General features: G+C 62.3%; 4 protein-coding genes across 8 annotated transcripts in view; 2 read left to right on the top strand and 2 right to left on the bottom strand.

The window, feature by feature from the left end:
* SLC50A1 (solute carrier family 50 member 1) overlaps positions 1-1,071 on the top strand; it is a 4,855-nt gene extending 3,784 nt beyond the window's left edge. For all 3 annotated transcript variants that reach the window (XM_077841447.1, XM_077841448.1, XM_077841450.1), the window contains exons 5-6: positions 1-20; positions 357-1,071. The exon at positions 1-20 is cut by the window's left edge and continues 100 nt beyond it. In XM_077841447.1, coding sequence (XP_077697573.1) covers positions 1-20; positions 357-458 — 122 coding nt within the window. In that variant the 3' untranslated portion in view covers positions 459-1,071. The remainder of the gene's footprint in view (positions 21-356) is intronic.
* Positions 1,072-3,075: 2,004 nt separating this feature from the next.
* DPM3 (dolichyl-phosphate mannosyltransferase subunit 3, regulatory) lies at positions 3,076-4,155 on the bottom strand. The gene is made up of 2 exons (XM_077841153.1): positions 4,019-4,155; positions 3,076-3,470 (listed from the first exon to the last, which is right to left on the bottom strand). Exon 2 carries the CDS (start codon positions 3,435-3,437, stop codon positions 3,159-3,161), a length of 279 nt encoding a protein of 92 aa, XP_077697279.1. The 5' UTR covers positions 3,438-3,470; positions 4,019-4,155; the 3' UTR covers positions 3,076-3,158.
* An 8,233-nt stretch (positions 4,156-12,388) lies between these two features.
* Positions 12,389-14,934, bottom strand: KRTCAP2 (keratinocyte associated protein 2). Its single transcript, XM_077841087.1, has 5 exons — positions 14,821-14,934; positions 13,771-13,925; positions 13,593-13,656; positions 13,091-13,157; positions 12,389-12,585 (listed from the first exon to the last, which is right to left on the bottom strand). The coding sequence occupies exons 1-5, from the start codon at positions 14,822-14,824 to the stop codon at positions 12,465-12,467; spliced, it is 411 nt and encodes a 136-aa protein (XP_077697213.1). The 5' UTR covers positions 14,825-14,934; the 3' UTR covers positions 12,389-12,464.
* Positions 14,935-16,942: 2,008 nt separating this feature from the next.
* TRIM46 (tripartite motif containing 46) lies at positions 16,943-31,496 on the top strand. 3 transcript variants are annotated; one of them, XM_077841147.1, is made up of 10 exons: positions 16,943-17,005; positions 18,726-18,981; positions 19,824-20,167; positions 20,700-20,843; positions 21,487-21,582; positions 21,782-22,035; positions 22,376-22,497; positions 26,547-26,846; positions 30,499-30,796; positions 31,121-31,496. In XM_077841147.1, exons 1-10 carry the CDS (start codon positions 16,943-16,945, stop codon positions 31,494-31,496), a joined length of 2,253 nt encoding a protein of 750 aa, XP_077697273.1. The 3 variants fall into 3 exon arrangements, with proteins under 3 accessions (XP_077697273.1, XP_077697274.1, XP_077697272.1); XM_077841146.1 differs by lacking the exon at positions 16,943-17,005 and adding an exon at positions 17,571-17,609; XM_077841148.1 differs by lacking the exon at positions 30,499-30,796 and having other exon boundaries at positions 31,121-31,298.
* The last annotated feature ends 35,894 nt before the right edge of the window (positions 31,497-67,390 follow it).

Genomic DNA, 67,390 nt, shown 5'->3' with positions numbered 1-67,390 from the left:
TCAATGACCTCTACATCATGGTGAGTGCTATTTGGCGGAGGGCTGGGGCCCCTCCCTTCCGCTCACTGCCTCATGGGGGGGCTGCCCTGGGAATCGTGGGGTGCAGGCCCAGACCCCCAGCGAGCGCGGTGCGCTGTTCCCGAGCCATCCCGTGGAGCCCCCTGTGCTGCCTTGTGACCTGCGCTCAGGGCGATGGGTCCTGATTTTAATTAATTGGCTGGCAGACAGCCAATACAGTGTCCCCATGACACGTGGCTGATGGAGCAGCTTGTGAGGGGAGGGCATGGGAACAGTAAAACTGCTGCAGGATTTATAGCTCTCCTGTCTCTGTGCCCCCCTGTTCCCTTCCCACTCAGGTCCCTAACGTCCCCGGGATAGTCACCAGCATCCTGCGGCTCTGGTTATTCTGGCAGTTCCCTCCGGACCAGGACAAGCTCTACAAGCCCCTGCAGGCCTGAGGCCTGGGACCTGCCATCTCCGCCGTCCTGGGGCAGGAAGAAGCATCACTGAGCCCTTGTGGTGGGGAGCCAGCGGCAGGTGCAGACCCAGCTTCTCAGCCCGTGGGTCGAATGATTTCCCTCCCCCCAGTACCTTCACTGACCAATGAAGGGAGGAGCCAATGCTCACACTGTGATTCTACTGCCCTTGCCCCTGCCCTGGTGGCGGCCCCTGCCAGCCGCCCCTTAGGCCTGCCTTAGCCAAAGAGCCTTGCACGGCACTACACGGGTACTGCCCCCTGCCTGGGGCTCTGCTGCTCCTGGGGGGCTCTGAGGAGTCATGACTGCCTTGCCGCAAGGGATGCCCCCACACGTCCAGCCATTTTCATTTTTCTTTGGTTTGCTCTATTGGGAATAGTGCCTTTGACACTTCAGCAGTGCCCCTGCACCAACCCCCATGCACCTGGCCAGCTCTGGGGACTCTCTTCCTCCCTGCTGTGCTCAGCCATTCTAGGGGGGCTGTGGTGGGAGCCAAGTGCGGTGCTGGGGGGCTGCCCTCTTCTCTGTTGGATGCCTTGGTTTGTACTGCTGTTTTGTATGAGCATAAGTGCCTTTTAATAAATCAAAGCCAGAGCGTGGTGCCTGTTTCCTCAGCTCGGGGCGCCCCCAGGCACAGAGAGCAGGCCGGGGCTGTGGAGGGCCTGCACCCCCTGGTGCCCCAGAACTTGGTGGGTACATGTGAGGATACACCCAACAGCCCAGGTGCACTCAACCCCCCCAGCTCTGGTGGCGTTACTGGGAACTGGGGGCCCCTCCCAGATCGGTTTGAGGCAGAGGAGAAAGAGCAAGAGAGGGGCTACCCTAGGGCCTGATCCTACAGGTTCCCCTACCCCCCAAGTCAATGGGTGCCCTGTCCCAGGAAGAGTCACACAGGGCATCATGTGCAAACACGTGGACAGCACCTGAGAAACAGCCTGCTCCCACTGGGGGCTGAAGGGACAGCCACATTTGGATCAACCTGCTCCAAAGAGCAGCTCCCCCTCCCCTCAGCCCAATGGGGGTGGGGCTGTTCTGATCCTGGCTGTGTCCCCAGGGAGCTGAGAGGATGGGGCGGCTTCTGGCAGAGCTGACCTCCTGTTACCTCGTAACATGCAAGATGTGCAGGATCATCCTGGCGAGGGCAGCTCTTCTCTGCCCTGGGCTGGGGCTCGACAGGGTGGCCTGCTACTGGGAGTCCCTAGTGGGCTCCATCAAGCCCCCTCCCTCAGTATCCACCCTGCAGGGCCCCAGCCAGGGCCATGCTGGGAGCTGGGGAGCATCCCTCAGCTGAGCCAGCTGCCCAAGGCCATGGCTAGGCGCTGCCGGGCCATGACTGGCCACGCATGTGCATGGACGAGACTGCAACTAACTGGCTGTCCCGCCTTCCTTGCTGCCACTGTTGCTCAGGAAGCAGCTAATTAGTCGCTCCTGCTAATTAGCCCCATTCCTGCCTTTGATATCAACTGCTCCTTTTGCAGAAGGATGCGCAGCCAATAATTAAGAACACGAAAGTCCTTTGGCTGGTATGCAAGGAACCCAGGGAGTCTGCCAGGGAGGCAGGCCCCAACATGTGTCACTCAGGCAGCAGCCTGGCCCTTCTGGCTGCAGGGAGCCCCATGGGCCCTGCAGCAGGGCCTGTGCCAGCCAGGGAGACAGCCCATGGATGGGGCTGTTGGGTTGCTCAGGAGAAAGGGATTCCCTGAAGGAAGCAGCCTCCGCATTCACCTTCTGGAGGGCAGGGGGCTGTACAAAACCCTGCTGAACTTGCTCATCATCTTCAACCAGCATGTGAAAGTCACTGTGCCATGGAAGCAAGGTTCTCGCTAGCACGGCCTGGCCCAGGCCACCCTGGAAATGACAACTCTTCCCATGTCCCTGGGCCAGCAGCGTCACCCACCACCTAGACAGCATGCTGGAGCCTGAGCTGGGGGGCTGCAGCCTTGGCATGCGATCTGGTTGATAGCCCCCCACTGCCCTGATTTAATGCCCACTGGCTGCTGAGAGCCAAGGAGGGGCCCTGGGGAGAGGGGAAGGTAGAGGAGTCAGAGGCAAGACTCGATCTCTGCAGCTTCCCACTACGAGTAACCAGGGGAGTCGGTGGGTGGGGTGTAGGCAGCTTGGGCTCAGATAGCTGCCTGGGGGTGGCTAGCCCGAGCAGTGCCACGCTCAGGGGACTGAAGGAGATAGTACAGAATTATCCACCTCGCTTGCACCCTGCATCTGACACAGAGCAGCACAGTGTTCCCTGCCGCTGACTCAGAGGGAAGAGCAGCAGCCAGTGAGTCACCCCTGGCAACGCATGAGTGATTCCTGGGACTCTCTCATCCAAACCCTGGCCCAGTTTGCTTGTGAGAGCAGCTAGGAACCGCACCAAGGGGGCCTGGCTGCAGGAGTGAAGGGAGTCACCTAGCAGCAAGCTGCTGCACTGACCACTTCTAGTTACCATCACCATCGAGTCCCTACCCGTCTCGTGCACTCAGTGCCATGTGTCACCTGCCCCTGTTCTCCTGAGGGGATGGACCAGCTCCCTGTCGCAGCAGGAACCCGCCCAGAGCCCACTCTGTGGCCGCCCTTCCCCAGGCTGTCAGCAAGGCTCAGCTACATACACTGATTCTTTATTGTGCTAATCCAAGTGAGGTGAGCGGCCCAGCTCCCTGAGGTGCAGCCTCCCCACCCCGCAGTTCAGAACTTCAGCCCTCGCCGGCTCAGGTCCGCTCGGGCCTCTCTGATCTGCTCCTGGAGCTCCTTCGCAGCAGCCTCGCAGTCATTGAATGTAGCCAGGCGGTAGCCAACGGTCGCCAGGGAGTAGCAGCCGAACGCCACCAGCAGGTACACGGGGAACGGCCAGAGCACCTGCTGGCAGGGCAGAGGGAGGTGGAGGCCCAGGGGGTCCAAGGCCAGGGTGGCCCAGGCAGTGCCCAGCAGGGCCAGTCCGCACAGCCACTGCACCAGCTTGGTCATGGTGCGCGTGGCTGGGTCTCGGCGCAGGACGGGCTGCAAGAGAGGCGGGGAGAGCAGGTCAGCAATGGAGAGCGGGTCGCGGCTGAGATGCCGATACCCCCCCCAGCCCCGATACAGCCCCCCCCAGCCCCGCCGGGCCCGACTACACCCCCCCCAGCCCCGATACAGCCCCCCCCCAGCCCCGCCGGGACCCGATACAGCCCCTCAGCCCCGATACAGCCCCCCAGCGCCCCACTACACCCCCCCCAGCCCCGATACAGCCCCCCAGCCCCGCTGGGCCCCACTACACCCCCCCCAGCCCCGATACAGCCCCCCAGCCCCGCTGGGCCCCACTACATACCCCCAGCCCCGATACAGCCCCCCAGCCCCGCTGGGCCCCACTACACCCCCCCCCCAGCCCCGATACAGCCCCCCAGCCCCGCTGGGCCCCACTACACCCCCCCCAGCCCCGCTACACCCCCCCCAGCCCCGCTGGGCCCCACTACACCCCCCCCAGCCCCGATACACCCCCCCAGCCCCGCCGGGCCCCACTACACCCCCCCAGCCCCGCCGGGCCCCACTACACCCTCCCAGCCCCTCACCGGCCTCCCCGCTCAGCAGCCAGCGGCCTCTCCCGTCGCGGAGCTAACGTCATTCTCAGGCGCCGTGGCCCGCAGGCGGCGTGCACAGCCCGCGGCCTCCTGGGAGTTGGAGTTCGGGAGCCCGGGCCGGCCTGAGCCACTAGGGACCGGGCGCTCCCCTTGCCCCGCCCCCCACCCCAGCAGCCCCCCGCCCCCGGGACCGGGCTCTCCCCTTGCCTGCCCCTCACCTCTGGCAGCCCCCTGCCCCCGCCCCCGGGCTCTCCCCTTGCCTACCCCCCACCCCAGCAGCCCCCCGCCCCCGGGACCGGGCTCTCCCCTTGCCTGCCCCCCACCCCCGGGTGCTCCCCTTGCCCTGCCCCTCACCTCTGGCAGCCCCCTGCCCCCGCCCCCGGGCTCTCCCCTTGCCTGCCCCCCACCCCAGCAGCCCCCCGCCCCCCACCCCCGGGCTCTCCCCTTGCCTGCCCCCCACCCCCGGGTGCTCCCCTTGCCCTGCCCCTCACCTCTGGCAGCCCCCTGCCCCCGCCCCCAGGATCTCCCCTTGCCTGCCCTCCACCCCCGGGTGCTCCCCTTGCCCTGCCCCTCACCTCTGGCGGCCCCCTGCCCCCGCCCCCGGGCTCTCCCCTTGCCTGCCCCCCATCCCCGGGTGCTCGCCTTGCCCTGCCCCTCACCTCTGGCGGCCCCCTGCCCCCGCCCCCGGGCTCTCCCCTTGCCCTGCCCCCCACCCCAGCAACCCCCCGCCCCCGGGACCGGGCTCTCCCCTTGCCTGCCCCCCACCCCCGGATGCTCCCCTTGCCCTGCCCCTCACCTCTGGCGGCCCCCTGCCCTCGCCCCCGGGCTCTCCCCTTGCCTGCCCCCCACCCCAGCAGCCCCCCGCCCCCGGGACCGGGCTCTCCCCTTGCCTGCCCCCCACCCCCGGGTGCTCCCCTTGCCCTGCCCCTCACCTCTGGCAGCCCCCTGCCCCCGCCCCCGGGATCTCCCCTTGCCTGCCCTCCACCCCCGGGTGCTCCCCTTGCCCTGCCCCTCACCTCTGGCAGCCCCCTGCCCCCGCCCCCGGGATCTCCCCTTGCCTGCCCCCCACCCCCGGGTGCTCCCCTTGCCCTGCCCCTCACCTCTGGCGGCCCCCTGCCCCCGCCCCCGGGCTCTCCCCTTGCCTGCCCCCCATCCCCGGGTGCTCCCCTTGCCCTGCCCCTCACCTCTGGCAGCCCCCCGCCCCCGCCCCCGGGCTCTCCCCTTGCCCTGCCCCCCACCCCAGCAACCCCCCGCCCCCGGGACCGGGCTCTCCCCTTGCCTGCCCCCCACCCCCGGATGCTCCCCTTGCCCTGCCCCTCACCTCTGGCGGCCCCCTGCCCTCACCCCTGGGCTCTCCCCTTGCCTGCCCCCCACCCCAGCGGCCCCCCGCCCCCAGGACCGGGCTCTCCCCTTGCCTGCCCCCCACCCCCGGGTGCTCCCCTTGCCCTGCCCCTCACCTCTGGCAGCCCCCTGCCCCCGCCCCTGCCCCCGGGCTTTCCCCTTGCCTGCCCCCCACCCCCGGGTGCTCCCCTTGCCCTACCCCTCACCTCTGGCGGCCCCCTGCCCCCGCCCCCGGGCTCTCCCCTTGCCCTGCCCCCCACCCCAGCAGCCCCCCGCCACCGGGACCGGGCTCTCCCCTTGCCTGCCCCCCACCACCGGGAGCCCCCTGCCCTGCCGCGCTCCACCCCTTTGCACTAGGTGCCACCGCACTGGACTCTGCACTCCGCGGGCTGGGTGCCCCCCCTTTCCCCATCACTGGGACTGGGTGCCCTCCCTCGGATCAGGTGCCTCACCTGGGGCCCCGACTGGTCCGCTTTTGCAAGGAGCTCCAGGTAGGGATGCAGTGTTCGCGGGAGCCCCACGCTGGCCCGTGCTGGGAAACTTGGCAAATGCTGCAGGCTCCCAGCGGGTAAGTCAGCGCGTTCCATCCAGGGGCGCCCGGAGGGCGCTGGGCGCCTTCCGCGGGGTAAGCAGGTGACGCTGGCACTGCACGAGACTGGCCAGCCGACTGCAGAGACAACGACCTGAGGAAGAAGGCTGAAGTGACTTGGGCAGGTTAAAAAAGAAAAAAGTGTATTTCTAGACAAGGCCTTGAACGGGTACCGCTTGGGGGGGACCGAAAAGAGAAGGACAACAGGTGCCATAAGGAACCTGGGGAGAAAGATGTCGCTGTCATGGAAACAGACTACAAGAGAATTACAGAACTGGTCTGAAATCAACAAGCTGAAATTCAGTAAAGACAAGTGCCAAGTACTTCACTTAGGAAGGGAAATTAAAATGCCCAGCTACAAAATGGGGACTAATTGGCTAGAAGGCAGGACTGCGCAAAGGATCTGGGGGTCAGTGGGGGTCACAAATGGAAGGTGAGTCAACAGTGTGAAGCAGTTGCAAAAAGGCTGCTTCTATTCTGGGCTGTATGAACCGGAGGTAATTGTCCTGCTCTCCTCAGCACTGCTAAGGTCTCAGCGGGAGAACTGCATCCAGTTCTGAGCACCACACATCAGGAAAGATGGGGACAAATTGGGGAGAGGCCTGTGGAGAGCAACAAACCTGACTGAAGGTTAAAAAAAACCGGACCTAGGATGGAGGAAAGATTTAAAACGGGGCCTGGTCAGTCTTGGGAAAAGCCGACTGAGGAGCAGGACCTGAGAACAGCCAGCATCTCCGTTAAGCCAGGAGCGCTCAAACGGGGTCGTAACCCACAAGGTGGTTACACGGGGGTCACCAGCTGTCAGCTCTGTGGGGCTGACAGCCCCAAGCCCCCATTAAATTACCCCCCCCATTTTGAATTTATAAGGGGGGTCACACTCAAGAGTTTTGCTGCGTGAAAGGGGTCACCAATACAAAAAGTTTGAAAACCACTGTGTTAAGGCTCTTATAAAGAGCTGGGAATGGGCGACAGGGGATGGATCACTTGATGATTCCCTGTTCTGTTCATTCCCTCTGGGGCACCTGGCAGTGGCCACTGTCGGAAGACACTGGGCTAGATGGACCATTGGTCTGACCCAGTAAGGCCGTTCTTATCAATTGTTCTCCACATCCACTGACGGTACAACAAGCAGTGATGGGCTTAATCCACAGCAAGGGAGATTTAGGTTAGCTAGGAAAAACTTCCTAACTCTCAGGGGAGTTAAGCTCTGGTACAGGTATCCAAGGGGGGTTGTGGAATCCCCATGACCGGGGGATTTTAAGAACAGGTTGGACAAACCCCGTCAGGGATGGTCTAGGTTGACTTGGTTCTGCCTCAGCGCAGGGGCCTGGACTTGATGACTTTGTGAGGTCCCTTCCAGCCCCACATTTCTATGGGTCTATGAAAGGAGCAAGAAATGTGGAAACACTGGGTTGTGTCGTGTCACAAGGCACTGGACCACCTAATCTAATAATTCCCCCACCTCTGGAACTGGGTGCCCAGCCTTGCCCCCACAGGTGTCCCTCCCTACCCCTCCACCCTGGAATTCGGTGCCCCACACTGGCCCCTCCTGCCTCACACTGCCCTCCCTTTCCCTGGCACTGGGTGACCCATCCTGCCTCGCAGGTCCCTAACGCAGGACTGGATGCTCTTGCAAGTACCAGATTTATAGCCTGAGCTCAGGGTCCCGCAGCCCTGCACAGAGGCTGCCTGGCTCCTTGGCACTGCAAAGAGTTGGTGGAGCTGCCTGGCACCGGCTGTGTGTGGGGGTGGCTAGCACCCTCCCTGCCCACCTCTCCCTGGGAAGCGAAGCCAGGCCCCGGTCACAGGGCACTGGGAACGGGTGCCTTGCGTGTTCTCACTGACACAGGGCAGGGTGACGCACAGGAAGGTCTGGGAGCCAAGGGCAGCAGCCGCCGCCATCCCAACAGCAGGAACTGCAGGGAGAGCTGGTCACAGGGTGCAGAGCTCCACGGCTCCTGCCCCTGCACAGACCCCACGGGGGCAGCACAGCCCCCGCCAGAGACCCCAGCCCTGAGACCCTTTGGCAGAGAGATTGGGGGGGGGGTTGCAGCAGTGCCCTGCACCTGAGGCCCTGCCATGCCCAGAGTGCTCGTGATGCCCTGGGCCCACGAGATCCTGGGTTGCAGTGGTGCCCGTGCCTCTGGGTTCGGGGGGGGAGGGGGACGACAAAGGGGGCCCTTAGCAGGACCCCTAGCTGCCTCCCCATCCCACGTTGCCTGTTTTGCCTGCTTGTTTCCTGGGGTTCCCAGCCAGCCCCAGAGGAAGCAGCCAGATTCCTTGTTTGTCACGGCTGGGAGCAAAGAGGCAGCAGCAGCAGGAAACATCTGGTTTCCTCCTTGTCCGGTGAGAGCCAGGGATGGAGGGGACAGCAGCCATGGGGTGGGGGCATGCACACCTGACCTGGGAGAGGGAGGGAGTCCTGGCAGGCAGAGACAGGGTGTTGGGATGGCGGCCCCTCCCTCCTGCCTGCAACTCACTGGTACAGATGCAAAATGCCCTCGGGGTATGTGGGTGAGGGCCCCCCCACCCCCACCGCAGTGCAGGGATGGGCCTGGTGCCTCCAGCCCTGATGGCTCCAAGGGTGCGTGTAACCCCCAGGCAGGGGGACTGAGTGGCTCACACATCATCCAGGGCAGCAATGAGGGGGAGGAGGAGGGGAAGGCTCCATCAGCTGCAGCCTGGCCCCTCACCTGGCCCCAGGGCATCTCCGCAAGAATGTGCAGCTAATTAGTGGGACAGAGCCCAGCCTCCCAGGCCAAAGGCAATGTCTCCTCCTGCAGCCTGGGACCCCCACTCACCCTCTGGCAGAGAGCAGAGCACAGATCCACTCATTCCTCCCCCCTCACACAATTACTGTGTCCCCTCCTGAGCCCAGCCAAACCCTCCAGCCTGAGGCATTCCTGCAGCTCCCCAGCCTGCCTTGTGGGGCCCAGGCAGAGGAGGGGGATCTCCCAGCAGCAGGTAAAGGGACTGCCCCTCCCTGCTGAGGTATCGCTGCAGCACTGAAGCCCCAGTCAGGGTCCGGCCCCGCTGTGCCAGGTGCTGCACATGCAGCGGGAGACAGTACCTGCTCAGAGAACTAGGGGCACGGCCTAAAGTCCTGCTGGCTCTTGGCCCTCTCCCCCCACACTCCCTCCCTTTGAGCCACCAGCACCTGGAGCTGAGCCTATTGGCCCTGGGGCACGGCAGACCTCCCATCTGGCTGCATCTGAAGGGACTCGGGGGCTTGGATGGAACAACTGCCCTCAGTTGGCCTCGGCTGCAGCTTGAGTGCCACTTGGCCATGCTCAGGGAAGGGCACAGCAGGGGCCTGCCCCCATTCTCTCTGTTGCCAGCTGATAGCTGCCTGGGACTGGCTGGGACCTCTGCTGCCCCATCACCAGCCCCTGTGTAGGGGTCAGGTTGCCATAACTTCCCTGTTCCAACAGCTCCCCTGAGCCCCGGAGCCTGGCCCAGCCCAGACTTCTGACAAACCAAACACGGGGGAGCGTGTCCCAGAGAGCAGGCCCAGGCCTGGATCTGCTGTCTCTACACACCGGGCCTGGAACTGACACAGGGCTGCCTCTCCCTTGGCCCGGGGGCTCTGCTGGTGGGCCCGAGATAGGATAGCAGGGGCCTGCGTCAGTGACACCCCCCCAGCATTGCTCCAGTCCTGCCCTAGGGCCTGCAGCACCCACTGGGCCTAGGCTGGAGTCCCTGTCCCCATCACTCAAACCCCCTCTCCCAGGCACTGTGGCCCCAGCCCAGGCGGGGAGAAGGACTGTTGGGTCTCTGCTCTCTTCCCCCTCAGCTTCAACGCCAAGCAAGAAGCCTCAGAGTAGGGGAAGTGAGCCAGTCCGCAGGGGAGAGTGTTGAGGCACAAGGCCCCTGGCTGAGCTGACTAGCTTTGGGGGGACGGGGAGGGTCAGCTCCAGCCAGGCAGGGACACCCCTACTACCTGGAGAGGCCAGGAACAGCTCCATGATCCCAGGACTGACAGCAGCTTAGGGCCTGGCAGTCTCCTGGCCTCCTGGACCCACCCTGCACAGGGAGAGGCTCCCATCTGCCCCTGTGGGCCAGGGATATGGCAGGGCTAGGGAATGTGCTGGGAGGAAGGGGGTGGGAAGGTACCTTTGTTCTCCTGCCAAGTGCTGGCACAGGAGCCTGAGTAAATGCTTTGCCTCTTGGAAGACGCTGGCATACCAGCATCTCGTGGGCCTGGCCCAGCAGCTGGAGCAAAGCGGGACCAGGGACAGTGAGCGATATGCTCCTGAATAGGGTGGGGCACCTGGCCAGGGCAGGGAGATGAGGGTCAGTCCCTCCTAGCCGATGGCCACACCTCTGCCCCGCCAGAGAGGCTCTGGAGTCATCGTCCTGTAGCCCTGGAGGGACCCCAGCTCCTGGGGCCAGCCGGGAGCTCCTGTCCCCTGGACAAACACAGGGGGCAGAGGCTCTGGGGAGCGACAGCTCAGCCCTGGGGGAATGGGCTCTCCAGGCGACTGGGAACACTCGCCCACCCTCTACCAGCTGCAGCCGTGACCCACTTGGAGACGCTGCACATATGCACCAGCCACATACTAAACCCCTGCTGGAGCCAGGGCATGCGCTTACCTGCCCGGCCCTGCTAGGCTCTTCCTCGCCTTGCAGGTCTAGACAGACAGCGTCAGCACATTGACACTACCTGCAGCTGGGCAAAGGGGGGCTGCCAGGCTCCATCCCAACCCAGACAGCACTCAGCAGGACAGACCCGCTCTCCTCCCCCAGCTGAGTCACAGCCTGTCTGGGCTGTCCCAGGCAGACAGACTCTTTGTCCAGCAGTCAGATGCTTCAGTCAGATGCCCCCCGCACCTCTCTGACTCCAAGGGGAGAGGAAGGTTCGGCCTTACGCTGCCCTCTGCAAACAGCCTGACTTGCAGGAGGCCACCCACCGGCTGCTCCCATCCCAGCCCCTCTGGAACAGACCGTTAATCCCTACAGCCCCCCCCCCCCCCCGGGGTGAGAGCCTGTGATCACTGCAGGTGGGTAGCAGACACAGGTGCAGCCAAGGCCTGGGGCCACACACTGAGTCAGCAGCAGCCAGTAGGGCTCAGCTGTTCCCAGCTCCCCTCGGGCACAGTAAGTGTGATTTGGCTCCCATCTGCGGAATGGTTTCAATGCAGTTTATGGTACACAGCGTCTCTGCTACACCCCTAGGGTGACCATACATCCCATTCTGGCTGCCACAGGCCCTTCTTGAAGACCTGTATCAGCCATCCTGACTTTTCTGGCAAAAGTGGGCATTTGTCCCATTTGCCCTTGACAACTGATCAAGTGTGGAGGATCATGCCGGGGGGAGGGAGAAATCTAGCCCTGCCTGGGGAGGAGGCAGGGCTCAGACAATCGGCTCAGGCCAGCCCCGTGCAGGGAGAGGAGATCAGGCCAGCCCCACCCAGTGTCCCATTTTCCCTTTGGGAAATATGGTCGCCCTATACCAGGGGTGCTCAAACTTTTGTACTGGTGACCCCTTTCACACAGCAAGCCTCTGAGTGCGATTATAACACCGTTATAAATGCTGGAGGCAAAGTGGGGTTTGGGGTTCAGGCTAACAGCTCGTGACCCCCCATGTAATAACCTCCCGACCCCCTGAGGGGTCCCAACCCGCAGTTTGAGAACCCCTGCCCTATACACACTGTTTTGCAGAGGCTGGTAACAAGGAAGGGAGATGTCCCTAGAAGAGAACTGGAGGGGGAGGGGGCTAGGAGTGCCAATGGGTTTTGCAGCTGTTGGCTCAGGGCTGCTGCTGCTGCTGGGATCCTAAACATCACAAGTTTGGATCTAAAGATGGGGCAGCCCATCCTTGCTCCTGGGGAGGCGAGTCACAGGGGGGCAGTGCTGGCTCTTGGGAAGGTCCCAGTCATAAGGAACTCCACAGCCCGGGGCCCCTGCCTGCCTCCCAGGTAGGAGTGCTAGGTCTGTTAGAGAATAAACAGAGCAGGGACTGGATTCCCCCGGAATGCGATTAATTGCAGCCTGGAGGCAGTGACCTCCGCTGACCCCTCTTCTCCTGAGGAATGAGCTGTTCCCAGGGGGCTGGAGGATTCATGGGGGGCAGGCCGAGCAGCCTGGGGTTTGCAGGGTGACAGAAGGCAGCACCACCCAGTGGCTGTGGCCTGTGCTGCCCATGTGTTCAATCCGTGTTTTGTGTCACCTCCCGGACACGCAGAATTACTGCCAAAACCACAGTGCCCCCTGCTGGACACTGCTGGCTATTGCACAGGATGAAGCCACCACACTGTCAGCCGTTGGCGTAGAGCGGCCCCTGCTGCCTGTCGGACACAAAGACAGACCTTACCCGGCCACCCGCGGCCAGCACCTCGCCCTGGCGTGAACGTGCAGGGGAGCTGGGCCCTGGGCAAGGGGAGCAGGCATGCCCAGTCACCGAGGCCAAGGAACCCACAGGAGCTACTGACCAGAGGTTACAAAGAGACCGTTTTATTGGGTACCCCAGAGTCCCGGGCAGGCTGGATGGGAGGGTTCATGGGGGCATCAGTTCCTCTTCTTGCCTTTGCCAATGGCCTTGGCGGGCACTGCCATGGGTGCTGCAGACTGGTAGAGCGTGGAGGAAATCTTATTGATGTAGTAGAGGGCAATCATGGAGAAGATGAAGCTGGGAGGAGAGAGGAGGGCAGGCCAGTCAGCACCATCCCTTGCCCATACCTGCTCCCCACATGAGCTCCAGCTATTAGAGACCAGGCTGGGCACAGCTTATCCCACACCACCTTCCTCTGAAGCAACTGGCACTAGCCTGGTGGAGACAGAATCCTGGGCAAGATGGACCAGGAGTCAGAGCCAGTCATGCAATTCTTATGTGCTTTGTTACCAGCCGGGGAATGGACCTGCCACCCCTCGCCTGGCACAGTGGCAGCCCTGCCAGCCCCATGCCCAGCCGGGGAGCAGCCCCGCTGGCCCCGCAACCCCTTGCCTAGTACAGGGGCAGCACCACCAGCTCAGGAAAGGAGCTCAGTAAGGCCCAGCAGGTCTCTTCAGCCCTGACAGCACCTTCTTAGAGGAGGGGCTGGATGTTGGTGCTCCCCAGGGCAATGCCCTCCCCCCACTCCAAGACTGAGGGTACCTGTTCCCTGCTACCACCCTGGGATAGGCTTTCTACATACCAGGTGGTCACACACACTCTGTGGATGAGGCCTGATGCAAAGAGAGCGAGTAAAAGACAGACGAGAACTGGAGCAAAAGAGAGAAGGGGAGAAATGTCAGAGGCAGTGAGTGTCTGCCCTGGGCATGCTGCATTGGCCGGCCAGCATCCCCCAAGGGGAGGAGCAGCAAGTGGGAACCCTCCCCCAGTAGAGCAGGGTTAGGGTCCCTTGGCGGGAAGCAGCACATGGGAACCCCAGAGCAGGGTTAGGGTCCCACTGGGAGTGCAGCATGGGGAGGATTTTCCCAGGGCAGGGCTGGGGTCCCAAAGGCGGGGCAGCGCGTCTGCTCAGTGCAGCACTGGACTCTCTGCAGGTCCCTGCAGACCCAGCGTCTCAGGAATAATCAGACCCCCCCGCCCCCCACTTGCATCCTCTTGGATCTTGCTGTTTCTTTTAATTACCTGGGAGCTATGGATGTGACACCCCCTCCCCCTCCCCCTCTCGGGCAGGGCTGGGCACTTACTCTCCGGGAATATTTTGGCTTGGAACCCTTTGCCGAAGACCAGACTCTCCAGGTTGTTGAAGGCCTGGAGCCAGAGTTAAGGAAAGGAAGGGAGGCAGCTGCCCCTGAGGAGGCAGCGCAAGGTCCGCCCCAGCTCAAGTCTCCCCCCATCCCACCCCCCCCATGTCCCAAAAGATACAGTGAGGGAGAAGATGAAGAGCGCGGATCCCAGCAGCCCGCCCTGGATGGTCAGCCACTCGGTGGAGGCCAGCTGCTTGCTGTACATCTGCATCCCGGTGAAGAGCAGCAGGGAGAGGAGCGAGGAGAGCGCCAGGGACGTGCCTGTGCCCACGGCTGGGGACAGAGCAAGAACCACACAATGGGGTGCTGGGCCACTGCCGGGCCCTCCCCAGCAACCCGCAGCCGCCCGCCAGCTCACGCTGCTGTGTGAAAGGCCACGCGGCGCCCGGTCGCCAGGGTGATGGGTGCCACACGAGCTGTGTGCTGGGCAGCAGCCCTGCCCCTAGTGCCCGGGCAGCCAGGTGCCAGCAGCCCCCTGTGAGCGCAGGGGGCACCATGGGCCCGAAGCCTTGGGGTGATCCCTGCCCACCTCTCCTGGCGGGCACCCCTAGACCCCCCTGCCTGGGGCACCTCACTTCACCCCCACTGTACCCCCCCAGGCCACCACACTCCATCACCCTGCCCACCCTGGGGCTCCTTCCCAGTGGGCAACCCCAAATTCCCCCACCTGGGGCACCTCATCCCCCCAGGGCACCATACTGCCCCACCCTGCGCCCCCAGTCCCCCCCGGGCACCTCCCCTGGCGGGCACCCCCAGCCCCCCCCGCCTGGGGCACCAAACCTCACCCCCCTGCCCGGGGCACCTCACCCCCCTGCCCGGGGCACCTCACCCCCCCGGCACCCCCAGCCCCCCCCGGGCACCTCCCCTGGCAGGCACCCCCAGCCCCCCCCGCCTGGGGCACCAAACCTCGCCCCCCCCCGCCTGGGGCACCTCACCCCCCCGCCCTGCACCCCAGGGCACCCCCAGCCCCCCCCGCCTGGGGCACCAAACCTCACCCCCCTGCCCCCCCCCCCCCGCCTGGGGCACCTCACCCCCCCGCCCTGCACCCCCGGGCACCCCCAGCCCCCCCCCGCCTGGGGCACCAAACCTCACCCCCCTGCCCCCGCAGGGCCCCCCGCCTGGGGCACCTCACCCCCACCCCGGGGCACCTCACCCCCACCCCCGTTACCCATGGTGCCCCGCGAGACGCCGCCGCCGACCCGTCCGCGCTGAGACCCAGACCCGCCGACCCGGTCTCCTGCGCACGCGCGGCCAACCCGGCACGGAGAGCCGCACCGCGCACGCGCGAGGCCGAGGCTGCTCGGGAAGGGACGCGGCAGTGAGCGAGTGGTGAGTCTTTTGCGCATGCGCAGCCCTACGGCGTTCCAGTGATCTCTGAGTCCGCCTGGCGGCCGAGAGCCGACGACGCAACCCGCGTTGAGCGATTTCGTGCGCATGTGCAGAGCCTTGTAATGCAGCGCCCCCTGGAGGCTGGACGTAGACATTGCAGTTACCCTAAAGCGCCCCCCTCCACGAGCCTGGCAGGAGCTCCCTCCCCTCGGGCCCTCACGGGTGTAGGGGCTGGAGCGGGGGGCGCCGCGCCCCCCGCGCCTTGAAGCGGTTTCCAGCATATCCAGGGGAAGTTTGGTTCAGTGGCTCAGCACCGCACTGTACACATTGCTCAGCACCCTGCTCCTGCGGGGAGGGGTCTGGGGCTGTGGGGCCTGTCTGTGCCCACGGAGGCGCAGTAGGGACAGACAGACGTAGACCGAGGGGTGGACAGACGGGTGGATACAGGGACCTGTCTGCACTAGCCATGGTGGTGGAGGGGGCACAGCAGTGGGGCTAGGAGCAAAGGGGGTGGGAGCAGTGGGGCTGGGGGCTGGAAGCAGTGGGGCTGGGAGCAGCAGATCACATGTCTGGTGCCTCCCACGCTGTGGCCAATGCCCTCGGCACTGAAGTGGTTTTCACCAACTCCCCATCCCCTCCCCTGTCCCCGTTTCCCCCCTTTGGGCCCTTTCTCAGGGTCTGGGCGTTAACTGCTGCACTAAGAGGCCCATTAGGGCTCTCTGGTGACTCACTGTTCTAGCAGTGCCCCTGGGTGCTGGCATCTTCCAGCCCAGACAACTCGGCTATAACATGATTCAGAGGAGCAGCCGTGTTAGTCTGTATTCGCAAAAAGAACAGGAGGACTTGTGGCACCTTAGAGACGAACCAATTTATTTGAGCATGAGCTTTCGTGAGCTACAGCTCACTTCATCGGATGCATTCAGTGGAAAATACCGTAACATGGAGCTCGTGCCATGACGTCTGGACCCCAGAGCGTGCCTCAAGTTTTCAATCCTCTCCTTTCCGGGCCTGGGCTGCCAGTCACAGGGCCTTTTTCCTTCTGCTCTGGCTCTGCACAGCCCGGGGCTGGAGAGACACACAGCCCAGCAGCTTGGCAGCCCCTAGGCCATGTCCACATTGGCAAACAGTGTTTAGCTTGTATCACGTTCACAGTGCGGACAGACAGTCGTTGAGTGGGTCGAGGGAAAGCCCAGGGGGAGCCGAGGGCTAGGCACCAGGGGTTAAAACACACCTTTTTCCTAGGGAAGACAAGGCCTGTGGAAGCAAGAGAGATGAGGTGGGGGAGGGAATATCTTTTACTGGACCAGAGTCTGTGGGTGAGAAACAAGCTTCCGAGCTGCTCAGAGCTCTTCGACAGGTCTGGGGAACAAATCAGACCGGCTCCCAGCAAGAGTCCCCGTTGTACCCAACCCCCACGACAGCAGGCATTACCCAGCGGCCGTGCTGGCAGCCAAACTCCCCTCTCCATTGGGGCGAGATCCCCAGCGGGGATGGGGGAGCCTGGCTCTCAGGTCATACGTCTGGCGTTGCACAGGGGTGTGGACCATGGCAGGGAGGTGCTTTCACGGGGCCCCAGATCCCCAAAGGGACTGAGCTGAGAGGGTGGGCGTCCTGGTGTCAGGGGGTGTGCAGGCGATGGGCCAGTCTCTGTGATGCTGGGCTAGTAACCCCAGCCAGGCTGCCTCTGTCCCGCTCTCCCCTCCCCGGCACTGGCTGTTGCCCCCTGCCACACGAGGGGCAGCCCTGCCCCGAGGGTGCCAGCCCCCCTCCTCTGTCTGCAGGAGCAGGGGGGCAGCCCTGCCCCCCCTCCACGTGCCAGCCCCTCGCCCCTACCCCGGGAGCATGCGCACCGCTCCCTGCCTCAGCTCGGCTCCTCCGTGCGCCCCCCCGCCGCAGCGTGGGGTGTTCGCCGCCGCCGCGCTGCCGTCGGGACCGGAGCCCGGCCGGGGGCGGCCGGAGCCATGGCGGAGGGCGAGGAGCTGCAGACCTTCACCTCCATCATGGATGCGCTCGTCCGGATCAGTGTGAGCGGCTGGGGGCTGGCTCCTCGGGCGGGGGGCACGCCCCGTGATGGGGGGTACGGGTATGGGGCGCACGGGGGTGTGCAATGCACGGGGGTGATCGGTGTGCATTGCACGGGGATGGGGCGTGCAGGGGCCGGGAGGATGATTATGCAGTGCAAAGGATACTCGGGTGTGCAATGCACGGGGATCGCTGGGTGTGTAGTGTGTGGGGGATGGGCGTGCAATGCACGGGGTGGGGTAGATGATGATGGTGGCATGGGAGGGGGGTGAGCAGGAACCAGACCAGCTGCTTCTGGGGGTGAGAGGCCCCCGGGGCTCCCCATTCGCCTCCATCCCTGCCCTGGACCCTCCTTCCCCAGGGGCTGAGAAGGATCCCGAGCATCCATGCAGCTCTCAGTCTCCATGGCAACCCTATGCAGGAGCGCCCAGGGCTGGATGCCAGGCAGCAGCAGCAGGGCCCAGTCCAGCTTCTGTCTCTGCCCTGCCCCCTTCTCCCCCTGCCCCTCCCTTCACCACCTCCCCTCCTCCTCCCTCCCCCCCCTCGCTTTGTGTCGTCTGCGCCCCTTCTCCGGAGGCAGAGATGGCATCCAAGAGATGCAGCAAGGTGAGCGCGGGCCCTGGCCAGCTGACAGCTCGCCCGCCGGGGGTCTGGGAGCAGGGGGACTGTCTGGGCTTTGTCCTTGGCCCCTGCGGGCCAGAGATGGATGGCCTGGCAGGCTGCAGGCTTGCTGGCTGCCTCGATCCCCAGTGGCATTGTGCAGCAGCAAGGTGGGGGGGTGTGTGTGTGCATGTCTGCGGTGTGCACCGAACTGGGCAGATGCACCTGGCAGGTGCCAGCCACACAAGGGGCAGCCGCAGGGGCAGCCTAGCCAGGAGCGGAGGGCCCGTGAATGGGGCTTGGGGCAGAGGGAGCCGTGTGTTTTGGGCCGGGGGGAGGCTCTTTGCCCCACTGGGGGAGTTGGCAGCTTGTGGACTCCTCAGGACAACGCACTGGGACTTGGGGCCTGCCCTGGGACTGGCTCCAGGGCCCGCATCAGGCCCTTCCCTTGGTCGCTTTGGGCCACAAGCAGAGCCGGGATTTCGCTCTTTCTGGGTTGGAACTGGACGGGTTTGGGGGCTGGGTGGGCGATTGCAGAGCAAACCCGCAGCGAACAGGCCCGGTGTGTGCAATGGGGGCGGGGAGGGGGCGTTTAGGGGGAAGCAGCGTGCCCCAGACCCTCTAACGAAGCAGCAAATTCTGCCATCGTTCCGAATGCAAAGCGCAGTGTGGAAACCAGGGTCCTTCTGGGAAACGCCCTGAGCTCTGCTCTGAGGGCCGGGGAATGGAGAAGGAACAGCCTGGGGAGCTGGGGTCAGAGCCCACGGGAGCGCGTGGCAGGCTGGCCAGACTGGAGGAATCTGGGACCATGCACCTAGCTGGGGGCTGGCTGGGCAGGTTCTGCAGCCAGCTGGGCACCTGCAGGGAACCTGGCACCTCTTGTTACCTGCTGAAAGCGGCCAGTTGGCAGCTGTTTCTGGGACGAGCGGCTGTGAGACTGGGGGGATGGGAGGGGCCCCCCTGGGGAGTGGCTGTAATACCTGCCCAACAAAGGCTCCCCCATGTGGCTGCCAGCATGGCGCTCCCGGGTCAGGACTGAGCCCCAGCACCCCCTCTGGTGGGGGTGGGGAAAGGCAGTTCCTAGGGGGGCAGTTGTGACCTTTCTCCTTGGCCCCTCTCCAGACCAGCATGAAGAACATGGAACGGGAGCTGATCTGCCCTGTCTGCAAGGAGATGTACAAGCAGCCGCTGGCCCTGCCCTGCATGCACAATGTCTGCCACGTCTGTGCCAGTGAGATCCTCGTGCAGCATGGCTACATCTGCTGTGACCCCAGTTCGGAGCCCACCTCGCCTGCCTCCACACCGGCCACCCGCAGCCCCCGCATGGGCCGCAGGGTCGTCCCCAAACCCGACCGCTTGGATCGGCTCCTCAAGTCAGGTGGGGACAGAGCAGCACGTCCTGGGATCCCCAGCCCTGCCAGAGGAGGACCCTGCTTCTAGGGTCTGGGGGATGCAGCTTCCACATCCTCTGAGCCCTGGAAAACCCCCAGAGTGCATTGGGAGCAGAAGGCTCCTGATCCCCCTTGGCAGAGTGGGAGGAGTCTGTGCATCTCGGTGCAGGAATTCACTGGGGAAGCTCAGTCGGGGCCGGGAGGAGGCTGCGGGGCCTGGGAGGGTAACCAGGCCTGAGGTCTCTGTGCAAGGGGCAGAGGGCGGGAGTGGGTAGGTGACGGCCGTTGCAGGGGGGTGACGGCCGTGGCGAGGGTTCGTGGCCGTGGCAGGGGGATGGCGGCCGTGGCGGGAGGGTTAATGGCTGTGGCGGGGAGGGGTCGGCTGTGGCAGGGGGGTGACGGCCGTGGCGAGGGTTCGTGGCCGTGGCAGGGGGATGGCGGCCGTGGCAGGAGGGTTAATGGCTGTGGTGGGGAGGGGTCGGCCGTGGCAGGGGGGTGACGGCCATGGCGAGGGTTCGTGGCCGTGGCAGGGGGATGGCGGCCGTGGCGGGAGGGTTAATGGCTGTGGCGGGGAGGGGCCGGCCGTGGCAGGGGGGTGACGGCCGTGGCGAGGGTTCGTGGCCGTGGCAGGGGGATGGCGGCCGTGGCGGGAGGGTTAATGGCTGTGGCGGGGAGGGGTCGGCCGTGGCAGGGGGGTGACGGCCGTGGCGAGGGTTCGTGGCCGTGGCAGGGGGATGGCGGCCGTGGCGGGAGGGTTAATGGCTGTGGCGGGGAGGGGTCGGCCGTGGCAGGGCTGAGTGTCATGTGACAGGCTTCTGGGGTCCCCCAGGGTTTGGCACCTACCCGGGCCGGAAGCGGGGGGCCGTGCACCCCCAGACCGTCAGCTTCCCGTGCCCGTCCTGCCAGCGGGATGTGGAGCTGGGCGAGCGGGGCCTGGGCAGCCTGTTCCGGAACCTGACGCTGGAGCGGGCTGTGGAGCGGTACCGCCAGACCATCAGCATCGGCACCGCCATCGTGTGCCAGTTTTGCAAGCCCCCCCCGCTGGAGGCCACCAAGGGCTGCACCGAGTGCAAGTCGAGCTTCTGCAACGAGTGCTTCAAGCTCTGCCACCCCTGGGGCACCCAGAAGGCCCAGCACGAGCCCACGCCGCCCACCCTCAACTTCCGGCCCAAGGTAGGGGCTGCCCAGGGCGTCCCGGGCCAGGCTCCAGCGAGGCCCGGACGCGAGCAGTCCCCAGGCTGGGCCCTGGGCCCTGGGCATGGCTGGGGAGAGGTCTGGGTGCTGGGACTCGGTTGGGGAGGGGGTGGCGTGTCTGGGCCCGGCGTCACCCGCCCTGTGCCCAGAGCAGGGGCCAGCGGGGACCTGAACATGGCTCTGAGGTGACAGGGCCTCTGGCCGCTGCTGCACGGGCGGCTGGGGTGGAGGCAGGCGGGGGCTCCATGCATCTCGTCCATCTGGAGGCGTGCAGGGCGCTGCCAACCCCGGTGTCGCACCCCTGCATGCTGGCAGGGGGCCTGATGCCAGGGACACTGGGGGGGTGCCGAGATCAGGGGGCACGTGGATGGAAGGGGGATGCTGAGGCAGCTGGGGGGGGAGGGGGTCACGGAGTGGGGAGGGGGGTGCTGACACCCACTGGCGGGGTGGGGGTGCTGGCTGGAAAGCAGGGCGCCGGCCCCTGTTGCTGAGCGTGGGTCTTGCTGCGCAGGGTCTGATGTGTCCGGAGCACAAGGAGGAGGTGACTCACTACTGCAAGACCTGCCAGCGGCTGGTGTGCCCACTGTGCCGTGTGCGCCGCGCTCATGCCAGCCACAAGATCACGCCTGTGCTGAGCGCCTACCAGGCCCTGCGGGTAAGGGGTGCGCCGGGGCTTCCCAGGCCAGAGTGGGGGTGCAGATGGAGTATGGGTGGTGGGGAGCTTTGTGCTGGCGCTTGGGGCATGGGCAGGGTGGGGCGTGGGTCTCCATGGCAGAGAGGGTCAGGTACAGATGGGGGATTGGCAGGCCGGGAGGACTGTCTCTCTGTCAGAGCTGGGCAACACAAGTGGGATGTACCCTGAGGGGGGGATCCCATCCCGGAGCTGGGGGTGTGCAGATCAGTAGGGCATGCACAGGGTGGGGGTCCAGTACCAGCAGTGGAGGGTGCAGAAGAGACATGCAGTGAGCAAGGTGCATGCAGTGGGGGGGGATGCAGTGAATGGGGTACATGTCATGGGGGGAATCAGTGAACGAGGTGCATGCAGAGGGGTGATGCAGTGAGCAAGGTGCATGCAGTGGGGATGCAGTGAGTGGGGTGCATGCAGTGTCGGGGGGTCAGGTCCCTTTGTAAACCTGCCGCCACCCTCATGGCCTGTGCATGTTGGCCCAGGCGTGGGGCCCGGCTTGTTCAGTGTGCACACCCAGGTGGCTGGGTTCAGAGCCCTCCCCCCTCCCCGTGGACTGGACGGTGCGAGGTGAGCGGCCTGCGTGTCTCTTTTGCCCACGCTGCCTGTGTAGGAGAAGCTGACGAAGAGCCTCACCTACATCCTGAGCAGCCAGGACACGGTGCAGGTGCAGATCGCGGAGCTGGAGGAGACGGTGAAGCACACCGAGGTGAGCGGGGGTCGCCAGCAAGGGGCACTGCCAGGACCGGGGGAGGGGACGCTGCTTCACCCCTCTGGGGCGAGGGCAGGAGGTGTCCCGGCACTGTGCTCCATCCCCAGGGCACCCCCAGGCCAGGTGCCAAAGCCCTGAGGCAGCGGGGCCCCTGTGTGGAGGGAGGCCCCATGGTGAATCTGCTCTGGTCGGGCAGGTGAGTGGGTCCCAGGCCAAGGAGGAGGTTTCCCAGCTGATACGGGGCCTGTGCACGGTGCTGGAGGAGAAGCAGACGGCCCTGCTGCAGGCCATCCAGGAGTCCCAGCAGGAGCGGCTGGCCAGCCTGCACCACCAGATCCAGGAGCACCGGGCCATGCTGGAGAACTCGGGCATGGTGGGCTACGCTCAGGAGGTGCTGAAGGAGACCGACCACCCCTGCTTTGTCCAGGCAGCCAAGCAGCTGCACAGCAGGTACCGTTCCCTCTGATTTCGTTGGGGTGGGTCCTGCTTTGAGCAGGGGGTGGGGTGAGAACCTCCTGAGGTCCCTTCCAACCCTGATCGTCTGTGGTTCTGTGGGCGCCGCAGGGGGTCTCCCGGGGCCAGGGATCTGGCTGATGCGCTGTCCCCATCTCCCAGTGCAGTGGGACACATGCAGGAGGAGCCTTCCACCCCTGTGGGCTAGCGGGAGGGACTCGGGGCTCAATTGCCGGGAGCCCCCATACTGGTGCGTGAGTAGGACTGGGCACTGGTGCCACCGGGAGCCCCTTACCGGGGCCCGTTGCACCGACGCCTGAATCTCCCGTCGCCGCAGGATCGTCAGGGCCACAGACTCGCTGCAGAGCTTCCGGCCTGCTGCCACTTCGTCCTTCAGCCGCTTCCAGCTGGACCTCAGCAGAGAGATGAAGCTGCTCGCGGACCTGACCTTTATCAAAGGTAAACATGACAGCCGGAGACCTGCGGCCAGCCGCAGGGGAGGAGCTCTGGGCTGAGGGGGAGGAGCTTCCTCTGTGGCTTCCTTTAGGGGGAGGAGCTCTGGGCTGTGTGGGAGGAGTTCTGGAATGAGGGGCGGGGCTTCCTGGATGGGGAGGAGCTCTATGCTGAGAGGGAGGAGCTTTCTCTCTGCTTTCCTGGAGAGGGTGGAGCTGTGTGCAGAGTGGAAGGAGCTTCCTGCCAAGCACCCTGCAGCGGGAGAAGCTCTCTGTCTGGCACCCTGCAGGGGGAGGAGCTCTGTCTGGAGGGGGAGGAGCTCCCTGCCTGGCAGCTGGAGTGGGAGGAGCTCTGTCTGGAGTGGGAGGAGCTCCTGTCTGGCAGCCTGACCCCCACACCTCCCTTCTGTGTGGAGCTGGGTCAGGGGCTGGCAGCTGCTGGAGAGAGACCTGTGGGAGAAGTGGCCTCATGGGCTCCCGCAAAGCCTCCCACACTTCGGGTCCTGCCCTCAGCCACCGCGTTGTCCTGCCCTACCCAGGGGGCCCCTCCTGGCAGGAAGCTGCTCGCTCTCGGGGCAGGCAGGGTATGTGAAATACCCAGGCGGGCTCGGGGCTCCCTATAGAGTCAAGAGACGGATCCCCTGGCCCAGCAGCCCCCAGAGTCCATGGGGCTCAGCCAGCGTCAGCCCCCACCCTGTGCTCCAGGCTCCCTGCAGGCAGGGCAGGGCGGAGGGTAGGAAGCTGGGGGTCAAGAGCCTGTGCGGTGGGACTTGGATGTGAGCAAACAGGACCAGGACCCTGTGCCAGATGCAGAAGGGTGAGTAGCCAGCTGGGCCAGGCTGGGCCAGGACTCCCTGTGGGGGAGCGCTCCCATGGGAAGGGCAGGTGCCCTCCCCCACGGGCAGGTGCCCACCCCGGGCCCTGCACTGCACTGGCTGGGGACTCTTTTCAGACTCGCTTCTACCTCTGTTTGTTTATAGGCTATGGCCGCTGCTGAGTCGTCACTGAAGTACCCGAGGCAAGTCACGCTCCCGCCCCTAGAGCTGCCCCTGCTCTCTCTCACCAGACCTCTGTCCTCTTCCCCCATTCATCCCCCCATCCCTCGCTTCTGTGCCCATGCCCCATCTGCCCCCCATCCCTCGCTTCTGTGCCCTTCCCCATCTGCCCCCCATCCCTCGCTTCTGTGTCCGCCCCCCATCTGCCCCCATCCCTCCATCCCTCGCTTCTGTGCCCTTCCCCATCTGCTCCCATCCCTCCATCCCTCGCTTCTGTGCCCGCCCCCCATCTGCCCCCATCCCTCCATCCCTCGCTTCTGTGCCCGCCCCCCATCTGCCCCATCCCTCGCTTCTGTGCCCGCCGCCCATCTGCCCTCCATCCCTCGCTTCTGTGCCCATGCCCCATCTGCCCCCCATCCCTCGCTTCTGTGCCCTTCCCCATCTGCCCCCATTCCTCCATCCCTCGCTTCTGTGTCCGCCCCCCATCTGCCCTCCATCCCTCGCTTCAGTGCCCATTCCCCATCTGCCCTCCATCCCTCGCTTCTGTGCCCTTCCCCATCTGCCCCCATCCCTCGCTTCTGTGCCCACCCCCCATTTGCCCCCATCCCTTACTTCTGTGCCCGCCCCCCATCTGCCCTCCATCCCTCGCTTCTATGCCCGCCCCCATCTGCCCTCCATCCCTCGCTTCTGTGCCCATGCCCCATCTGCCACCCATCCCTCGCTTCTGTGCCCTTCCCCATCTGCCCCCATCCCTCCATCCCTCGCTTCTGTGCCCACCCCCCATCTGCCCCCATCCCTCACTTCTGTGCCCGCCCCCCATCTGCCCTCCATCCCTTGCTTCTGTGCCCGCCCCCATCTGCCCCCATCCCTCGCTTCTGTGCCCATGCCCCATCTGCCACCCATCCCTCGCTTCTGTGCCCTTCCCCATCTGCCCCCATCCCTCCATCCCTCGCTTCTGTGCCCGCCCCCCATCTGCCCCATCCCTCGCTTCTGTGCCCGCCCCCCATCTGCCCTCCATCCCTCGCTTCTGTGCCCTTCCCCATCTGCCCCCATCTCTCCATCCCTCGCTTCTGTGCCTGCCCCCCATCTGCCCTCCATCCCTCGCTTCTGTGCCCTTCCCCATCTGCCCCCATCCCTCCATCCCTCGCTTCTGTGCCCGCCCCCCATCTGCCCTCCATCCCTCGCTTCTGTGCCCGCCCCCATCTGCCCCCCATCCCTTCATCCCTCGCTTCTGTGCCCGCCCCCATCCCTTGCTTCTGAGCCCATCCCCCATCTGCCCTCCATCCCTTGCTTCTGTGCCCATCCCCATCTGCCCCCATCCCTCCATCCCTCGCTTCTGTGCCCGCCCCCATCTGCCCCCCATCCCTCCATCCCTCGCTTCTGTGCCCGCCCCCATCCCTTGCTTCTGAGCCCATCCCCCATCTGCCCTCCATCCCTTGCTTCTGTGCCCATCCCCATCTGCCCCCATCCCTCCATCCCTCGCTTCTGTGCCCGCCCCCATCTGCCCCCCATCCCTCGCTTCTGTGCCCACGCCCATCTGCCCCCATCCCCCCATCCCTCACTTCTGTGCCCATCCCCATCTGCCCCCCATCCCTCGCTTCTGTGCCCGCCCCAAATCCCTCCATCCCTCGCTTTTGTGCCCACCCCCATCTGCCCCCCATCCCTCGCTTCTGTGCCCGCCCCCCATCTGCCCCCATCCCCCCATCCCTCGCTTCTGTGCCCATCCCGCATCTGCCCCCCATCCCTCACTTCTGTGCCCATTCCCCATCTGCCCGCATCCCTCGCTTCTGTGCCCGCCCCATCTACCCCCCATCCATTGCTTCTGTGCCCACCCCCCATCTGCCCCCATCCACCCATCCCTCGCTTCTGTGCCCGCCCCCCATCTGCTCCCATCCCCCCATCCCTCGCTTCTGTGCCCACGCCCATCTGCCCCCATCCCCCCATCTCTCACTTCTGTGCCCATCCCCATCTGCCCCCCATCCCTCACTTCTGTGCCCGCCCCCCATCTGCCCCCATCCCCCCATCCCTCGCTTCTGTGCCCATCCCGCATCTGCCCCCCATCCCTCGCTTCTGTGCCCATTCCCCATCTGCCCGCATCCCTCGCTTCTGTGCCCACCCCATCTACCCCCCATCCCTTGCTTCTGTGCCCACCCCATCTGACCCCCATCCCTCGCTTCTGTGCCCACCCCCATCCCTCCATCCCTCGCTTCTGTGCCCATCCCATGTGCCCTCCATCCCTCGCTTCTGTGCCCATCCCCCATCTGCCCCCATCCCCCCATCCCTCGCTTCTGTGCCCATCCCCCATCTGCCCCCATCCCCCCATCCCTCGCTTCTGTGCCCTTCCCCATCTGCCCCCATCCCCCCATCCCTCACTTCTGTGCCCTTCCCCATCTCCCCCATCCCTCCATTCCTCGCTTCTGTGCCCGCCCCCCATCTGCCCCCATCCCCCCATCCCTCACTTCTGTGCCCGCCCCCCATCTGCCCCCATCCCCCCATCCCTCGCTTCTGTGCCCATCCCCATCTGCCCCATCCCCCCATCCCTCGCTTCTGTCTCCATCCCCCCATCTGCCACTCCATCCTTCTGTGCCCATCCCTCACTTCCCACCCATCCCTGTCCCTATTCCTCCATCCCTGTGTCTCCATCCCCCACTATCCTCGTCCCATCCCTCCGTCCTCTCTCCCCTCTGTTCCAGCTCCCCACCCCTCACCGCCCAGTCCCCGCCACCACCCTCCATCACGCTGTGCCCGGTTCCATCCCCAGTTCCATCCTTCAGTTCCCTGCTCCCCCTCATCCCCTCCTGTGTCTCCAGCCTCCCTCCCTGCCTCTCTCTCCCCACACTTGCACTCAGCCCGCCTGGTCCCTGGAGCCTCTCAGCAGCCCCTGGCCCCGTCTCCCTGACTCTCCCCCTGGTGCCCACATGAGCTCTCGGCAGTCAGAGTCCCCTAGCCTCCTGCTGGTTGTGCGTCCGTCCGTCCGTCCGGAATGCCCCCGCCCTGCGTCTGGCCGCTCGCCTGCCCCCCAAGTGGGGCCTGCTCGCTTAGCCTGTGTCTCTCCCTGCAGCCCCCGAGGCGCCGGTGATCGACACGCAGCGCACCTACGCCTACGACCAGATCTTCCTCTGCTGGCGCCTGCCCCAGCTCTCGCCGCCCGCCTGGCACTTCACTGTGGAGTACCGCAAGAGCGACGCCAAGGCCAAGGCGCTCAAGCTGTGGCAGCGGCGGGAGGAAGTGCGGGGCACCAGCGCCCTGGTGGAGTACCTGGACACGGACAGCGTCTACGTGCTGAGAGTGAAGGGCTGCAACAAGGCCGGCTTCGGGGAGTACAGCGAAGATATCTACCTGCACACGCCGCCCGCACCAGGTGAGGGGGGATCGACCTGCACACGCCGCCCGCACCGGGTGAGGGGGGATCGACCTGCACACGCCGTCCGCACCGGGTGAGGGGGGATCGACCTGCACACGCCGCCCGCACCGGGTGAGGGGGGATCCACATGCACACGCCGCCCGCACCAGGTGAGGGGGGATCGACCTGCACACGCCGCCCGCACCGTGTGAGGGCGGATCGACCTGCACACGCCGCCCGCACCCGGTGAGGGGGGATCCACCTGCACACGCCGCCCGCACCAGGTGAGGGGGGATCGACCTGCACACGCCGCCCGCACCGGGTGAGGGGGGATCGACCTGCACACGCCATCCGCACCGGGTGAGGGGGGATCGACCTGCACACGCCGTCCGCACCGGGTGAGGGGGGATCGACCTGCACACGCCGCCCGCACCGGGTGAGGGGGGATCCACATGCACACGCCGCCCGCACCAGGTGAGGGGGGATCGACCTGCACACGCCGCCCGCACCGGGTGAGGGGGGATCCACATGCACACGCCGCCCGCACCAGGTGAGGGGGGATCGACCTGCACACGCCGCCCGCACCGTGTGAGGGCGGATCGACCTGCACACGCCGCCCGCACCCGGTGAGGGGGGATCCACCTGCACACGCCGCCCGCACCGGGTGAGGGGGATCTACCTGCACACGCCGCCCGCACCAGGTGAGGGGGGATCAACCTGCACACGCCGCCCGCACCAGGTGAGGGGGGATCCACATGCACACGCTGCCCGCACCGGGTGAGGGGGGAATCCACCTGCACACGCTGCCCGCACCGGGTGAGGGGGGAATCCACCTGCACACGCCGCCCGCACCGGGTGAGGGGGGAATCCACCTGCACACGCCGCCTGCACCGGGTGAGGGGGGATCCACATGCACACGCCGCTCGCACCGGGTGAGGGGGGATCGACCTGCACATGCCGCCCGCACCCGGTGAGGGGGGGATCCACCTGCACACGCCGCCCGCACCGGGTGAGGGGGGAATCCACCTGCACACGCCGCCCGCACCGGGTGAGGGGGGAATCCACCTGCACACGCCGCCCGCACCGGGTGAGGGGGGGTCCACCTGCACACGCCATCCGCACCGGGTGAGGGGGGATCTACCTGCACACGCCGCCCGCACCGGGTGAGGGGGGAATCCACCTGCACACGCCGTCCGCACTGGGTAAGGGGGGATCTACCTGCACACGCCGTCCGCACTGGGTGAGGGGGGAATCCACCTGCACACGCCGCCCGCACCGGGTGAGGGGGGAATCCACCTGCACACGCCGTCCGCACCGGTAAGGGGGGATCTACCTGCACACGCCGCCCGCACCGGGTGAGGGGGAGATCTACCTGCACACGCCGCCTGCACCGGGTGAGGGGGGGATCTACCTGCACACGCCTTCCGCACTGGGTGAGGGGGGGATCTTCCTGCACACGCCGCCCGCACCGGGTGAGGGGGGATCTACCTGCACACGCCGCCCGCACCGGGTGAGGGGGGGATCTACCTGCACACGCTGCCCGCACCGGGTGAGGGGGGATCTACCTGCACACGCTGCCCGCACCGGGTGAGGGGGGATCTACCTGCACACGCCGCCCGCACCGGGTGAGGGGGGGATCTACCTGCACACGCCGCCCGCACCGGGTGAGGGGGGGATCTACCTGCACCCGCCGCCCGCACCGGGTGAGGGGGGGATCTACCTGCACACGCCGCCTGCACCGGGTGAGGGGGGATCTATCTGCACACGCCGCCCGCACCGGGTGAGGGGGGATCTATCTGCACACGCCGCCCGCACCGGGTGAGGGGGGATCTATCTGCACACGCCGCCCGCACCGGCTGAGGGGGGGATCTACCTGCACACGCCGCCCACACCGGGTGAGGGGGGGATCTACCTGCACACGCCGCCCGCACCGGGTGAGGGGGGATCTACCTGCACACGCCGCCCGCACCGGGTGAGGGGGATCTACCTGCACACGCCGCCCGCACTGGGTGAGGGGGGGGATCTACCTGCACACGCCGCCCGCACTGGGTGAGGGGGGGGATCTACCTGCACCCGCCGCCTGCACCAGGTGAGGGCGGGGATCTACCTGCACACACCGCCCGTACCGGGTGAGGGGATATCCCCTCCTGTTCTGCCTGCACCAGGTGTGGGGGGACCTACCTGCACACACTGCCTGCACCAGGTAAGGGATATTTATATGAGGGAAGATTAATAAGACTGGGAATTTTCAGCTTGGAAAAGAGACAACTAAGGGGGGATATGATTGAGGTCTATAAAATCATGACAGGTGTGGAGAAGTGAATCAGGAAATGTTATTTACTCCTTCTCATAACACAAGAACTAGGGGTTGCCAAATTAAATTAATGGGCAGCAGGTTTAAAACAAACAAAAGGAAGTATTTCTTCACACAGCGCACAGTCAACCTGTGGAACTCCTTGCCAGATGATGTTATGAAGGCCAAGACATTACCAGGGTTCAAAAAAGAACTAGATAAATTCATGGAGGATAGTTCCATAAATGGCTATGAGCCAGGATGGGCAGGGATGGTGTCCCTAGCCTCTGTTTGCCAGAGGCTGGGAATGGGCGACGGGATGGATCACTGGGCGATTCTCTGTTCTGTTCATTCCCTCTGGGGCACCTGGAACTGGCCACCGTCGGCAGACAGGACACTGGGCTGGATGGACCCTTGGTCTGACCCAGTCTGGTCGTTCTTATGAGATTATAGGAATTTCCTGTTTTCACAATATTTTTCTGAAACTTTTTAAATCAACCTTTCATTCACTATATACTGTACTCCCTCCCATCCCTCCACCTGCTTTAACCCAAAACCTGAGTTTTTTCGAAGTGAAATCATGGAATTATATTTTTTGCAAAAGACTTTGATATACATTTAAACATCTGATGGGCCCCACCCCAGAGATGGCTGCATGTCAGCACTGGGTGAGCAATTGCCGCACAAGGTTGCTATCTGGCTATCAACCAGCTGCTGCACCCAACCCCAGAGGTGGTTGCATTTCATGCCCTGGGGCTGTGATACACCACAGGGATAAAGAAAGATGAGGACTCAGAAGCAGGCCTAAAACCTCAGTATCTAGATACTATGGGAACTGATGATCTCCCTTCTGTTTGCCAGAAGCTGGGAATGGGCGACAGGGGATGGATCACTTGGTGATTCCCTGTTCTGTTCATTCCCTCTGGGGCACCTGGCACTGGCCACTGTGGAAGACAGGTCACTGGGCTAGAGGGACCCTTGGTCTGACCCAGTCTGGCCGTTCTTATGTTACCCCCCCAGCGCCGTCTGTGCCAGGTTGGGGGGACCTACCTGCCCACACCTCCCACAGCACACATCTGTGACCTGCAGACGGAGGGCTCTAAGCCAGCCCTGGGGATCTCCATGGGGATGCACCTCGGGAGTCACCCCAGCCCCAGAGCCGCAGCACGGGGAAGTGCGGTGAGTGGTCAGTGTCTGTGAGTCCCGTGCACTCGACCCAGGGTTGTGGCGACTCCCAGCTAGGGGGAAGCCCAGGTTGCTGCGCCCCTGAGGAGTCCCACGTGTCCCTGCGTCCCGCCAGGAGAGGAGCCTGTGGGGGTGTGGGGCCCCCCCTGTCTTTCAGCCCTTCCCCACTCTCTGTTCTCTCTCGCTTCTCAGTCCTGAGCTTCTTCCTCGATAACCGCTGGGGCTTCAATCGGGAGCGCCTGGCCATCAGCAAGGACCAGCGGGCCGTGCGTAGTGTACCTGGCCTGCCCATGCTCTTTGCCGCTGAGCGCCTCATGACCAGCTGCCACCTCTCCATCGACCTGCTCATCGGCGACGTGGCCGTCACGCAGGGCCGCAGTTACTGGGCCTGCTGCGTGGACCCCAGCTCCTACCTGGTCAAGGTGGGCGTGGGGCTGGAGAGCAAGCTGCAGGAGTGGTTCCAGGTGCCGCAGGACGTGGTGAGCCCCAGGTGAGGGCAGAAGCTGGGCCACCCACGCTGGGGGTGGGGGAGGCAGGGCCCAGCAATGCCCCCAGGTCCGTGGGCCTTGGGCTGGAGCTCCCATCACACCGTCGGGCCCCTCCCTCTGTCGCACCCCACACCCGGCTAAGCCCTTGGCATGCTTTACTGCTCCCTGAGGGAGGGGCCTGGATGCTAACCGGGCAGAGGGGCAGAGACCGTGGGGGGCTTCAGCCCCCTCTGTCTGAGGCTGCCGTGCCCCAGGGGATGGGATCGTCTCAGGGCGGATCCGTCTGTGTGTCCGTCCGCACTCATGCTCCCCCTCCTGCCGGGCAGGTACGACCCAGACAGCGGGCATGACAGTGGGGCGGAGGACGCCACCGTGGACGTGCCCCCCCCATACGCCTTCCTGACCATCGGCATGGGCAAGATCCTGCTGCCCCATGGCTCGGCCCTCACCTCTCGCGACCCCAGCGGCTGCACCATCCCCCTGCCCCCCCGCATCGGCGTCTGCCTGGACTACGAGCGGGGCAAGGTGAGCTTCTACGACGCTGTCTCCTTCCGCGGCCTGTGGGAGTGCGGCGTGGACTGCTCGGGCCCCGTCTGCCCGGCCTTCTGCTTCATCGGGGGCGGGGCCCTGCAGCTGCAGGAGCTGGTGGCCAGCAAACAGGAGCGCAAAGTGACCATCGGGGGCCTCTCCAAGCTGGACTGAGCCGGCCCTGGCACACGCCGGCCGGGGATTGGCCCCGGGGCCTGCTGCCGGCAGTGGGATTGCACGCCGCGGACATGCCACCAGGAGGAGCCGCCTGAGCCCTGCCCTCCACCCGGCGTGGGAGTTTGGCTCTGGGGACCACTGAGCTCTGGCCAGTGGGGTTAACGAGGGGGGCCTCAGAGCTGACGGGGAGCGGAGCGAGGCTCTGACATGGGGCCAGTTTAGGGCCTCAGCCCCCGGGCCCGGAGCGCAGGCTGCAGTGACGGCAGAAGGGCGGCGTAGGGCAGACCCCTGCCAGCGTGGGACCCAGCCATGAGCTGAGGCCTCGGGGGCCAGGAGAGCCCGGCTCTGCTTCCCAGCGTCTCCGTGCTGGGCTTGTGAATCCTTCCTGTTCTGGTGGATTGTGGGGGGAGGGTTGGGGCCTGCTGCTCCCCCTCACCACCCTCCCACCAAAACCTCTCCCCTCCCACCCCCAGCTCCTCTCCACAGCCTGCCAGGGGCTCCCACCTGAAATGGTGCCCTCTCCAGCACGTTTAACCCTGGAGTCTGAGCTGTGGGCACTGAGGACACTGGGCAGAGCCTGGCAGTGCCCCTGAACCAACCCCCATCCTGCCAGGCTCTGGCCTGAGGATGGGCCGGGCCTGGGTGAGTGTCACGTTCCCGAGATCCTCCTTCCACATGGACCAGGGCGCAGCAGCCAGCCGCTGTGCCCGGGCCTGAGAGGGGGAGCTGGGTGGGGCCGAGCTGGGGAGCTGCCTGAGCCCCGGGCTGGGCCCTGGGCCGGGGGAGGTTGGGCTGGGTTGGGCAGAGGGTGATTGTAGACGTGGCTCATTGACCCAGCCAGCCCAGCTGCTGCCCAGAGCCAGGGCTCGTCCTGCCCCCTGCATCTGGGCTCATCCTGCCGCTCCCTCAGCGCGGCTCTGCAGAGGAAGCGGGTGACGGCGGAGGGGTGCAGAGAGCCCTGCTCACTGGGAAGGCACCAGACTGCAGAATGAAGCTCCCTCCCCAGGCTGGGGCCTGCTGGAAACATCCCGTCAAGTGCGAGGGAGGATGGGAGAGCATGGAGGGGGTCTCACCCCGACCTCCACGCTGCCATGCGGGGAGCTCCCCACATGGGTCCAGCCCTGCCCTGCTGCACCTGTCCTGCGAAGCCCCTACGGCACCGGCATGAAGTGTCTGCACCCACTGCCCTGCACGCGCCTCCTTCCGGGGGCAGGGGGGCTAGTGCAGCTTCACGCGCCAAGGAGCAAATCCACCCACTCCTATTCTTCCCCAGCCTGTGCCATGGGCAGGGGGCAGGCGTTGGGCTGGCTGGGGATGGCAGGGCCAAGGCCTCTCGGGGCCTGGGCTCCGGCACTGGGAGCTCCCAGAATTTCTGTGGGATCTCATGGGGTCTGTACTGTGCAATCGCTGTATTTTCATGGTTTCCTACAATAAACTGCAATGCCAGAGACTCTAGGAGCAGCGATTCTCACTGGGCTGCGCCACCTCCGCGGTGGGACCCAGCCCTGGAGGAGGCACCCAGGCACACTCTTGCTGGCTGTACGCATCTGGGCCCCTCTCCCCCATACAAATCTTTGGCCTTTGTGTAGCACCTTCCAGCAGCTGCCCCAGAGACCTTGGACATCCCAACCGCCCTAGGGAGAAGCCCGTGGGGGTGAAGAGATTTGCCCAAGTCAATCAGTGGCAGAAGGGGAACAGAACCCACAACTCCTGACCACTGCTCTCACCACTAGGCCATGGTGCCTGCTGAAGAATGGCTGGTAGCTGCTGGGGGAGTGTCCAGAGCCCACGCCTGGCCTGGGTTCTGCTACGCTGGCCCGCCTCCCCCCGTTAGCAGGGGGCCTGGCCCTGGGGGGTGAAAGTGGCTTCCCTGGGGTCACAGCTGCTGCTCCCTGGTCCGTGCAGTCAGGCGTCCACCCGAACAAGCCTGTGGGTGGCAGACACGGGGCTGCACCACGACTGACGGCCGGCAGAGGGCAATGCCAGCCCAGCAATGGACACCGGGAGCCAGGGGAGGGGCTGCTGTACAGACAGCTCCGTGCACTGCCGTGCCAACCCTACTCTCTGGCCGTGTGTCCTGATGCCGTGGGCAGCAGGGGGCCGCCTCACGCCCGGGCACAGTGCGGGGCTGAGGCCCAGGGGCGTGCAGGGCTGTGGACACGTAGCTGGGAGGGCGCTGCCTGCTCGCCCGGCCCTCGGACGGCCCCAGACACGGGCTCTGCAGGCAGCGGCTGGGTGGGACGTCTGGGGCACCACTTCCTCGTCCCTGCCCAGCCTTCCCGTAAGGAGGTGGCATGTCCTTGCTGTGGGGACTGTAAAGGTTTATGAACAGTGTAAAGGGTCATAAAAGATCATTGTGTTGCCGGCACCCAGTGCCAAGAGGCAAAACAACAGCAGGGGTTCGTTAACTGGTGTGCGTCACCCAATAATCACAACGGGGTGGAGAAGCAGAAAAGTTTATTTGCAGCTGCAAAAAGGTACAGGGAGAATAGAATCTCAAATCCTGCACCCAGAGCAGGAAGTTACACAGGCTTTTATATATATATATATATTTAGCATATTTATTTAATAGCAAGCTGCTTTAAGTATTTACATAGCCAGCTAATCCAGTTACCAGCTAGTTTCCTTGTTTTTTGTATTATTTGTTAAACTATACATAAAGCTGCTTTATTCAGCATTGTTCTTCCATATCTGCCCTGTTTGGCCTTGTTTAGTTTCAGGCAGTCGGACTCTGCAACATATTGTTGCAGATCCTCAGCATGACTGCTGCGAGTGCCTCCAGGCGGGCTGGGGGAGCCAAGGACACCTGGGCCTAGTGCGAGGGGGCTTCATTGACACTCGTGGTCTTCCATCCCCTCGAGTTACCTAGTGGCCATGTCCCAGTGTCCCCAACAACTCCCTCCTTTGAGAACACTCAACAGCCTTGGCTCTGAGTTTTCTTACTTGGGCTATTTATTTTTTTACAATAGGACTTTGCATAAGCACTTTGTGATAGCCCTGAAGAGAACGACTTATTAACTTTTGCAAAAGGGCCCTGACACATAATACTGCACAGCATAATACCATTAATACAAGCAATACAGGAAAGAGAAGTTTCAATAACAAGCTAAATAAACCACCAAGCCAAAACGACAAACCCCAGCCTGAAAACAAGGTTTGCAACCAATCGCTCTCGGGGGCAGTATAGGCAACCTGTGCTGCGGCTCGGGCATGGGCCTCAGCCTGTACCACCTTGTCATAGATTTTATAACTGCTATCATTTACATATACAGAACATCGGGGCCCGACGAGGGCACAAACCCCTCCTTGGGATGCCAAGAGATAGTCCAAAGCCAGCCTGTTTTGGAGGGAAAACGTCCTGAGCTGCTGTACCTCTTTATTTAATGTTTTTATTGCTGACCTTAAATTACTAACCTAGTTTTTTAACTTTAAGGCAACTTTTTAAAGTACCATTTGCAGCCTTACAGTATAGCAGCCTACGCATGCCATGGCTGGCCCGGTAAACAGTGGCGCTATTTCCAGTACAGAGCACCCTACAAGTTTCTTGGGTGTGAGGGAATTCTTCATATTGCCCTCCAATGCTGTAGTCAGTCGCCGCAGGGTCTTTTCTCGTGACTCAACAGAGGTGTCTCGGGCATTTCTAATCTTTCCTTTGGGCAGTGTGGCAGTTATGGAAAGATGAGGAACTCCATGAGCTATATAACAGCTACCTGTCCAGTTGGCTGGCAGCACCTTGTAAGCCTTTCGGCCACATACAAAATAGTGGCCCTGTAGGGCCCAGTAAGGACTGTTTCTTAAGGGGATTCCTGGGATATTTAAGGCTGCTTTGGCTGCTTTTTTAAACAGTTCATATGCCCCTAAAGGGGCATCCCATTCTCCTGATTGGGTACAAGTGGGGGCGTTTCTAATTGTGCCGTTCAAATTACACTCGCCATAGGGACCACTACAAACCCACCATTGGCTTGCTACATTGGAGATATTAACTGGACGGCAAGTTATATTTCTAAACCCTTTTTTTGTGGTAAGATTATTTGTAAGAGTTTCCCTAAAAGGGGAGGAACCATTACACCCACACTGCTGGCCTCCCCTTTTGGTCTTTATCCAATACCCATCAGCCCACGTGTAATAACACAGGAGCTCTTTCCCACAGGATGCCCATAGTGATCAGATTGGCTTCGGGTAAAACATAACACTCCCTCGGTGAGTACTGCAACTGAATACGCCTGGTCCTGATAGGTGGCCTGCTGCAAAGAGGTCTTGTTCCAGAACGGCGAGTCCGTTCTTTCCTGCTCTTTGGTGGCGGCTAATTCTGCTAGGGTCAGGGGCAGCATGTCAAGGGGCATTCCCGTTTTGGGGGACAGTGGAGTCGGAGCACATACCCAGCAATCAGTCTGGTTTGTTAAAGTAGCAACATGGTGCGCACGCGAAACAAAGGAGTTATGCTCCCGATATGCACAGTTTGGAAATAACAATACAGAGAATAACAATGTTACCCAATTAATTATTACTAGAATTATTACTAATTTTTTAACCCAGGGTCTCCAGTACCTGGGTGGGCCCATTTTAGCATTAAGGTGCCCACTATTTGTGTCTTTTAAACAGTAGCTTTAGCCCGAGATCGTCACTAGATGAGGAGTCAGCAGGTTGGACCGTCCACTGTTCTGCTGATGAGGGGGCGGGTACTGCCTTCAGATCAGAGTGATGGATCCAGTTTTTGTGTCCCTCGATCTTTGCCACTGTATGGGAGATCAGCAGGACAGTATAAGGTCCTTTTTACTTTTATTGGAGAGGCTTGTTTTTCCAGGTGCGAACAAGCACGGAGTCACCGGGCTGTAAGGAGTGGACGGGAGAATCCAAGAGGAGAGGCTGGGAATCCTTGGTGTACCTGTGAAGAGACAAGAGAACAGCAGACAGGGAACACATATACTGTGACAAAAAACCATTACCCAACTTCCATTTTTTTGACAGAACCGGGGTGCCATTCATAGGCCATGCCCTTCCAAACATAATTTCAAAGGGACTAAGCCCTAATATACCCTTTGGGAGAACGCAGATACAGAGTAGGACGAGGGGCAAAGCATCAGGCCATCGCAGTGAGGCTTCTTGGCACACTTTTGAGAGATGCCGTTTAAGGGTCTGATTGGTACGCTCCACTACACCACTGGCTTGCGGTCTCCAGGGCCTATGGAGTTTCCAGGGGATCTGTAAGGCATGTGAGATGCTTTGAATGATTTTTGATGTGAAGTGTGTCCCGTTGTCAGATTCCATCCACAGGGGGAGTCCAAAGCGAGGAATGATCTCCTTAACAAACTTGAGGGCCACTGTTCTGGCAGTGCAGTTACGGCATGGGAAGGCTTCTGGCCATCCGCTGAACCGATCCACTGTGACAAGGAGATATTTGAACCCTTGGGTCCGGGGAAACAGTAAAGTCTATTTGCCACACTTGTCCGGGGCCCGGAGTGGGTTCTAGGGCAGCTGGTGGCACAGGATGTCCCGGTCGGGGGTTATTCTTTTGGCAGACTAAGCAGTCCGCTTGTACCTGGGCAGCCAGGGGTCGGAGTCCAGAAGTGATAAAGTATTTTCCCATTAGTCGGATAAGTGCTTCCCTGCCAGCATGAGTGGTTTGATGTAAAAAGAAAAGGAGTACTTGTGGCACCTTAGAGACTAACCAATTTATTTGAGCATGAGCTTTCGTGAGCTACAGCTCACTTCATCGGATGCATACTGTGCAAACTACAGAAGACATTATATACACAGAGACCATGAAACATGGTTTGATGTAGTTTCTGCAGCACTGGCCGGATCAGGCCCTTTGGTAGGAGGACCTTCCCTTCCGGGGAATGGAGCCATCCCTCCTTTTCCCGGAGACCGAGTTTGTCAGTTAGCTGTCTTTTCTTTCCAGAGTACTGAGGGGTTGGAAGCTACTGATGGGATAAGGACATGCATATGGGCGTTCTCAGTCTGAGGGGATGGCAGGGTGGCAGCATGCTTAGCCTCTGTATCTGCCCGGGCGTTACCTCTGGCCACATCTTGATCTTCCCTTTGATGGGCTTTACAGTATACCACCGTCACTTCCGAGGGAAGTTGTACGGCTTCTAGGAGCCGGAGGATTTGGGGCCCGTACTTGACTGGGGAGCCTTGGGCTGTCAGCATTCCCCTTTGCTTCCATAGGCCAGCATGAGCATGCAGCACACCAAAAGCATACTTTGAATCGGTAAAAATGTTGACCCGCTTTTCTTTTGACAGTTCAAGTGCACGGGTCAGGGCTATCAGTTCAGCAAGCTGGGCAGAGGTCCCAGCAGGCAAACCTTCAGCTTCCACAGTGTCATGGAGGGTCACAACAGCATAACCCGCCCTCCTTTGCCCATCTATTTCAGTACTGTTACCATCAGTGTACCACTCATAATCTGCATTTGGGAGGGGTACATCCTTTAAATCCGGACGGCTGGAGTACTGGGCATCTATGATCTCTAAACAGTCATGTTCCTGTTCCTCTGTTTCTGGCAAGAGGGTGGCTGGGTTAAGGGAGGGGCAAGGCTGTAAGGTGACTTCAGAGTTCTCTAACAGCTTAACCTGGTACCGAGCAATCCGAGCCTGGGTGAGCCAAAGCCCTCCCTTTGCATCCAATAAGGCTCGGACCATATGGGGAGTATAGATTTGCATAACCCCTCCCAATGTTAGCTTCTCGGCTTCCTCAAGCACTAGGGCAGTAGCTGCGACCGCCTCCGGCCAACCCTTTGCAACCTGATCCAGTTGCTTAGAAAAATAAGCCACGGGACATCTCCATGCTCCTAACAGCTGTGTGAGCACTCCTAGGGCCAGCCCCTTTTGTTCATGTACATACAACTGAAACAGCTTAGAGAGATCCGGCAGGCCCAGAGCCGGGGCTTTCATTAACTTCTTTTTTAAGATTTTAAATGCCCTGTCAGCCTCTGTGGTCCAATAGAAGGGGTCATGATCTGCTCCTTTTACACAGTTGTACAGGGGTTTAGCCCACAGTCCAAACTCTGGGATCCATATCCTGCAAAAGCCTGCCATACCCAGAAATGCCCTGAGCCGCTTACGATTACTTGGGGTAGGAACTTGACAGATAGCTTCCTTCCTTTCGTTTGAAAGCTGATGCTCCCCTTGCCGTGTGTGGAACCCGAGGTACCGTACCTCTGGGAGGGCAATTTGAGCCTTACTCCGTGCTACCCGATATCCCCGGAGTCCAATAAAATTCAGGAGGCTCACGGTGGCTTTAAGGCAGGGGGTTTGGCCCACAGTGGCAATTAACAAATCATTTACATACTGCAGAAGGAGGGCCTTCTCATTATTCACTCCTTTAGGTCCCTGGCCAGAGCCTGGCCAAAGAGGGTGGGGGAGTTTTTAAATCCCTGGGCCAACACTGTCCAGCAAAGTTGCTTTTTAACCCTTTTTCGGTCCTCCCACGCGAAGGAGAAGATCTCCTGTGACGGGGTGGCAACTGGGATGGTAAAGAAAGCATCTTTCAGATCGAGGACTGAAAAATGCGTATACTGTCCCCCTATAGAAGCCAATAAGGTATACGGGTTAGGGACAAGAGGGTGCAGAGTCTTAACCCGTTCATTGACTGCCCTTAGGTCCTGTACCAGCCGATATGTGCCATCAGGCTTCTGTACGGGTAGAATGGGAGTGTTCCAGGCTGACTGACATTCCTGGAGAATACCATAATTTAGGAATTGATTTATAGTTTCATGTAAACCTTTTCTGGCTTCCCTCTTGATTGGATACTGTTTTACTTGCACTGGGCCTTTCCCTGGTATGAGCTGAATAGTAATGGGGTTCTGGTGGGTGGCCTTTCTTGGGATCCCTGATGCCCACACGAGGGGGTACACCTGGTCTTCCCACGGACTTCATTCTGGGGCTTGCATGGCTGAGGGCTCAACTGCAAGGGTCATGATCCATGCATTCTCAGGGGGTAAGGTAAGGGTTATTTCGTCCTCAGTAAAATGCAGGGTGGCACCGAGGCGACAAAGCAGATCCCGTCTGTCACGGAGTCCCTGGGCGATGCTCTGGAACTGCTCCCCATGAAGCCAGTCAGGACTCTGGGGCAGTCGCCTTTCTGTGAGCAGCCTGTCTTCAGGACACACAGCTCACACAGCTTCCACCTTCCTGGGTCCGACCTCGGAGCATTCAGCATCCTCTGCCCCTCCGTGCGCTTCCCCCAGCGAGTCCGCTCAGGCAGGGCTCCTGGGGAAGCCAGAGGGTCCTGCACCCCAACTTCGCAGTCAGACGTGACTCTCAGCCAGCCAGTAAAACAGAGGTTTATTAGATGACAGGAACATGGTCTAAAACAGAGCTTGCAGGTGCAGAGAACAGGACCCCTCAGCTGGGTCCATTTTGGGGGGCAGTGAGCCAGACAACCACGTCTGCCCTTCACTCCATGTCCCAGCCAGCCCCCAACTGAAACTCCCTCCAGCCCCTCCTCCTCTGGGCTTTGTCCCTTTCCTGGGCCAGGAGGTCACCTGATTCCTTTGTTCTCCAGCCCTTTAGCTCTCACCTTGCAGGGGGGAAGGGCCCAGGCCATCAGTTGCCAGGAAACAGGGTGTCGGCCATTCTCTGTGTCCAGACTCCTGCACACACCTGCCCTCTAGGGCTCTGCAATGATCATACACCCTTATCCCACCCCCTAGATACTTAAGAACTGCCTAGGGGAAACTGAGGCACCCCCACACTATTCAGAGGAACCATTAAGAACAGTCCCACTTCATCACACCGTCCCAGCAGAGGCGTTAAACACTCAGGGAGGTATATCAGCTTGTGGGATATAGTCCTGTCTCCCAAAGCGCATTCCGCTGGGCATACACCGTGCACTTGGTGTCCCTGCCTGTGGCTCCCACCACAGTAAGGGAATCTGCTACTGGCAACTGAAGAGGCTGATTTACGGCAGTTCGTGCCGCTCCAGAGTCCACTAAAAAATCTATTTCTGAGCTTGCCACCCGCATCTTTACTCAGGGTTCTGGGGGTAGGGTGATCTGTTTCCCCTGACACCCCTATTCCTGCTCCGCCATCGCCATCATAGAGGCACCCCCTCTTTGGGCACTCATTTTTCCAGTGTCCCTCTTGTCGACACAGGGCACACTGGTTGCGACCCAGTCGTCTCTCCTGCGAGCCCGGACGTTCACGTCCACGGCCCCTTCCTCCCCGGCCACTTCCCTTAGTGCCGGCCTGTACCACTGTTACCATCACTCTCACTTGCTTTTTTTTTTTTTGTCTCTCTCAGGCTATAAGCTCGGTTTGCAGTCTCTAAGATTTGTGCCATGGTCATGCCCATTAAATCCTCCTTTTTTTGTAACTTTCTCTTAATACCAGGGGCTGCTCTGCTCGTAAAAATTCCCTTAATAATTGACTCAGTTGCCTGATAATCGGGGTCTGCATTAGTGTTCTGTCGAATTGTGTCCCGAATATGCTGTAGAAAGGCCCCTGGGCTTTCTTTTAAATCCTGCATTACTTCATATGGCTTTGCCCAATTATTATTTCAGACAGCCGAGTGATGGAGTCCATGCAAAAGCAACTCCTTATAAGAGGTAAGGCGGGGTCATATCCCCATGATCATTTGGATCCCACCTGGGGTCTGCTCGGGGGACTTGTACATCTGGGTCAGGGACATTAATACGATCCCGGTCGTACCGTTTCTGCACCTCCTCCCTTGCTTTGGACACAACCTGTTGTCGTTCAACCTCAGACAATAGGGTTCGCAGGAGGATGTTACAATCATCCCAGTCTGGCTTGTGACTGCTAAAATATCCCTCAAAAACTGAAATAAACCTGCTTGGGTTGGTGGAAAACTCTCCTGCCTGTGCTTTGCAAGCAGCCAAATCCACAGGATTAAAGGGCACATGAGTATAAACCTGCATAGTCGTGGCCGGACGCCTGTCAGATCCAGACCGGGCTACTTTAGTTTTGGTGATTAAGGGGTATAGGCCAACCATTGGGGACTTAAAAGGTATGGGTGTAGGGGCCGAAGGGGACACCGGCTCTGCCATTACAGTGGGGGTGGGGGTCTGGGGACTAACATTAGCTGCTACCGAACCAGTCGGAGTCAGATTACAGCGCTGTAAAATATCTGGTCGAGTACATAAGTCAGAAACAAATGCACATACATATGTTCATTCCATTTCCTTGTTCTCTGACAGAACAGGAGTAACTGAAGGATCGTGTTGTAATTAATTGACCCTCCTGGTGGCCACCACTCCTGGTCCTCTAGTTGATATTGAGGCCAGTCAACTGTACAGAATCGTTTTAATTGGCTCTTAGTCATCGGATCCGCACCAAATACCTTCCAGTTTGCTAGAATGCATTCTAGGGGCGTACACTGTGCCCTAACCCCCGAGCTCTGTCCCTGTCCCATACCTACAGGGTAACTCTGGGCGTTCCCAAGTTCCAACAGAGCATACAATCCAGATTTCAAAAGGTTCCTACCTTATCCAACGGACCGGTTCCTCACCGTCACCCACAGCTGCTTCTCCACTATATGAGTGCTTTGCACCGTTGTGACCTCCGGGGTCGATCAAATCACATCTCCTCGGAGGCCCTTGGTGAACTCACTGGTGCGCGCTGGGCGTCGGTTCTCGCCGCAATCCTCGACCTCCAGGAGGGGTCCGGGCAAGGCTAAATAGCAGCCTCGTCGCCCACCCAGGGACACCAAAAGCTGTTGCCGGCACCCAGTGCCAGAGGCGAACAACAGCAGGGGTTGGTTTGTTGCCCGGTGTGCGTCACCCAATAATCACAACGGGGTGGAGAAGCAGAGAAGTTTATTTGCAGCTGCAAACAAGGTACAGGGAGAATAGAATCTCAAATCCTGCCCCCAGAGCAGGAAGTTACACAGGCTTTTATACATCCTTTTTTTAGCATACTTATTTAATAGCAAGCTGCCCTAAGTATCCATATAGCCAGCCAATCCAGTTACCAGCTAGTTTCCTTGTTTTTTGTATTATTTGTTAAACTATACATAAAGCTGCTTTATTCAGCATTGTTTTTTCATATTTGCCCTGTTTGGCCTTGTTTAGTTTCAGGCAGTCGGACTCTGCAACATATTGTTGCAGATCCTCAGCATGACTGCTGCGAGTGCCTCCAGGCGGGCGGGGGGGGCCAGTGACACTTGGGCCTAGTGCGAGGGGGCTTCATTGACACTCGTGGTCTTCCATCCCCTCAGGTTACCTAGTGGCCATGCCCCAGTGTCCCCAACAATTGTTTGGGCTGGGAACACCAGAGTCACACAGGTGGTGGGGGAAGGGGAAGGGGGGGCAGGGAGGGGGTGGTAGAGGGCTGCACAGATTCCCCGGGGGGTGGGGGGGGACACACTCATTCCCACTAGCGAGAGCCGGACGTGTGTCTTGGGGTTACGGGCCCCCCTGTGCCCCGCACAGCCCACAAACTCCAACCCGGCTCAGCGATGGGCCCGCTAGGAGCCAGCTGCTAGCACTGGGCCTCCAGCTCCCTGAGCAGGGCCTGGTTTGGGGCCCCAGGGGCTGAGTGGGACTGGCTTAGTGCCCGGGGATTCCCAGCTGAGCCCCGGGGAGGCGAGGAGGCTCATGCCCCTGGGCAGGGGCTGGCTGGCACCCCAGGGAGCCCATCCCGCTCTGATGCCTGGAAGCCCCTTGGGCGAGAGGAGCAGGGGCCCTGTGGGGTGCAGGAGGAGCCCTCCCAGGGGGCTGGAGGCTGTGATGCAGGGGGCAGGACGGCCACGCTCGGGGCAGGGGACGTGGGAGGGGTTGGGCAGCAGGGCGGGGAGGAAACATCTCGCCCTGTCCCCAGCTGTCTCCATTCCTTGCTCAGTGACTTAGAGGGAACCGGGGGCTGTGGCAGGCGGGTGATAAGCGTCTCTGTGATGTACCTGTGTCCAGGGCCGCGGCAGGGTGGGCCGGGCGCTAGGGGGCGGGGTGGGCAGCGCTGGTCCAGCTCCTGCCCAGGGCCCTGCTGAGCCTAGCGATGGCTGGGCAGGGCAGGCAGCCCTGGCGCCGTGCCCGGCCCCCAGGAATGGAAGGTGGTTCGTTTGCACATGGCAGCACCTCGACCCAGCACATGGGACTCAGTTCTGAGCCCGGGAGAGAGAAGCCCTGAGGGAGAGACCCAGGCTCCTGGCCCAGCCGTGCTGGCTGCGGTGCCCCAGGCCAGGGATCCCCCGGGCCCTGGCCCTGCTTCCCCATAGGCCCTTTGGCCCCACTGGGGTTCTTTGTCCCTACATGCAGCACTGTGCAGACGGCGCAGCCAGGTGGTGACTCAGGTGTCCCCCTGCACAGAGCGGGTGCAAGGTGCTTCTGGATTGCCCCCCACCAGCCACAGCCATTGCAGGGGGGCCAGCGGCTGAGCCCACGGGCTGGAGAGCCAGGCAGAGCCCTGCTAACTCTGGCTTTGGCTGCCCCGGGGACAGGCGCTGTGTCCAGCACTTACCTCCGGAATAGCTTTACTGCCTACCATCTTGGGGTGCCCCACACACCTACCTGCCTCAGAAACCTCTGCCACCGCTTCCCCCAAGTCGACGCCCTGCCCCAAACTGGCTGGCAATGGACTGGAGCAGTCTGGGGTAGCTGGCTTCCAGACGGCTCTAGGAACCCACTTCTGGAACGCCCAGGGTGCCCTCGTGCGGGTGTCTACACTGCAGGGTCGGAGCAAGCTACTCCCAAGGCTCCCCCCGTGCCGATCATCCCTGGCCTGCAGGACGACGTGATCCCACCGGCCTGGGCTTCTGGCACCGGGCCGCAAGTGCCAGTCCACGTAGGGGGCATCAGTGGCTGTGCGGAGCGCAGTGAGCAGCACCAGGCCGTGGCAGGGTCCTCGTCCTCCTCCTTCTGCTCCATCATAAAATCCTCGGACGGGTCAGACAACGTCACCGAAATGTCTCAGCGGCTCACGGCTGCTCTGTGCCTTTCCTGACACAGGAGTGACAGCGCAAGTGTGACAAAGTGGGACTGTTCTTAATGTTTCCTCTGAATACTGTAGGGGTGCCTCAGTTTCCCCTAGGCAGTTCTTAAGTCTCTAGGGGGTGGGATAAGGGGGGTAATTGTTCCAGAACAAAGGGCCAGGGTACATAAATGGCCGACACTCCTGGCAACTGTGGGCCTGGGCCCTTCCCCCTGCAAGGTGAGAGCTAAAAGGTTGGAGAACAAAGGAATCCGGTGACCTCCTGGCCCTGAAAAGGGACAAAGCCCAGAGGAGAAGGGGCTGGAAGGAGAGTCAGTTTGGGGCTGGCTGGGGACGAGGAGTGAAGTGCAGACATGGTTGTCTGGCTCACTGCCCCCCAAAATGGACCCGGCTGAGGGGTCCTGTTCTCTGTACCTACAAGATGTGTTTTAGGCCATGTTCCTGTCGTCTAATAAACCTCCGTTTTACTGGCTGGCTGAGAGTCACATCTGATGGCGGAGTTGGGGGGCAGGACCCTCTGGCTTCCCCAGGACCCCGCCTGGGCGGACTGGCTGTGGGAAGCACACGGAGGGGCAGAGGATGCTGAATGCTCCGAGGTCAGACCCAGGAAGGCGGAAGCCGTGTGAGCTTCTTGCCCTGAAGACAGGCTGCTCACAGAAAGGAGACTGCCCCAGAGTCCTGACTGGCTTCATGGGGAGCAGTTCCAGAGCATCGCCCGGGGACCCTGTAACAACTGGTGGCAAAGGTGGGATGTACTGCACCCCGTGGATGGAATTTCCTGCAGTAAGTGACGGGGGAGCAGTAAAACGAAGGGGGATTGACGAGGACCAGGCGTGCTGAAGGCTCAGAGAGGAGCGGTTTCGGGGGGTGGTTAACCCCTGGGAGTGTGTGACCAGCGAGAAGGACTGTGCAGTAATGGGGTCCCCCTGTGGACTGCAGGGAGCAGTTTCAGGGGCGGAGGAGTCTGTGGCTTGGCCCTGGGAGAGAGAAGGACTTTTGCAGTAACAGGGTTCCCCTGGGGATTGCAGCAAGCGGTCCCAGGGCCGGAGAAGTCTGCAGCTCGACCCTGGCAAAGAGGTGGTAACCTCGAGAAGGGCTGGCACACTAGGGGTTCTCCCTGGAAACCGTGGGGAGCTGAGAACACACGGGCCTGTGAGTCCACAACAACTGGGGAAGAGTGGAGTGATGGCCTGTCACCGTCTCCTTAAGAAGGACATTGTAACCCTGTGCAGAAAGAGAGGGTTGAGCATTGGAAAGTTCACCAAGGCACAGTTCATCGTGCAGCTGGAGGAGGATGACGGCTCTAAGGAACAGATTCCTGACCCCAAATGGGGCTATAGCAGGATCTGGGAGCAGCTGGAGTGGGAGCCAGGCACCCCCAAGACTCCTATCCCGACCAGACGAGGGTCTTCACGATCGGGTTCCCCATCGGGGGATCGGAGACGGACGGGATTGGAGCTGAGTCCAAGAGAGCAAGAGGACTGTGAGAGACAGCGAGAGCCCAAGAAAGAGCTGCAGAAGCAGCAGCAGCATGAACTGGCGGTGGGGGAGCAGAGAGGCCTAGGGGACCCCCCAGGGGTGAGTGAGAACAGACCCCGGGGGGCCAGTTCCGCAGGGAACCTCAAGACTAAATTGTTGCTCCTGGTTAAGGGCGGGAGATGCCCACCTCACTGCCTTTGAGCAGGCTGGTGATTTGAACCAGGGGGACCCTGCGGAAAAGCCCCAGTGTCTAGCTCCCTTGCTGGGTCCCAAGGCCATAGACTCTGTCAGCCAGATGGGTGGGGAGGTGGACACGCTCCCACTCCTGGTCCCAACCTATATGTCTGTGTGGAGTTTCCTGGGGCCAGGCCAGGTGGGAGCGGAAGGTGATGGTCAATGGGGAGACATTCCTGGGGTGGCGAGATCCTGGGACCGAGAGAACTGTTGTCAGGCCCCGGGTGGTGCAGCCTCAGATGCCGAGGGGCTGTGTGAGCTGGGTGAGAGTCCCAGGGACGAAGCCCCTCGCCCTGCCTGTGGCCCAGATCCCTGTGCAGACCCAGGAGGGGTGGGGCTGGCTGGTCGTTGGGGTTCTCCGGGATATCAGCTGCAAGACCCTGTTGTGGGGTGACTGTGTCTCTTTGGGACAGGATCCAGGCCCTGCTCCGGTAACTGCCAAGGGTTTGAATTTGAATCCAGGGAACCAATCGGCGGAGAGGGAAATGGTCAGTGAAAATGCAGATGACCTGGCTGGCGGGGGGAGGTCTGTAACCAGACCCCTGGGGCTCTCCGCCCCCCTGCACACCGGAGAGGGGGCTCCCGCTGGCTCTGATGCTGTAAGGAGAGCAGTGAGTTCGCTGCCTACCCCACTGGGACAGCAAGGGCAGCGCTGAGCAAGGGGGGAGCTGAGACCCCAGCTGAGGGGCGGACCCACAGGCAGGGCAGGTAGGCTGCCAACCAGGTTTGCCTGGTCCAGAGGCGCTGCTGGGAAGTGATCCCACGGTAGGGAGGGAGCGACCAGGGCCAGGGCTCAGCGGGGCTGTGACCCCAGGCCCAGCCCGCGAGAGGAAGCAGGTCCCACTCCCTGCCCCAGCAGCTGAACTCCAGACCGAGCTGCAGAAGGATCCCCCCTTGGAGGAGCTGAGGGGACTTGCTGGCCACAGGCTGCAAACCCCCGTGGGGAAGGCTGCAGGGACAGATTCCCGTGGGAGAAGGGATTCCTGTACCGGGAAGGGGCTCCCCCAGGGGAAGTAGAACCATGGGGGATCAGGAGGCCGCTGGGGGTGCCCCAGAAGTGTCACCGCCAGCTGTCGTACCTGGCCCACGATGTCCCTCTCTCGGGACGCCAGGGGATCCAGGCCCCAGGCAGCACCGTGACTGGCCCGGAGTCTGGGATGCAGCCCAGTGGCACGGCAGGTCCTGCGACCCCAGCCAGAGAGGGGGGAAGGCCGGGATAAGGGTGAAGCTCCCTTGAGACCTCTGCCCATCATAGAGGAACCTTTCCAGAGGGGGATATGGACATAGTGGGGCCCCGCAGCAAGGCGACCCGGACAGGGAAGAAATACGTCCTGGGGGTGATGGATTTCCCCACCCCCTACCCAGGGGCGGGGGCTCTGTCCTCCACCGAGGCAGACACCAGGGCAGACGCGCTGCTGACCATCTTCAGCGGGGGGCGGTCCCCAGCAAGGTCCTTACAGACCAAGGGTCCAATGCCCTGGCAGCCCTGCTCCGGGGCTGGTGGGAGAAATGGGGGGTCTGGCCCACCTGGGCCTCTGCAGGTCACCCTCTGTCCCACGGGCTGGTGCAGAGAGTTTATGGGGCCCTGGGGAAGATGCTGAGGACTTCTATGAATCAGCATCCGCAGGACGGGGACAGGCACCTGCCCCACCTGCGGTACAGGGAAGTGCCCCAGGAATCCACCGGGTTCTTCCCTTTCAGGCTGCTGTGTGGGAGGAAAGCGAGGGGACGCCTGGACCTGGTAAGAGACAGTCGGGAGGAGAACGGGGAAGACCCCCATGGTGGATCTCTCCCCTGAGGTGGGGGCCAATCCTCCCATCAGGTGTCCCCCGTTCAGAGTCACCGGGAAAACAGCCCAGAACCTGGAGAGGGAGGTCAAGGACATGCTGGCTTTAGAGGTGAGCCAGCCGTTCAACAGCCCGTGGGTCTCACCCATGGGGCTGGTCCCCAAGGAAGATGGGTCGATCTGGTTCTGTGGCGACTATCGGAAGCTTAAAGCCATCACCGTGTCTGATGCAGGCAAGCTGAAGGGGGCTGCAGAACTTGGCCCTGGCGTCCGTTGAGGACATCGGTATCTTTAGCCAGACCTGGGAGGAACACGTGTCCCAGGTGAAGAGGGGGCTGGGCTGCCTCAAGGAGGCAGGACTGACCGTAAAAGCTGGAAGGTGTAAGGTGGGGATGGCAGAGGTGTCGTACCTGGGCCACAAGGTGGGGAGCGGCTGCCCAAGCCCAGAGCTGGCCAAGGTCAAGATGGGGGCTCTTAACCAAGAGAGCCCGAATTGCAACCCTCCAAATTGGAGACTCAATCCCAGTTTGAACCCCAGGGGTTTTGGGGTGGAAAAAGGGCATGGACCGCATAAACCTTCCCACATGTGGCCTGCAAGTGCCGTCGAGCACACCCGACCTAAGGGAGGGTGTGAAACAGGAAGGGCCTGGTGTAACTCCCACCAAGGAATAGGAGAGATGCTGGGGCATCCATGGGAACGTTGGTGGGTTCGAACTTCCCCAGGTCACCGGCTAAAGTGACCTCGCTCAGTTCGGTCTTGAAGGGGGGAGAGATGTGACGAAGTGGGACTGTTCTTAATGTTTCCTCTGAATACTGTAGGGGTGCCTCAATTTCCCCTATGCATTTCTTAAGTCTCTAGGGGGTGGGATAAGGGGGGTAATTGTTCCAGAACAAAGGGCCAGGGTACATAAATGGCCGACACTCTGTCTCCTGGCAACTGTTGGCCTGGGCCCTTCCCCCCAGCAAGGTGAGAGCTAAAGGGTTGGAGAACAAAGGAATCCGGTGACCTCCTGGCCCTGGAAAGGGACAAAGCCCAGAGGAGTGGGGCCTGGAGGGGGAGTCAGTTTGGGGCTGGCTGGGGACATGGAGTGAAGTGCAGACGGGGTTGTCTGGCTCACTGCCCCCCAAAATGGACCCGGCTGAGGGGTCCTGTTCTCTGCACCTACAAGCTCTGTGTTAGACTGTGTTCCTGTTGTCTAATAAATCTAGTGTTTTACTGGCTGGCTGAGAGTCACGTCTGACTGAGAAGTTGGGGGGCAGGACCCTCTGGCTTCCCCAGGAGCCCCACCTGAGTGGACTCGCTGTGGGAAGCGCACAGAGGGGCAGAGGATACTGAATGCTCCGAGGTCAGACCCAGGAAGAGGGAAGCTGTGTGAGCTGTTTGTCCTGCAGACAGGCTGCTCACAGAAAGGAGACTTCCCCAGAGTCCTGCCTGGCTTCGTAGGGAGCAGGTCCAGAGCATCGCCCGGGGACTCCGTGACAGCAAGCGAGAGGAGTTCTTCCAACAGCGCCTCCTCCATGTGGCTGGCTCTGGCAGCTGGGCGCACGCGGCCCAGAAAGCCGCCCGGCAGGCTGTGCTGGGGCTGCTCAAACCTTCTGGGCCGTGCAGGGTGGAAGCCAAGTCCCCCCTCAGCGCATGGTGGTCACGGGGCTGGAGCAGCCCCATTTCGGGCGGGCACTGGGGAGTCGGGCTGGGCTGACGCAGGGCTGCAGGGGGCATTAGGGTTTACATTTTATTAATTATATACAGGGTTTATAGTTTGGTTCAGTGGCTCTCAGCACCCCTGCCATGGGCTGAAGGGGCAGAGCAGGGGGCGAGAGAGGCAGGGCAGCTGACTAGGGGTCCTGATGGGCAGCACCCGGGGAATCACTAGGCTCCCCAGCACCAACCGCCCGCACATCCCCCTCCCTCTACACTTAGCTTTGTTTGAACTGGGATATTTTTAATTGTTTTATTGGCTTCTCCACTCATCCCATCTGACTGTTTATGGGCGGAATTGGCTTCAAAACATGCCGTGGGACAGGGCAGGTGTGACATTGTCTAATTAAAATATAACCATGCAAATAATTATTGCTACCACTGCTATATAATTACAGCAAATCTTATACAAAATATAACTCGTGGTCGAGCTGCAGACTCCTCCGCCCCTGGGACCGCTCGCTGCAATCCTCCGGGGGACCCTGTTACTGCAAAAGTCCTTCTCTCTGGTCACACACTCCCGGGGGTTAACCGCCCCCTGAAACCGTCTCTCTCTGAATCTTCAGCATGCCTGGTCCTCGTCAATCCCCCTTCGTTTTACTGCTCCCCAGTCACTTACTGCAGGAAGCACCGTCCACGGGGTGCAGTAGATCCCACCGCTCCCACCAGTTGTCACGGAGTGTGGGGGAGTCCAGGCCCTGCACCCCTCTTCCTGGGAGTCACCGCAACTCTCAGCCAGCCAGTAAAACAGAAGGTTTATTAGACCACAGGAACACAGTCTCAAACAGAGCTTGTGGGTACAACCAGGACCCCTCAGTCAAGTCCTTCTGGGGGGCAGGGAGCTTAGACCCCAGCCCTGGGGTTCCCTGTGTTCCTCCACCCAGCACCAAACTGAAACACTAAACCCCCCCAGCAGGCTCCCTCCTGCAGCCTGTGTCCACATTCCCGGGCAGAGGTGTCACCTCTCCCTCCCCCTCCTGGCTCAGGTTACAGGCTCTCAGGTCTCCCAGTGAAACTCCTCTGGCCCATTCCCAGGTCAACACTCCCCCGTCCCTGCTGGGTCACAGTTTGTCAGCCCCATTCTCTGCAGTTCACCCTAATTGAGTGACCTCGGCTGATTCCCCACTAGGACCCTGGTCACAGCAGCCAGGGCCAGGTGTTCATGGACCCATGGGGCAGGGTCTCACCATAGGCCGCAGCGCTTCCTGGGCAGGGAGGGTGGGGTGGGCTCTGGGTCAGCAGACTGGGTTCATACCCTCCCTGGTGCAGCAGGGTTTGGGTTTGGGGCTGTAGCTGCAGCTTTCCTGAGCCAGGAGTCGAGGAGCCCAGTAACCTGCCTCTGGGAGCAGGTTAGGGAGCTCAGGGACCTGAGGGTCTGGCTGGCACCAGGCACCTGGCTGTGCCCAGGGGGTCTTGATGGGTCTGGCTGGCACCATGCCAGGGCCCTGTCTGGGGGTTCCCTGGCCCTTACCTGGTGGTGCTGCCTGGCCCTGTGCCCTGGGCCTAGCCCCACAGTCAGTTCCTTACATAACTATTCACTTTTGTTTCCTTGTTTTCTGGCGTTTCTGTGTTTGCCCAGTGCCTTGGCCAGCCCGTCCCATGAGTCTCAGCTTGTCCCAGGCTGGGCCCCTGGACACACCTCTGCACACAGCCGGAGGGAGGAGGGCAGTGGCAGGCGGTTTCTCCCCGTCACACGCGGTGAGCCAGTAAGAAACGGCACTAAAGGCCCCGATCCCCAGCAAGAGCCCCTGAGAACTCCAGCACCCTGCAGAACGAGAGCTCAGGGCTGGCACAGCTCCACCCACCCCCATCCCAGGGCCAGGGCAGCCACTGCTCCCACCCTTCCCCAGGGACTGGCCTGTGAGCCAGCGGTGCCCAGTGCCAGGAACAGGGCTGGATCAACGCCTATGCACACTAGACGTGCCAGGAGCCCACATGTTGGGGGAGGGACCTGGGGGCCGACAAACAGCCACACGGTGCACTCTATGGCCTGGGAAATTTGAGTGGAGGTGCGACACCCCCCCAGCCATGATGAGCAGCAAAAGGACGCACAGCTGGTCCCAGAGCAGCCACAGCACGGCCAGCCCAGCTGCAGGGAGTGGGCTGTCTGATGCCGTGCTGTTATGCATCACTGGGTAGGGCCCCTATGTGTGTTTTGCCTAGGACCCCAATGGGTTAATCCAGCCCTGGCCAGGAAGTCTGGCTACCAGCTGTCAGCTTCCCTATGTGTCCATCCCTGCCCTCGCCCACGACACTGCCCGTGCCCGTCACAGGAACAGGCAGCGCTGCCCAAGCAGGCCCACGACCCCAGGCCATGGAAAGGCATCTCAGCGTCCGGGCGTCAAAACAACTGGGTCCTGGGCAGCCCTTGAAGAGCTCCCCTGGAGACGCCGGGCACATGAAGATCAATGCACTAGCCCAGGTTAAAGCAAGGGGCAGCTGGGTCTGTTCTGGCCCCTCGTGATGGTTTTATGGCCCCCGCCTCCTCTTGTCCAATTTCGCCTTTGGTGACATTGCAGGTTACGTGTGGCTGCCGTGAAACCCCATTTCCTGCAGTTCAGTCCCACTGAAATACCAGACAGAGCTCTGGCACTGACGAGAGGGCTCTGGGTAACACCCGGGGGGATTCTGGGCACTGCCAACGTGCTGCCCCTCAGGATTCTGGGCACTGTGGGGCTCTTGGTCACACCGAGGCCAGTCTCAGAGCCAGACTTTTCTTTGAGTCCATTTTACACCTGCACAGCCATTTCCTTGCTGCCTTTTTGCTGCCCTCCTGCTCTCACCTGGCTGGAGGGGAGGAATTTTCAGGGGCTGAGCTCCCCTTTGTTGGAGCAGGAGAGGGCACCGGGTACCCTGGCCCTAGATGGCAGGATGACTTGCTGGGCTGTGAGCTGTGTGCTGGGCGGTGCTGGCTCTGAGGGATGCCGATCCCACAGCCCCCTGCGCATGGACCGTGGCGCTGATTCGCCTGCCCTGTGGGTAGCGTCCGAGAGGTGCAGGAGAAAACCAAGCAAGAGCCTGACTCATCACAGATCCCTTTATTGAGCACCCCTATAAATACAGACCTTCCCAAGGACATTGTGACCCCCACTCCCACGTCACAGCAGGGCAGCCATCACAGAACGGCGTGGTTACAGATCACAGGTACAAAAACAGAGCCCCAGGCCAGCGGTGCAGGCCAACGCAACCCCTGGGGAGTCCCTGCCCCACTCCCTGCACTGCCCAGGCTGGTTGGCTTGGCGGGGGGATATATGGGGCAGCCCCTTTGCCCTCCCTTGTGGAGCGGGAGAGGAATTTGCCCCATTAGTGCTCGCCCCATGTGGCCCAATCGCAGGGCCAAGGGTTGCAGGGTCGGGGGGGCAGTCACCCCCTCCCCAATTGTGAATCCAACCCCCTGTGCAGCAAACCCCTGCCCGGGGCTGCCTTGTCGCCCTGCCCGGCTCCCTGGAGTCCAGCTGCAGGAAGCACGCGGCGATGCTGGGAGCTCTGCTCCCGCCGGTCCTCGGGGTGGCCCCCTAGAGATTCTGTGACGTGGCAGGGTTGGCGTAGAAGGCGTTGGTGCCGTTGCCGGCGGCGATCTGGGAGGAAGCAGAGGGGATGGGGTTAGAGCCAGGCTGGGCCAATCCACCCCCAACCAGGCAACCACCATGTACCCCCTGTCGGCATGGAAACCGGGGCTCTGGGGAGGGGCTCACTGGGCCGAGCTCTGGCGAACAGACCCCAGTCCCGTTCGATCCCGGCCACCCTGTCCCCACTCACTCCATCCCCCCTCTGTCGCTCGCTCTCCCCGACCCTCACTCACTTATTTTTACCAGGCTGGGGCAGGGGGTTGGGGTACAGAGGGCGTGAGGGCTCTAGGGTGGGGCCAGAAATGAGGGCTTCAGGGTGCGGGAGGGGGCTTCTGGCTGGGGTAGGGGGTTTGGATGTGGGCTCTGGAGTGGAGCCTGCGATGAGGGGTTTGGGGTGCAGGAGAGGGCTCCAGGCTGCAGGGTGGAGGCGAGGGGTTCACAGTGCGGGAGGGGGCTACGGGCTGGGGTAGGGGGTTGGGATGTGGGCTCTGGAGTGGAGCCTGCGATGAGGGGTTTGGGGTGCAGGAGAGGGCTCCAGGCTGCGGGGTGGAGGCGAGGGGTTCACAGTGTGGGAGGGGGCTACGGGCTGGGGTAGGGGGTTGGGGCGTGGGAGGAGGCGCCTAGGAGCTAAGGGGTGTGTCTCTGCTTCTGGGGAGCTGCGTGGAGCCGGGCAGGGATCCTGCAGCCCCACTGTACTGCCAACTGCCCTTTAATGGACCGGCGAGCAGTGCTGACCAGAACCGCCAGAGTCCCTTTTCAACCAGGCATAAAACTGGATATGCATGGCCACCCTCGCTGGGCCTGGGGCTGGCCTGGGCCGGACCTGGAGCTGGGCCTGGGGCTGGGGCTGGTCTGGCTGAGGCCATTGAACAGCAGAGTGACCCAGTGCCCTGACAGCCCCACCCCGGGCCGTGGCCAGCGTCCGTCAGGGCAGGCATCCCCCAGCCAGGAGCCTCCCGCCGGCGTGAGAGTGACACTAACCCCCCGTCCCGGGGCAGGAGTGGGGCCGCCTGGGATCCATGGGCACAGTGCAGGAGGCAGAGCCCAGCCAGGCCGCCCCGGGCAAGGGGCCCAGCCAGCGCTGCCAAGGAGGCCATTTGTAGAGAGCCTTGTCTCAGAGCCAGCCATTGACCCACCTCCACCCCCCTCCCTGCCTGCCTGCCCCACCACCTCGCTCTGCGACCCCACCCCATCCCACTACCCCACCCTCAACCTCACCCCCACTCCATCCCCCCACCCGCAGTGCCATCCTCTGACCCCACCCCCCTCCCTCCCTGCCCCACCACCCCACCTCCTCTCCATCACCTCACCCTGCCCCTACCCCCACTACCAAAGCCACCCTCTGACCCCCCTCTCACTCCGTCCCCCCACCCACTGTTGCACCCTCTGATCCCAGCCCCACTCCAGGCCCCCGCCCCTCTGGAGCAAGGCAGGGGGCTCGTTCCCCACAGACAGCAGCAGGAGTCACAGAGTCCAGGTTGGACTGTCCCAGGCCGGCCAGCCCATGGTGACCGTCTCGTCTGACCAGAGACCGGCCCTGAGTGAATTGCTGCCGAACTAGGGCCGAGTGTTCAGCAAACGCCCTGTCTGGCGCAGGACCTGCCTGGGCCGGAGAAGCCAGCGGGGCCGGGGGCTGGTCAGGGGTTACTCGCCCCCAGCCACACCTAACGCTCTTCCCAGGCTGAGGCGGAGGAGCCGGTGGCTCCTTCTTTCTCTCCCCAAACAGCCCTGCTGAGGGTCCCGCTGGAGTCGCGCCGAGCCCCCATGGGAATGGAGAGCGATGGGGCGGGGGTACGGACCATCTGAGCCCTGGTCCCAGGGCAGGCAGGGACAGGGGACGCTGGTGCTGCCCAGGACAGGACAGGCCATGGCAGGTACAGGACTGGCGGCCCCCAGAGACCCGGGCAGAGCCGTGGGGGTGGGGCGGACAGAGCCATTAGCTGCTGGTTTCACATCAGCCAGGAGCTGCCCTGTTAGTGATTAACTCAGCAAGGGGGGCCGGGGGCAAGGTCAGAGGCTGCCCCACGGGACCTGGGCTGCAGCCCCTCCCTCTCCAGCCCAGGGTTTGTGTTCTCTCTGGTGAGATTTTCTGGGATGAGCTGACCAAACCTCTGCCCCCTAAATCCCCCACCCCCTGTGAGCAATGTGGGGGGCATCCACCATCTTCACCAGCCACTGGCACCCGCAGCGTGTGCCAGGCAGGGCTGCCATGTGCCGGGCACTGGCGTCCAGGGGTGAACCCAGGTAGTGTGCGGAGACAGGCATTGGGGCAGGACCAGGCCCCAGTGTTTACCTCATCATAGGGGGCACGCTTCATGCTACTTGCTCATAGTCTGGTACGAGGTCGTTGAGCTGAACAGATCCAGGTTCCCTTGGCTCCCCCTGCAGCACATGGAGACGATCTAGAGGGGCGAGAGGAGGCTGGTGAGCGGGGGCGTGGAGGGGATGCAGGGGTCAGGCAGGGAGAAGGAGAGAGGCTGGAGGGGCCTGAGGCCGGAGGGATGGGCAGCGGGGGGCACTCACCAGCAGGATGAAGAGGAGAATGCTCAGCACCAGCCCAATGCAGACCAGGACCAGCAGGGCGATGCCCCAGCCGGGCACCAGGGGTGCTGGTGCCGAGGTGGGCGAACTTGTACCGATAAAACTGGCTGAAACACAAGTAGGAGCAGTCAGGGCTGGGGAGGACCCGGAGGGGAGGGATCCCGTAGAGGGGCCCACGCCAGGGGACGCAGCTGGCCAGGCAGAAGAGCCAGGGAAAGGGGCTGTGGGAAAGGGGCTGGCCCAGGGGTGCTGGGAAGAGGCTGAGTTGATGGCCGGGGGCCCAGCCCCAGGGTCAGCGAGGACGGCTCTGAATGGGCGCCCTGCCAGGGGGCCCAGAAACCCTCGCTCCCTCCCTGGGACAGATACAGGCTGGGCCGGGCTGGCAGGGCAGGGCAGGCACCCTCCACAGACACGCCCCAAAGCAGCCCAGCCAGGGGGCTCTGCTGGGAGCTGGAGGAGCCCCCGAGGGCAGCCCGGTCTCCACAGAGCTCTGCACAAGGGCCAAGGACACCAGCCCCCCTCAGCCATGGGCTGAGCCCCCCAGGACAGGGACCCCCGGACACGTGGCTGTGGCCACACTGTGGGGCCTGGCTGGAGCCTGCTCACCGCGGATACTGTCCAGCTGGAGCCCATCAAAGCTGTTATTTTCGTCCAGCCTTTGTCTCAGCTGCTGCTCAATGTCGGCGGCACTGATGCTGGTGTCGTCACTCACTCGGTACAGCAGGACGGACTCTGTCACCACCGAGCCCTGGCTGCCGAGCGTGCCGGAGAGGGGGCGTTAACTGGGTCTGGCCCCGGCCCTTCCCGTGCCCCTGCACCAGCTCCCCTATTCCCACCTGCCCCTGCACCAGCTCCCCTATTCCCACCTGCCCCCGCACCAACCTCCCCTTCCCACCTGCCCCTGCCCAACCCCCCCTTCCCATCTGCCCCTGCACCAACCTCCCCCATTCCCACCTGCCCCTGCACCAGCTCCCCACTTCCCACCTGCCCCTGCCCCAACCCCCCACTTCCCACCTGCCCCCGCACCAACCTCCCCTTCCCACCTGCCCCTGCCCAACCTCCCCTTCCCACCTGCCCCGGCTCCTCCATTCCCACCAGCCCCTGCACCAACCTCCCCTATTCCCACCTGCCCCTGCCCAACCCTGCCCTTCCCACCTGCCCCTGCTCTGGCTCCTCCATTCCCACCTGCCCCTACCCCTGCCACAGCCCCCCAGGGCAGCACACCTGCCCAGCACGGCCTCAGGCAGCCAAAGCTCTGGGCTTCTCAGACATGGCCCCCCCAGGGTCACACGCTCACAGATTTAGCCTCTCTCTCCTCACCTTTCTCCCCCACCCCAGCTCAGGAGGCAGCAGGCTGCCCCCTCCCCTGCCCACAGCTGGGGCAGCCCCATGGCACACACTGTACCTGAAACGCAGATCAGTCAATCCCAGGTAGTTCTGCCCATTCGGGCACGTTGGGCAGCCATAGATCTTGCCATACTGTCACAGACAGAGGGGAACAGGGTCACCGCCAGCACCCAGCCAGCTCGGGGAGGCTGGGAGCACCCAGCTTGGCGGATCTGCCCCGGCCCCTGCCAACCTTCCTTGTTCTTCTCTGTGCTCTTCGCTGGGGTGCAGGGGCACGGGGTGTCTCCCCACAGCTGGCTGGAGAGGGGCAGAGGGGCCCAGAGCCGAGGGCAGGGTCCCGGGGAGGGGGCTCCCCAGACAGGATTGAGGGTCTGTCCCTTCACTGCTCCAGGACAGGAGACTCTGGGGCTGAGGGGCCTGGTGCCCAGGACTGGGCCGGGGGGTGGGGTGGAGGTGTCTCCCCTCCCTGCTCCATGGGGTCTCTGTGTGTGGAGCCCGAACGGCAGCAGCCACCAGAGGCCCGAAGGCTCACGGCAGCTCGATGGAGCTCCCCGCAAAGCCCCCAGCCTGGGGCTGGCAGCCACCCCCAGCTGGCAGGCCGGGGCAGAGCGCTGGGGTGGAGGGAGGGGCTGCTGTGCTCACCATGATCTGGATAGTGACTTGCAACTTCAGGTAGTTAATGGAGTTGGGGTCGAGAAGAGAGTTGTCGAAGATCCTGTTCACAATGCGGAACAAGAGAGAGATTCGAATCACGACTGTCGTGGAGGGGATCCGGGTTGAGGTCGTGTTGGTGCTGCCGGGGGGAGTGGTGTTTGCAATTTTGGTGGCGGTCACATCGCCAGGGACGGTCGTGTCGCCAGGAGGCCCAGGGGTGGTTGTTTCACTGGGAGGCCCAGGGGTGGTTGTGTCACCGGGAGGCCCGGGGGTGGTTGTGTCACCGGGGAGTGTGGGGGTGGTTGTATCACCGTGGGGGGCCGGGGTGGTTGTGTCGCCAGGAGGCCCGGGGGTGGTTGTGTCGTCAGGAGGCCCGGGGGTGGTTGTGTCACCGAGGGGTGCCGGGGTGGTTGTGTCACCGAGGGGGGCCGGGGTGGTTGTGTCACCGGGGAGTGTGGGGGTGGTTGTGTCGCCAGGAGGCCCGGGGGTGGTTGTGTCACCGAGGGGTGCCGGGGTGGTTGTGTCACCGAGGGGGGCCGGGGTGGTTGTGTCACCGGGGAGTGTGGGGGTGGTTGTGTCACCGGGGGGTGCCGGGGTGGTTGTGTCACCAGGGAGTGTGGGGGTGGTTGTGTCACCAGGGAGTGAGGGGGTGGTTGTGTCACCGAGGGGGGCCGGGGTGGTTGTGTCACCGGGGAGTGTGGGGGTGGTTGTGTCACCAGGGGGTGCCGGGGTGGTTGTGTCACCGGGGAGTGTGGGGGTGGTCGTGTCGCTGGCGAGTGCCGTGCTGGCTGTGGCCGTGTCGGCGGTCGTGTTTCCTAGGAGAGAATCGGTCTGTTCAGTTCAGAGAAAACAGAACAAAATGTGGGGTTCAAGTGAGGAGCAGAAACCCCCAGGGCCATCAGGCGCCCACGAGTCAGGGGCAGTTATTTTACACAGCACGTGATGAGCCTGGGGAACTCACTGCCACAAGGTCCCAGCGAGGCCGAAAGCTCCCAGGGCTCAGCCAAGGCCTGGCCTGTCACAGGGACAAGGGGGCAGCCGGTGACCCCGAGGGGATGAAGTGGCTCCTAGGCAGGGGTCAGACAAGGAGGGGGCACATCACTGTTGCCTGGGGGTCCTGCAGGAGCCGGGGGTGGCCTGTGGGGACAGGTCCCGGGGCCGTGCTGATGATCCCCGTGCTGGTTGGATGGGAGCGACTGGAGCGCCTGGGGCCGCAGCCTGACACATCGAGTCCCCCTCCCCCCCCCGAACTCGGAGAGGGGCTGCGCTGCCGGGGCTCCAACACCCCGATGTGGGGTCTGACGTGGGCCCCGCCCAGCGACCCCTGGGCTCCAGCACAGCTCAGCCCCGCTGCGGATCAGGCACCTTCCCCAAGCCCCGTGTCTGGAGGCCGGACTCGGTGCGTGGAGCCGGGTGTCGGGAGCCCTTGGGGTCCCACCTGGAGCTGCCCGATGTCCCCCGTAGAGACAAGCTCTGCAGGGTCCCTGGGGAGCTGCCCCCACCCCTGGGTTCCCCGGAAAGCTCCCCAGACCTGTGTGCCCCGTGTGGAGCGAGCCGTGGGGCGGGCTGGGCTGGGCTGGGCTCTGCGTGCTGGCCCGTTGGTTTGGATTTTGACTTGGCTCCTTCCCCAAGTGGCTTTTGTTGGCGACGGTAGCCGGGGGTCCAGAGCAGGGGCCTCGCAGCGCCAGCCTGGCCAGAGTGTCCTGCCCACAAGGGGCTCCAGCAGCCTCTGCCTCCCTCCTTGCTGTGGAAGGTGCCTGGAGGAACGGCGCTGACCCCATGGGCAGGGCCCTCCCTGCCTCTCCTCCGCCTGCCGACACCCCCCAGGCAGTGCGGGCGGCCGGGGCTCCAGCCCTGGAGCGCTGAGGCTCTGACCCCATCCTTCCTGGGCCTCGCAGCGCCCCGCTGCAGCATCCCGCTGAGCAATTCCTGCCGCTAACACAGCAGCCCACCCCGATGCCGAGAGCCCGGCCGGCCAGTGGGCAGCACTGCCCCGCTCACAGGCGGCCCATGGGCCACGCAGTCCTGGGACTGATAAAGACGCCCTCGACCTGAGCCCGCAGCTGGGGCCTGTCCTGCAGCCAGCACCAGCCTGGGGCTAACATCCCCCCTTCTCTTGGGGCGCGTGTCCCGGCCTCCTGGCAGGTCACTCGGGGCGTGGGCTCCCTGCACTCTCAGGAAGGGACCCACATGCTGCCCCCGGGGGTCCTGGACCGGACGTTCCCTGCTGGGCTTCCCTGACTGGTCCTGGGCCGTTAGCACTGGGCTCAGCCAGACCGACACAGTCCAGACACACCTGCGTCAGCCCTTGGGGAGTGTCGGCCAATGGCTGTCGGCCAACGCCCTCCTGGGTCCCAACCCGGGAGTTCCTGGGCACCGTCAGAAAGGGGCTCAGGGGAGCAGAAGGGGCTCCCCAAAGCACCAGCCCAGGGGAGAGGGGACCCCATGAACACAGAGCCCTGGGTGGGGCTGTGCAGAGGGCACCCTAGGAACACTGCGCCCTGGCGGGGCCTGGGCAGAGGGGACCCCAGGAGTGACAGGTGCTGCCCATGGTCCTCTGGGTCACTGGGCATCTGGGACGATCAGGCCCCACTCGCCCATTCTCCCCCTGTTGAGGGGCAGATCAGCAGTGAAACCAGCCCCGTGTTGGCAGCAAGAGCTGATAGGCCCCATCTGAGCAGCCCAGTGCCCCGGGGTGGGTCTGAGCCGACTCCACAAGTGCTGCTCAGGCCCGATGGCCCCCTCCCAGCAGCTCCTGGAGACTAAGGCTCACCTGTGGCCAGCAGCAGCAGGACTAGACCCAGCCACAGGGCATCTGTGCTCAGGCTTCTGGGCTTCATGGCGGCTGGTGGGGTCGGGGCTTGGCCCCAGGTGTCCCAGCACCGGGCTCTGTCTCTCTCTGCCTCACTCGGTGGGGCTGCACCTCTCGTTAGCCCGCAGGGCTCTCGACAATCCAGGAATTGGGAACTGGGAGCGGCTCTGGGGCTGGAGCTTTATAGCAGCACCTGCAAGCAGGTGGGGAGGGAGGAAGGCCCCACCCAGCGGACTGGGCTGGGCTGTGTCGCAGTGGGAATTTTTCATAATATTTTGGATGGCTATTGTCTGTGCCTCAGTTTCCCCATCTGCTGCATGGGTAACTAGGTGAGGGAAAGGGTTGTTTGCTCTTTGCAGGGACCCAGACACACAGGTATGACCCACCCAGGCTGCCTGGGGCCTGGAGGCCCAGGGAGAGTCCCAGACCACAATGGCCACTCCAATTGCCCAGACTTTGGCACCCAGGAACAAAGGACCCTGGGTGTCCCCCCTCCTTAGGACACAGCTGGCGGAGAAAGGACTGGGGAGGGGCCAGGTGGGGTTGGTTAGTATGGGCTACCCAGGGGAAGCTTCTGGACTGGGACTGAAGAGGGGTCAGAGGGCTCTGGGTTCTGGACTAACCCAGCTGGTCTTTGCTGTAACTTTCTGTTCTCGGTGGTAAGGCTATTCTCATAACCCTCCGGCTGTTACCCTGCTGGCTGAGAGTTGCTGCAGTCAGGAAGTCGGGGTGCTCTGCTGCCTTTGTGGGTGCAATTCTCCCTCTGGTGTCCAGCTCGGGGGAACTCGGTGCAGGAAGCTCACGGTGTGACCCAAGGGGGGTGAAGGGACTGAGGGTGAGTCCCAGGAAGCCCCACAGAACATGCCCCCCCCCAGCCCTGGAGCCCTGCCCCAAGAGGCTCCCCCCCAGCCCTGCCTCACCTGCCCTCCATAGATTGGAGACCAGTGTGGAAAGGTCTGAGAGGAGGAACCCCTGCAGTATCCGCAGCACAGGGGCTCGGCAAAGGACAGGGGAGGGCCCTGAACTGGGGCTAGGGAGAGGCCCCACTGGATGGAGCATGGGGCAGAAGCCCCAGGTTGGCGGAATATGTGGGTCTGAGTCCCCCGTCCCACCTGGGCTCAGCCCTGGCCTGCACCACAGCTCCAGAGCAGCGCCAGAGGTGAACCAGGCCCAGAGAACTGGGTGGGGTGGGTGGGAAAGAAGGGTGTCTATCTGCCCCGTGCCCTCTGCACCCGCTGCCCTGGCCGTGTCTATATGCCCCATGCCCTCTGCACCCCCCGCCCTGGCCGTGGCTATCTGCCCCGTGCCCTCTGCCCCCCCCGCCCTGGCCGTGTCTATCTGCCCCGTGCCCTCTGCACCCCCTGCCCTGGCCGTGGCTATCTACCCCCCGCCCTGGCCGTGTCTATCTGTTCCGTGCCCTCTGCACCCCCCGCCCTGGCCGTGTCTATCTGCCCCGTGCCCTATGCACCATCCGCCCTGGCCGTGTCTATCTGCTCCGTGCCCTCTGCACCCCCCGCCCTGGCCGTGTCTATCTGCCCCGTGCCCTCTGCACCCCTGCCCTGGCCGTGGCTATCTACCCCCCGCCCTGGCCGTGGCTATCTGCCCTGTGCCCTCTGCACCCCCCGCCCTGGCCGTGTCTATCTGCTCCGTGCCCTCTGCACCCCCCGCCCTGGCCGTGTCTATCTGCCCTGTGCCCTCTGCACCCCCCGCCCTGGCCGTGTCTATCTGCCCCGTGCCCTCTGCACCCCCCGCCCTGGCCGTGTCTATCTGCCCTGTGCCCTCTGCACCCCCCGCCCTGGCCGTGTCTATCTGCCCTGTGCCCTCTGCACCCCCCGCCCTGGCCGTGTCTATCTGCTCCGTGCCCTCTGCACCCCCCGCCCTGGCCGTGTCTATCTGCCCTGTGCCCTCTGCACCCCCCGCCCTGGCCGTGTCTATCTGCCCCGTGCCCTCTGCACCCACCGCCCTGGCCGTGTCTATCTGCCGCGGGCCCCCTACACGCCCCGCTCTGGCCATGTGTCGTCCCCCCCCCCGCAGTGTAACATTGTAAAGTGTGGCATGGGGGATCCGGTGGGCTCCTCCCCTCCTGCCCCAGCCCTTCCCACATCCCCGTGGCCCCTGTTGGGCGGTGAGGGCAGCTCATTGCTCGAGCGACGCTGCCTCCTGCTGGGCACATCTGTGTTCGCAGCAGCTCCCCTGGCCGCTTGGAGGAGGCGCCTGACGCTGCGCTGGGGTCTCTGAAGTGCAGGTGAGTCTGAGCCTGAGCGAGGGTCCCCAGGACAGGACAGTTCGGGGCCCGGCCCCTCGCTGAGCACCAGCCGCGTCATCGTGCCTGGTTCTCTGGAAACGTGCTCAGCGTGCAGCGGCTGGCTAAGTAGAGGACACGGTGCTAGGCCCTGCTAGGGAAGGGGATAGACAATGAGACAGTAAATACGTAATGGCACGATGTAAACCCCTGGTATCCCCCGCCCGAACACGGCCTGCGGGGCTGGTCGCCCCCTCTCCGAAAGACGTATTAGCCTTGGAAAAGGGGCAGAGAAGGGCAACAAAAACCGTCAGGGGGCTGGAACAGCTTCCATACGAGGAGAGATTAAACCTGGGACAGGTTCAGCTTGGAAAGGAGCCGACTAAGGGGGGCTATGACAGAGGGCTGTAAATCTTGCGTGGTGTGGGGAAAGTGAAATGTCATTTACCCCTTGAAGTAACACAGAGACTGCGGGTTACGCCACCCCCGCGGTGGGACCCAGCCCTGGAGGAGGCACCCAGGCACACTCTTGCTGGCTGTACGCATCTGGGCCCCTCTCCCTCGTACAAATCTTTGGCCTTTGTGTAGCACCTTCCAGCAGCTGCCCCAGAGACCTTGGACATCCCAACCGCCCTAGGGAGAAGCCCGTGGGGGTGAAGAGATTTGCCCAAGTCAATCAGTGGCAGAAGGGGAACAGAACCCACAACTCCTGACCACTGCTCTCACCACTAGGCCATGGTGCCTGCTGAAGAATGGCTGGTAGCTGCTGGGGGAGTGTCCAGAGCCCACGCCTGGCCTGGGTTCTGCTACGCTGGCCCGCCTCCCCCCGTTAGCAGGGGGCCTGGCCCTGGGGGGTGAAAGTGGCTTCCCTGGGGTCACAGCTGCTGCTCCCCGGTCTGTGCAGTCAGGCGTCCACCCTAACAGGCCTGTGGGTGGCAGACACGGGGCTGCACCACGACTGACGGCCGGCAGAGGGCAATGCCAGCCCAGCGATGGACACCGGGAGCCAGGGGAGGGGCTGCTGTACAGACAGCTCCGTGCGCTGCCGTGCCAACCCTACACTCTGGCCATGTGTCCCGATGCCGTGGGCAGCAGGGGGCCGCCTCACGCCCGGGCACGGTGCGGGGCTGAGGCCCAGGGGCGTGCAGGGCTGCGGACACGTAGCTGGGAGTGCGCTGCCTGCTCGCCCGGCCCTCGGACAGCCCCAGACACGGGCTCTGCAGGCAGCGGCTGGGTGGGACGTCTGGGGCACCACTTCCTCGTCCCTGCCCAGCCTTCCCGTAAGGAGGTGGCATGTCCTTGCGGTGGGGACTGTAAAGGTTTATGAACGGTGTAAAGGGTCATAAAAGATCATAGTTTGGGCTGGGAACACCAGAGTCACACAGGTGGTGGGGGAAGGGGAAGGGGGGGCAGGGAGGGGGTGGTAGAGGGCTGCACAGATTCCCCCGGGGGAGGGGGGGACTCATTCCCACTAGCGAGAGCCGGACGCGTGTCTTGGGGTTACAGGCCCCCCAGTGCCCCGCACAGCCTACAAACTCCAGCCCGGCTCAGCGATGGGCCCGCTAGGAGCCAGCTGCTAGCACTGGGCCTCCAGCTCCCTGAGCAGGGCCTGGTTTGGGGCCCCAGGGGCTGAGTGTGACTGGCTCAGTGCCAGGGGATTCGCAGCTGAGCCCCAGGGAGGCGAGGAGGCTCATGACCCTGGGCAGGGGCTAGCTGGCACCCCAGGGAGCCCATCCCGCTCTGATGCCTGGAAGCCCCTTGGGTGAGAGGATCAGGGGCCCTCCCAGGGGGTGGGGGACTGTGATGCAGAGGGGCACACACACCCCCGCCCATCCCCTTGGATATGAAAAGCATGTGAAAGGATTACTTTGCCCTGGCATTTGCGGCTCTCCTGGATGTACTCCCAAAGTCTTTTCAAAAGGTTTCTGGGGAGGGCAGCCTTATTGCGTCCTCCATGGTAGGACACTTTACCACTCCAGGCCAGTAACACCGTACTCGGGAATCATTGTACAACAAAGCATTGCAGTGTATGTTTGCTGGCGGTCAAACAACATCTGTTCTTTATCTCTCTGTGTTATCCTCAGGAGAGGGAGATATCATTCATGGTCACCTGGTTGAAATAGGGTGCTTTTCTTCAGGGGACACTCAGAGGAGCCCGTTCCTGCTGGGCTGTTTGCCTGTGGCTGAACAGAAATGTTCCCCGCTGTTAGCCACGGGGAGGGGGGAGGGTTGAGGGGGTAGTCACGCGGTGGGGGGAGGCAAAATGCGACCTTGTAACGAAAGCACATGTGCTATGTATGTAATGTTAACAGCAAGGTTTACCCTGAAAGAGTGTAGCCACTGTTTTATAAAATGTGTCTTTTTAAATACCGCTGTCCCTTTTTTTTCTCCACCAGCTGCATGTGTTTCAATGATCACAGGATCTTCTCCTTCCCAGAGGCTAGTGAAGATTAGAAAGAAAAAAAAATGCACTCGTGATGAAATGTTCTCTGAGCTCATGCTGTCCTCCCACACTGACAGAGCACAGATGAATGCGTGGAGGCAAATAATGTCAGAGTGCAGGAAAGCACAAAATGACCGGGAGGAGAGGTGGTGGGCTGAAGAGAGTAAGTGGTGGGCTGAAGCTCAAATGTGGCGGCAGCGTGATGAGAGGAGGCAGGATTCAATGCTGAGGCTGCTGGAGGATCAAACCAGTATGCTCCAGTGTATGGTTGAGCTGCAGCAAAGGCAGCTGGAGCACAGACTGCCACTACAGCCCCTGTGTAACCAACCGCCCTCCTCCCCAAGTTCCATAGCCTCCACACCCAGACGCCCAAGAACGCGGTGGGAGGGCCTCCGGCCAACCAGCCACTCCACCCCAGAGGATTGCCCAAAAAACAGAAGGCTGGCATTCCATAAATTTTAAAGTTGTAAACTTTTAAAGTGCTGTGTGGCATTTTCCTTCCCTCCTCCACCACCCCTCCTGGGCTACCTTGGTAGTCATCCCCCTCTTTGTGTGATGAATGAATAAAGAATGCATAAATGTGAAACAACAATGACTTTATTGCCTCTGCAAGCGGTAATCGAAGGGAGGAGGAGAGGGTGGTTAGCTTACAGGGAAGTAGAGTGAACCAAGGGGCGGGGGGTTTCATCAAGGAGAAACAAACAGAACTTTCACACCATAGCCTGGTCAGTCATGAAACTGGTTTTCAAAGCTTCTCTGGTGCGTACTGCGCCCTCCTGTGCTCTTGTAACCGCCCTGGTGTCTGGCTGTGCGTAACCAGCAGCCAGGCGGTTTGCCTCAACCTCCCACCCCGCCATAAACATCTCCCCCTTACTCTCACAGATATTGTGGAGCGCACAGCAAGCAGTAATAACAGTGGGAATATTGGTTTCGCTGAAGTCTAAGTGAGTCAGTAAACTGCACCAGCACGCTTTTAAACGTCCAGCTGCACATTCTACCAACATTCTGCACTTACTCAGCCTGTAGTTTAACAGCTCCTGACTACTGTCCAGGCTGCCTGTGTACGGCTTCATGAGCCATGGCATTACGGGGTAGGCTGGGTCCCTAAGGATAACTATAGGCATTTCAACATCCCCAACGGTTATTTTCTGGTCTGGGAATAAAGACCTTTCCTAGAGCTTTTGAAACAGACCAGAGTTCCTGAAGATGCGAGCGTCATGTACCTTTCCTGGCCATCCCACGTTGATGTTGGTGAAACATCCCTTGTGATCCACGAGAGCTTGGAGCACTATTGAAAAGTACCCCTTGCGGTTTATGTACTCGCCGGCTTGGTGCTCCGGTGCCGAGATAGGGATATGGGTTCCATCTATGGCCCCACCACAGTTAGGAAATCCCATTGCAGCAAAGCCATCCACTATGACCTGCACATTTCCCAGGGTCACTACCCTTGATATCAGCAGATCTTTGATTGCGTGGGCTACTTGCATCACAGCAGCCCCCACGGTAGATTTGCCCACTCCAAATTGATTCCCGACTGACCGGTAGCTGTCTGGCTTTGCAAGCTTCCACAGGGCTATCGCCACTCGCTTCTCAACTGTGAGGACTGCTCTCATCTTGGTATTCATGCGCCTCAGGGCAGGGGAAAGCAAGTCACAAAGTTCCATGAAAATGCCCTTACGCATGCGAAAGTTTCGCAGCCACTGGGAATCGTCCCAGACCTGCAACACTATGCGGTCCCACCAGCCTGTGCTTGTTTCCCGAGCCCAGAATCGGCGTTCCACAGCATGAACCTGCCCCATTAGCACCATGATGCATGCATTGGCAGGGCCCATGCTTTCAGAGAAGTCTGTGTCCATGTCCTGATCACTCACGTGACTGCGCTGACATCGCCTCCTCGCCCAGTATCGCTCTGCCAGGTTCTGGTGCTGCATATACTGCTGGATAATGCGTGTGGTGTTTAATGTGCTCCTAATTGCCAAAGTGAGCTGAGCAGCCTCCATGCTTGCCTTGGTATGGCGTCCGCACAGAAAAAAGGTGCGGAACGATTGTCTGCCGTTGCTCTGACGCAGGGAGGGGCGACTGACGACACGGCTTACAGGGTTGGCTTCAGGGAGCTAAAATCAACAAAGAGGGTGGCTTTACATCAAGGAGTATTTCAGGCAGGACTTCATGGAGGGTTCCAATAAGAAATGGTGCACCT

Source organism: Eretmochelys imbricata, chromosome 24 (genome assembly GCF_965152235.1).
Source record: "Eretmochelys imbricata isolate rEreImb1 chromosome 24, rEreImb1.hap1, whole genome shotgun sequence".
NCBI lineage: Eukaryota > Metazoa > Chordata > Testudines > Cheloniidae > Eretmochelys > Eretmochelys imbricata.
The sequence above is the reverse complement of the archived record's forward strand: the minus strand, read 5'-3'. Positions and strand labels throughout refer to the sequence as shown.

Coding starts and splice junctions, on each gene's coding strand:
- DPM3 (XM_077841153.1), bottom strand. CDS start 3,437: ATGACCAAGCTGGTGCAGTGGCTGTGCGGACTGGCCCTGCTGGGCACT.
- KRTCAP2 (XM_077841087.1), bottom strand. Junction 13,657..13,770: donor TCTTCATCTTCTCCCTCACT/GTATCTTTTGGG, acceptor CTCTGGCTCCAG/GCCTTCAACAACCTGGAGAG. Junction 13,158..13,592: donor AGCCAAAATATTCCCGGAGA/GTAAGTGCCCAG, acceptor CTTTTGCTCCAG/TTCTCGTCTGTCTTTTACTC.
- TRIM46 (XM_077841147.1), top strand. CDS start 16,943: ATGGCGGAGGGCGAGGAGCTGCAGACCTTCACCTCCATCATGGATGCG. Junction 17,006..18,725: donor ATGCGCTCGTCCGGATCAGT/GTGAGCGGCTGG, acceptor GCCCCTCTCCAG/ACCAGCATGAAGAACATGGA. Junction 20,168..20,699: donor CCCTCAACTTCCGGCCCAAG/GTAGGGGCTGCC, acceptor CTTGCTGCGCAG/GGTCTGATGTGTCCGGAGCA.